The following is a 72,089-nucleotide window of genomic DNA, read 5'->3' on the forward strand; positions in this document are numbered from 1 at the left end:
AGTGTCAATGCTTTATGTGATGTGACGTCAAATTTTTTGACTCGGTAAAATTTACAGGCTTTGTGGTATTTCATCTCCCTGGAGCCTTCGTCGTCTGGGTTTGGTCCGTGATCGTGCTGCTGCTCGACTACTTCCTCTACAGCGGAGGGTGAGCTACGAATCCACCTTCACCTCCTAGCCTCTTTTAACTAGATTAATTTTCACATTAAGTTGCGTAACCTAGACGTCTCCCGTCCGAAAGGGTTGCATCGATAAATATGCATTCAATTGCATATTTATCATCGCATCTCTTTCAGATTGTCCAGCGCTTTCCACGGATAGCCCGAGGATGTGTAGATTGGGTACGTTGTTCATGCTCTACCCCGTTCCGAGACAGGATTTCGGCGGCGCCTCCCTGTTGTTCTCCGGATGCACATTCTCTCGGCATTTTGCCGAGACGTGTATTTGCAGAACAGCGGGGAGGTGCTGCCAAAATTTTGTCTCGGAATGGGGTAGAGCATGGACAACGTACTCAATCTACACATCCTCGGGTGGGATTAGGACCCATCTTTACCTATTAGAGATGTAGTTGGATTAAATGTCATTTCTCGTCAACCTTGTAAAAAATAAAATATTGATGTGAGTAATTTAAATGAATCCTTAATTTTGTTGTGTGGCTTCCAATAAAGCAGAGATGGCAGATAATCAGTGGATGTATAGTGGGTTTTTCCGTCGGAATCAAGTAACAACAGAGTGGGTCAAGAAAACTGATGTGTTTTTGAAAGAGATATTCCGTAGTCCAATGAGGATGGTGCCAAAATGCCCGTGTGCCAAATGTAAGAGACGTACCCGCAGAGATAAGAGTGAGATGACTAAGCACCTTCGCACGCATGGATTTATGCCCAACTTTAATATGCCGATAAACTTTGCCCAGCGGGACCGTGGTAGAGAGGAGGTGATACGACAACGCGTCGCTGGTTATGAGGACGATGGGGTTAGAGACATGCTAGATGATGTCTTTGCTGCACAGCCGACACCTCCGTCACATTCAGCGAATGAACCGGAGGAGCCGGAGGAAACCGCAAAGGCCTTCCTAGAAATCTTGGCCTCGTCAAAGAAACCTCTCTATGAGGGTGCCAAGCTGTCTGTGCTGGATGCCATCTCGCAACTGATGGCAGTCAAGGCTGAGTACGGCTGTAGCCGAGGTTGCTTCGAAGCATTTCTGGGAGTATGGGCTAACAGCCTGCCTGAGGGCCATGAACTGCCGAAAACCATGTACGCTACGAAGAAAATCATGAAGGCGCTCTCCATGGACTATGAGAAAATACATGTTTGTCCAAAGAATTGCCTTTTGTTTAGGCATGAGTATGCGGATGACAACTACTGTAGGAAGTGCGGTTCCTCTCGGTATATTGAGGTGGTCGATAAGCATGGTCAGAAGCAGCAGCTAAAAATCCCTGTGAAGGTTCTTCGGTATCTTGATTTTATAAAAAGACTGCAGCGCCTTTTCATCACCGAGGAGTCTGCCAAAATGATGAAGTGGCACAAGGAAGGGAAAAGGTACAATCCAAAAAAAATTGTACATCCATCAGAAGGTGAAGCATGGAAGTCATTCGATATAGAGTACCCGGAGGAAGCAGCCGAGGCTGGGAATGTCAGAATTGCTATAACAGGTGATGGGTTCAATCCATATGGTATGTCGTCTAATCCATACAGCTGCTGGCCCGTATTTGTTATTCCGCTCAATCTCCCTCCCGGCGCCATAATGCAACGCAAGACCATGTTCCTGTCGCTTATAATTCCGGGGCCTGAATATCCGGGGAAGAATTTGAGTGTGTTTATGCAGCCGTTGGTGGATGATTTGCACCATTCTTGGTACTTCCCGAGGTTGACATACGACCGGCATCTGCAGAAAAATTTCTTGATGAAAGTTTGGCTACAGTATTGCATGCATGACTTTCCCGGCTATGCCCTGTTCTGCGGATGGTGTACAAGTGGAAAGATGCCTTGCCCAGTGTGCATGCAGGCCTTGATTTTCATTTGGCTGAAGAAGGGTGGCAAGTATGTTGCCTTTGACCTGCATTGACAGTTCCTCCCTCCAGACCATCCTGATAGGGAAGACAAGAAGAACTTCACAAAAGGCAAAGTTGTCCATGAAGTAAACGAGATTCCAACGTTTTCTGGTGCGGATGTGCTTGCTCAGCTGAAAGCTCTTAAGCCTGCCGGTGAAGGCAAAGGCAAAGGCAAAGACAAAGGCCAAGCCACAGGCGAAGACGAGGGCGAGGGAAAAGGAAAAGGTAAAGGGAAAAAATGTTTTGAAGGATATGGTGAGACGCACAACTGGACTCACATTACCCCCTTCACGCAGCTTCCCTATTTTAAGGACCTCAAACTTCCATACAACATCGACGTGATGCACACCGAAAAGAATGTCGCAGAGTCCCTTTTTCGCACGATCCTCAACATTCCTGATAAGACAAAGGATAATGTTAATGCTAGAGTCGATCAACAGAATATTTGTGATAGACCACGTCTACACATGCAGCCTCCCACAGGCAGTCGAAAATCTTGGTTCAAGCCAGATGCTGACTTCGTACTTAAAAAGGATCATAAGATGGAGGCATTCAAGTGGCTGAAACACGTCGTGAAGTTCACTGATGGTTATGCGTCGAATATAAGTAAGGGGTCAATCTTTCAACGGGCAAAGTGACCGGGCTCAAGAGTCATGACTATCATGTATGGATTGAGCGGATTATGCCGGTGATGGTTCGGGGCTATGTTCCCGAGCGTGTCTGGCGTGTGCTTGCGGAGTTAAGCCATTTCTTCCGCACGCTTTGTGCTAAAGAAGTATGTCCTGAGAAGATAAAAGAAATGCATAAGAAGGCGCCGGAGTTGATATGCAAGCTAGAGAAGATCTTCCCGCCAGGCTTCTTTACTCCGATGACACATCTCATTTTGCACCTCGCGAACGAGGTATTGTTGGGGGGCCCTGTGCAGAATCGTTGGCAGTACGGCCCTGAGAGACAGAACAAGCATCTGAGACAGAAATGTGGAAACAAAGCTAAGATTGAAGCTTCCATAGCTGAGGCAGTTATCCTAGAGGAGGTGGCAGACCTCAGGACAGCCTACTATCCGGACCATGTTCCCACGTTGCACAATAAGGTGTCTCGATACAATACAGAAGAACCCAAGTATAAACCCAAGTTGCCTCTATTCATCGGGCAAGGTGGCAGGGCTGGATGCTCGACACCTTATCTCATGCCACGAGATGAGTGGGAGGATGTCATGTTCTATATCTTGCACAACATCAAGGAAGTTGAGGATGAGTGGATGAGGTAATACCTTTGCACCATTCTTTTAGTCAATTCGTTATGTTCACTTTGCCTAGTTCTTATACCGCTTTTCTTATTGTAGTCGATTCGTTGATGAAGAGTGGACGGGAATGCTGCCTCCTACTGAAGCGGAGGCACTTGCTCTTCTCCGAAAGGGTGCTGATGGAAGGAAAATTTCGTTGCGTGGTTCATGGAGAAAGTAATTTTTCACACTTCCCTATTACCTATTTCAATTAAACTCATGCACCCTATAATTTCAATTAAACTTGTAGGGAAATGATCCGAACGAATCAATGGATGAAGAATTGAGATGGGTTTCCATGGGTTTTGACCCTGCCGTCATGACATGCCAAAAGTATGATGTGAATGGGTATCGCTTCCATACAGAGGAGCACCAGAACAGTCGGCCTGATCCCAAAACCATAAATACCGGAGTCTTCACCGAAGGAGATAATAAAGTAGATTACTACGGAAGGGTAGGAAAAATATACGAGCTTACATTCAAACGTGGCCGCGAACACCTAAGTCTCACTGTGTTCAAATGCCGATGGTTCGACCCCAAAAAGGGTCTGAGACATACGCCTTCTGTTGGTTTAGTTGAAGTTAAACCATCAACCGTCTATGCCGGAGCTGATCTCTTTATCGCCGCTACCCAGGCCACACAAGTATATTATCTGCCTTACCCATGCCAGAAAGAGTACCTAAAGGGTTGGGAAGTTGTGTTCAAGGTGTTGCCACATGGTAAGCTACCGGACCCGAACGATGATGATTACTACAACATAAACCCCATGACATACGAGGGAGTGTTCTTTCAAGAGGAACATGATGACGTGGTCCGAAACAACGAGGATGATGACTTGGGTTATGTTGACCTGGACCCAAACGACGACGACGCACGGATTGATGGTGAGGCAGTTGTGAATCAAAGAGACATAATTATGCTTGAAAAGTTAAATGAAGATGCTGACGATGAGGAAGAGCCTCCACCTCCGTCAGACAACGAAGAAGATATGCGTGATAGTGATGATGAGACCGGTCGACAAATAGATTACAATAGTGATGATTCATATGGGTTCTAGAAAATGTAAGTTCTTTTAATGATCATTACAATAGTATGCTTAATGTGCTCTTCTGCTATTAATGTTTTTCCTGTATGCTTGTTTATTTGATATCCTTACTAATTGTTTATTCTCTTCTCAATGCAGGTTTGCTAATCATGGGCAAGTCCAGCGGCGCCAGTTTCCTCAGTAAATTCAAAGGACTTACTCGGAGTGGACGAGCCCACAAGGTTCCCTCCCGACTACGCGAGGATGACACCTCACAGGGAGGTGGAGGGTCGGGGGAGGAGACCCTAGAGGAGGAGGCGGTGGGGGAGAGCCCCTAGAGGAGGAGGAGGTGGAGGGAGAGGCAGTCGGGGCAAAAAACTCCGGGCCGTGTCCCAAATAGGAGGGTCTTCTTCGATGCCCTCCTATACTGAGGCACCTTCTGAGTCTGAGGAGGAGGAGTATGTTCCTGATGGCGAGGAGGAGGAGGGTGAGGAGGAGGAGGGCGAGGAGGAGGAGGCCGAGGAGGAGGAGGCCGAGGAGGAGGGTGAGGAGGAGGGCCAGGAGGGTGGTGGAGGGGAGGTTGATCCCGAGTTGTGGGGTGACCTTGCCACCGGGTGCTCCGCAGGGGTGGCTGCGTGGTAATGCCGGACTACCTACACCACCTTCTATCGAGGCGCACAAGTGGCTCATTGAACCTGCGGGGACAGAGTAAGTGCCTCTCAATCATATTTTCAACACATGACAACATTTTCTTATTGTACACATGGCAATCCTTTGATTCTTTTGCAGTAACTGGATCCTTCGCGGAAAGGGCCGTAAACCGAACGGCCTTATCACTGTCCTGTTGAAGGAGTTTTGGCCTGGCCTATTCTGCCCGCGGCCAGACAGGGACCCGCAGCTGCGGGTTTTGGCCACGAGCTGGGCCCACTACGAGGCTTGCAGCAACGCGGAGTACGGGACGGCCGCTAAGGCCGTGATCACCAAATTTTGGGTAAGTTCTCTTCTGAATCACTTGTCTTCAGTTTCGTTAATAGTTTATCATTGAATCACTCAACTCATGCCTTGTTTTCTTCTGGTTTATGCATGATTGCAGCAACTCTATAGAGTTCTTGACGAGCACAAGGCCAGAGCCGACGTGGTCTTGCTTGCGGCTGCGAAGAAGAAAGCTCGTCAGTTGCAGTACGAGGTGCGCTGGGTTGCCGTCTTGCAGTACTACCACTCCTACCTGCACCAAAAGATGACCAAAACTCAAGCGCAGAAGCAATGACTTACCTTGAACAGGGAGCAGTTCATGATGGTAACTATTACTAACTTTTCATTGTTTCAAGCAGTCAACTATATGTTTCGTGCTCACATGTCATGCTTCCAAAATTTGCATAGGTTGTTCCTCGTTGGTGCTATGGAAGGCATGACGGATGGGCGAGTTTGGTGGATAGGTGGCTCGGCGACGATGCAGAGTTTGCTGCCAAGAGCATCAAGGCCCGGGCTAACCGTGGAAAAGACGGGACACACGGCAAAGGAAACAGGAACCACTGGGGCTTCAAGGCCATGAAGGTATATCTATATGCATGATGCATTTTTGTTCTTCTTTACCGTCATGTTCTTATGTATGGCTAACTTCTGTTTGACGTTGCAGGAGGACAAGTTGAAGAGGCCGCTCTCAGACATTGAGTCGTGGAAGCTGGCCCGCGAGCGGAGTGATCCCAAGGAGGGCGAGAGCCAGTACTACGGCAAGACCGAGGAGCACCTGGAGTCTTACACTCAGCACTATCAGAAGTTGCATCCGGATGTTCCTGTTGCTGAGGTCGCCCAGTCTCAGATCGATGACACGGCGGTGGTGGCCATCCAGGGGAAGTCACATGGCCGGTATCCGTGTTTCGATGGCTTGATCACTCCTTCGATCTCGTACACACGGCTTCGGGCTACCTACTCGAGCCAGTTAGAGAGTACGGGGCGTTCACAGACTCCCTTAGCCCGCCAGCATGCTGTAAGTACTTCCCCTTTATCTTTTTCTCTCTAGCATTCTCAGTTTATTTTCAGCATTGCTCACTTAGAAACAACCTAAATTATGTAGGCATATAAGGCCTTTGTCGAGCATAGGAATCTCGAGGTGCGAGAGTACTTGCAACGAGTGAAGGCAAACGATGATTACAACCGTCAGATGATGGCAGTTAGTTTTGCCCTCTTAAAACCAAGCTAAATTTTTGCACTTTCATTCCTTCTGACCTTCTAGTTTGCTTGTTTAACTAACATCCAGGCTATGTTGGCGTCTTGGAGTAACCGCACGGATCCACCACAAATGGGACCCCCACCACCACCTGCGGGAGAACCCCCACACGTGCCCACGTTCGATGAATGGGTGGCACTAGGCAGTGATAGTCCGGTTAGTACATCTGCCTAACTACTGACAAACTAGTTCTCATTCATTCAACACTATCATATCATATTTACCGTTAGAATCTTCTCTCAAACATGTAGGGGACCGGTGGCTCGACTCCTGCTCCATCGACCCCAGTCACTCTGATCTTCCAGAGTGATGGTGGTCGCGGTGGCGGTTTTGGCGGTGGCGATTTTGGCGGAGGTGGTCTTGGCGGTGGTGGTTTTGGCGGAGGTGGTCTTGGTGGTTTTGGCGGAGGTGGTCTTGATGGTGGTGGTTTTGGCGGAGGTGGTCTTGCTTGATGTCGATGATGATCCGTGCATGTGGCCGTCGTGCCATACCTTTCATGTTCCTACTTTTATGATGTTCCATGTCTTGCACTACTTTTATGTTCATGAACTTTCACCGGTGATGATCTTTAGATGATGAACTTGACTATGTTTAAATGATGATGATGAACTTGAGTATGTTTAGATGATGAACTGTCATAATTCTGCATAATCCCATATTATTCTGCTTTGAAATGCTGTCAAATGAATTGAAAAAGAGAAAATAGGGAAAATAATAATAATAAAAAACTATGCCTACGGCAAAGCCGTCGGCATATATAAGCCCAGGACTTCCCAGGACGCGCCACGTGGCAGAGCTATGCCTACGGCAAAGCCGTCGGCATAGATTTCATGTATGCCTACGGCTTTGCCGTAGGCATAGCCCTGCCACCAGGAGGCACCAGGGAGTGCCACGTGGCATTCCGTGGATTGTTAGCTCTTTTGACGGCGCCATCCGTTGCCGTCAGGCGAAAAACACTACCGACGGCTAAACTATGCCGACGGCTGACACCCGGCCGTCGGCATAGGCCCCTATGCCGACGTCTATACTACGCCGACGGTCTGACAAGACTACGCTGACGTGATCTACGCCGACGGGACTATGCCGACGGCAGCCGTAGGCATAGATCTATGCCGACGGCAGCCGTAGGCATAGATCTATGCCGACGGCCCTGGGCTGTAGGCATAGGGCGCGAGTCCGGTAGTGGCTGGTGATAAAAGTGATCTGGAGGCTATCCAAAATTGTCTCGGCAACGTAATGAAATCATTGCAAAGCTGGAGCAGCCGTAAATTTGGCAACATTCTAAAGTAGCTACAAGAGGTACGCACTGGATTGGAACGGCTGCTAGGCAGTGGAGCTGACAGTACAGAGGTACGGAGGATGAATGATAAACTGAATGAACTACTGTACAAAGAAGAAATGTTGTGGCTCCAAAGATCATGAATTAAATGGCTCAGGGAAGGTGACCAAAATACAAAGTTATTCCATCTCAAAGCCATATGGCGAGCAAAGAAAAATAAAATTACACAATTGCAAGATGTGAATGGGAACTGGATATCTTCCCCTTCCGAACTTGAATATTTGGCTACTGCTTATTTACAGGACCTATTTACCCGCGATCCCAACCTTAATCCGGAGGAAATTGTTGCACTCTTCGAGTCCAAGGTGTCGGTGGAGATGAATGAAAGGCTCTGTAGGGAGTTCACAGACCGTGCGATTTCAGATGCGTTATTTCAAATTGGGCCCTTAAAGGCACCTGGCACGGGATTAGTTTTAAACCTCAATAATTGTTATTTAGTGCCAGCTTTGAGCATGAACATTGTATCTGGATCTCGTTTAATTCGAGATGGCTACTCATTTAAATCCGAGAATAATGGTTGTTCTATTTATTTGAGAGATATGTTTTATGGTCATGCCCCGCTGGTCAATGGTTTATTCTTGATGAATCTCGAACGTGATGTTACACATATTCATAGTGTGAATACCAAACGATGTAAAGTTGATAACGATAGTCCCACATACTTGTGGCACTGCCGCCTTGGTCACATTGGTGTCAAGCGCATGAAGAAGCTCCATGCAGATGGACTTTTGGAGTCTCTTGATTACGAATCATTTGACACGTGCGAACCATGCCTCATGGGTAAGATGACCAAGACTCCGTTCTCCGGAACAATGGAGCGAGCAACCAACTTATTGGAAATCATACATACCGATGTGTGCGGTCCAATGAGTGTTGAGGCTCGCAGAGGATATCGTTATGTTCTCACTCTCACTGATGATTTAAGTAGATATGGGTATGTCTACCTAATGAAACACAAGTCTGAAACCTTTGAAAAGTTCAAGGAATTTCAGAGTGAGGTTGAGAATCAACATGACAGGAAAATAAAATTCTCACGATCAGATCGTGGTGGAGAATACTTAAGTCACGAATTTGGTACACACTTAAGGAAATGTGGAATAGTTTCACAACTCACGCCGCCTGGAACACCTCAGAGAAATGGTGTGTCCGAACGTCGTAATCGCACTCTATTGGATATGGTGCGATCTATGATGTCTCTTACCGATTTACCGCTCTCATTTTGGGGCTATGCTTTAGAGACTGCCGCATTCACTTTAAATAGGGCTCCGTCGAAATCCGTTGAGACGACACCGTATGAATTATGGTTTGGGAAGAAACCTAAGCTGTCGTTTCTAAAAGTTTGGGGATGCGATGCTTATGCCAAGAAACTTCAACCTGAAAAGCTCGAACCCAAGTCGGAGAAATGCGTCTTCATAGGATACCCTAAGGAAACTATTGGGTATACCTTCTACCTCAGATCCGAAGGCAAGATCTTCGTTGCCAAGAACGGGTCCTTTCTGGAGAAGGAGTTTCTCTCGAAAGAATTGGGTGGGAGGAAAGTGGAACTTGATGAGGTGATAGTCACCCCTTCCGAACCGGAAAGTAGCGCAGCGCGGGAAAATGTTCCTGTGGTGCCTACACCGACTGGGGAGGAAGTTAATGATGATGATCATGAAGCTTCGGATCAAGTTACTACTGAACTTCGTAGGTCCACAAGGACAAGTTCCGCACCAGAGTGGTACGGCAACCCTGTCCTGGAAATCATGTTGTTAGACAACGGTGAACCTTCGAACTATGAAGAAGCGATGGCGGGCACGGATTCCGACAAATGGCTAGAAGCCATGAAATCCGAGATAGGATCCATGTATGAAAATGAAGTATGGGCTTTGACTGACTTGCCCGATGATCGGCGAGCCATAGAAAACAAATGGATCTTTAAGAAGAAGACGGACGCGGATGGTAATGTGACCATCTACAAAGCTCGACTTGTCGCTAAGGGTTATCGACAAGTTCAAGGGGTTGACTACGATGAGACTTTCTCAACCGTAGCGAAGCTGAAGTCCGTCCGAATCATGTTAGCAATTGCCGCATACTATGATTATGAGATATGGCAGATGGACGCCAAAACGGCATTCCTTAACGGCTTCCTTAAGGAAGAGTTGTATATGATGCAGCCGGAAGGTTTTGTCGATCCTAAGAATGCTAACAAAGTATGCAAGCTCCAGCGCTCAATCTATGGGCTGGTGCAAGCATCTCGGAGTTGGAACATTCGCTTTGATGAGATGATCAAAGCGTTTGGGTTTACACAGACTTATGGAGAAGCCTGTGTTTACAAGAAAGTGAGTGGGAGCTCTGTAGCATTTCTCATATTATATGTGGATGACATACTATTGATGGGAAATGATATAGAATTCTTGGAAAGTATAAAGGCCTATTTGAATAAGTGTTTTTCAATGAAGGACCTTGGAGAAGCTGCTTATATATTAGGCATCAAGATCTATAGAGATAGATCAAGACGCCTCATTGGTCTTTCACAGAGTACATACCTTGACAAGATATTGAAGAAGTTCAATATGGATCAGTCCAAGAAGGGGTTCTTGCCTGTATTGCAAGGTGTGCAGTTGAGCACGGCTCAATGCCCGACCACGGGAGAAGATAGAGAAAAGATGAGTGTCATCCCCTATGCCTCGGCCATAGGGTCTATTATGTATGCCATGCTGTGTACCAGACCTGATGTAAACCTTGCCGTAAGTTTGGTAGGAAGGTACCAAAGTAATCCTGGCATGGAACACTGGACAGCGGTCAAGAATATCCTGAGGTACCTGAAGAGGACTAAGGATATGTTTCTCGTTTATGGAGGTGACGAAGAGCTCGTCGTAAAGGGTTACGTCGACGCTAGCTTCGACACAGATCTGGATGACTCGAAGTCACAAACCGGATACGTGTATATTTTGAATGGAGGAGCAGTAAGCCGGTGCAGTTGCAAGCAAAGCGTCGTGGTGGGATCTACATCTGAAGCGGAGTACATGGCAGCCTCGGAGGCAGCACAGGAAGCAGTCTGGATGAAGGAGTTCATTACCGACCTAGGGGTGATTCCCAATGCGTCGGGCCCGATGACTCTCTTCTGTGACAACACTGGAGCTATTGCCCTTGCGAAGGAGCCCAGGTTTCACAGGAAGACCAGGCATATCAAGCGTCGCTTCAATTCCATTCGTGAAAGTGTTCAAAATGGAGACATAGATATTTGTAAAGTACATACGGACCTGAATGTAGCAGATCCGTTGACTAAACCTCTCCCTAGAGCAAAACATGATCAACACCAGGACGCAATGGGTGTTCGATTCATCACAATGTAACTAGATTATTGACTCTAGTGCAAGTGGGAGACTGTTGGAAATATGCCCTAGAGGCAATAATAAATGGTTATTATTATATTTCTTTGTTCATGATAATTGTCTATTGTTCATGCTATAATTGTATTATCCGGAAATCGTAATACATGTGTGAATACATAGACCACAACGTGTCCCTAGTAAGCCTCTCTCGTTGATCAACAGATAGTCACGGTTTCCTGACTATGGACATTGGATGTCATTGATAACGGGATCACATCATTAGGAGAATGATGTGATGGACAAGACCCAATCCTAAGCATAGCATAAAAGATCGTGTAGTTTCGTTTGCTAGAGCTTTTCCAATGTCAGGTATCTATTCCTTAGACCATGAGATCGTGCAACTCCCGGATACCGTAGGAGTGCTTTGGGTGTACCAAACGTCACAACATAACTGGGTGACTAGAAAGGTACACTGCGGCTATCTCCGAAAGTGTCTGTTGGGTTGGCACGGATCGAGACTGGGATTTGTCACTCCGTGTGACGGAGAGGTATCTCTGGGCCCACTCGGTAATGCATCATCATAATGAGCTCAATGTGACTAAGGCGTTAGTCACGGGATCATGCATTGCGGTACGAGTAAAGAGACTTGCCGGTAACGAGATTGAACAAGGTATTGGGATACCGACGATCGAATCTCGGGCAAGTAACATACCGATTGACAAAGGGAATTGTATACGGGATTGATTGAATCCTCGACATCGTGGTTCATCCGATGAGATCATCGTGGAACATGTGAGAGCCAACATGGGTATCCAGATCCCGCTGTTGGTTATTGACCGGAGAGGCGTCTCGGTCATGTCTGCATGTCTCCCGAACCCGTAGGGTCTACACACTTAAGGTTCGGTGACGCTAGGGTTGTAGAGATATGAGTATGCGGAAACCCGAAAGTTTTTCGGAGTCCCGGATGAGATCCCGGACGTCACGAGGAGCTCCAGAATGGTCCGGAGGTGAAGAATTATATATAGGAAGTCCAGTTTCGGCCACTGGGAAAGTTTCGGGGGTTATCGGTATTGTACCGGGACCACCGGAAGGGTCCCGGGGGTCCACCGGGTGGGGCCACCTATCCCGGAGGGCCCCATGGGCTGAAATGGGAAGGGAACCAGCCCATAATGGGCTGGGGCGCCCCCCATGGGCCTCCCCCCCCGCGCCTAGGGTTGGAAACCCTAGGGTGGGGGGGGCGCCCCACTTGACTTGGGGGGGTAAGTTACCCCCCTGGCCGCCGCCCCCCCATCCAGATGGGCTCCTGGCCGGCGCCCCGCCTCCCAGGGGGCCTATATAAAGGGGGGGAGGGAGGGCAGCGAGACAACAGCCTTGGGCGCCTCCCTCCTCCCCTGCTACACCTCTCCCTCTCATAGAAGCTCGGCGAAGCCCTGCCGAGACCCGCTACATCCATCACCACGCGTCGTGCTGCTGGATCTCCATCAACCTCTCCTTCCCCCTTGCTGGATCAAGAAGGAGGAGACGTCGCTGCACCGTACGTGTGTTGAACGCGGAGGTGCCGTCCGTTCGGCACTCGGTCATCGGTGATTTGAATCACGGCGAGTACGACTCCGTCAACAACGTTCATTGGAACGCTTCCGCTCGCGATCTACAAGGGTATGTAGATGCACTCCTTTCCCCTCGTTGCTAGTATACTCCGTAGATGGATCTTGGTGAGCGTAGGAAAATTTTAAAATTCTGCTACGATCCCCAACACTCGGTGAGTTATTCTGTCAAATTTAATGGAACCTTGCTGGAGTCGTTCCTCCCCACCCATGGTCTGTGCCAAGGAGACCCCCTGTCGCCCTTTTTATTCCTTTTTGTGGCAGATGGATTGTCAACATTGCTCCAAAGACAGATCAATAACAATCAGATTGTGCCACTGAAAGTTTGCCGTAATGCCCCTGGAATATCACATCTGCTTTTTGCAGATGATACACTCCTATTCTTCAAGGCATAGGTGGACCAAGCTGCCCGGATTCAGCAAGTTATAAATTCATATGTTCAAGGGACAGGCCAACTCGTTAACCTTGACAAGTGCTCTCTCATGTTTGGAAAATCATGCCCGGCGGATATTCAGGAAGGAATTAAAATGTTGCTGGAGATCACCCAGGTGGAGTTCGAGCCTAAGTACCTAGGTTTGCCGACACCGGAGGGGAGAATGGCTCGGGGTAAATTCCAAAGCATACAAGAGAAAATGGTCAAGAGAATTGTACAATGGGGAGAGGGCTCCCAAGGAGGGAAAGAAGTGCATATTAAGGTGGCCGCTCAAGCGCTTCCCATGTTTTTAATGGGCATCTTTAAGCTCCCCGATGGCTTATGCGCGGATTTAACAAAAATGATACCCAGCTTCTGGTGGGGGGCGGTACAGGGACGCCGGTGTACTCACTGGGTATCATGGGATATTATGCTCAAACCCAAATCACATGGTGGCATCGGGTTTCGGGATATGAAGCTTTTTAATCAAGCGTTGCTCGCCAAGCAGGCCTGGAGGCTTATAGAAAACCCTCACAGCCTGTGTGCGCAAGTGCTCAAGGTGAAGTACTACCTAACGGGTTCCTGGTCGATACCGTCTTTACTGGCAATGCATCCTCGACATGGCAAGCTATTGAGTATGGGCTAGAGCTGCTAAAAAAGGGGATCATATGGCGTACTGGTAATGGCTCGCAGGTCCGCATTTGGCGTGACCCTTGGCTCCCTCGCGATCAGTCTCGACGGCCAATCACCTCAAAGCATCGTTGCCGTCTAAGGTGGGTCTCTGAACTGCTCAACCTGGATGGTACATGGAACCTTAATCTGCTCAAGCAGTACTACTATCAACTGGATATTGATTGTATCCTTGAGATCAAGGCCTCGAGCAGGTTAGACTCTGATGTCCTTGCTTGGCACCCAGACAAGTGTGGTTGCTTTTCAGTACGCAGTGCCTACTACCTTAGTTTGCAGGAACATATGGCTAAACGGGACACTGGCGCCTCGAGCGGCCAGCCGGACGGACGACGGTCGGTTTGGAACCTGATATGGAAAAACGACGCGCCGGCCAAAGTTCGTGTCTTTTCTTGGCAAGCTGCTCAGGAGGCCCTTGCTACACAAGCAACCAAGGCGTACATGCACCTAGAAGTGGACTCCACCTTCTTGTTATGTGGTCAGGCAAAGGAAGACGTGCACCACGCCCTTGTCATCTGCCCTCATGTAGCGGCGCTCTGGGAGGCTATGCGAGAGCACTGGGCGTTATCGAGCACTGCTGACCTGCATGATGCTGAGCCAGAGTGGTTGTTCCGCCTACTTGATAAATTGTCGGAAGTGCAGAAGCTTGCTTCATTGATGATCATGTGGAGGACTTGGTATGCAAGAAATGAGGTCACACATTATAAACCCCCGATCCCGATTGAGGCCTCGCGCCGTTTCCTCTCGAGTTATATCACTTCCCTACTTGCAATACGACAGCATCCCGAAGCGGACGTTACGAAGGGTAAGCAAGTGATCGATTACTTGGGAAGCATGTCAAAGAACACACATGAAACAACAGTAACGCCGCAATGGAAGGCCCCTGATGTGAATTATGCTAAGTTGAATATAGATGGTGCTTTTTTGAAAGAGGATGGCACAGCCGGGGCTGGGATGATCCTGCGGGATCATGAAGGAGCGGTCATCTTCGCTGCGACACGAGTGCTCTTTAATTGTGGTGATCCTCTGGAAGCGGAGATGGCGGCCATGGACGAAGGGCTTTGACTTGCACTCCACTGGTCCAATTTGTCGTTGGTTGTGGAGAGGACTGCGCTAAGTTGTTGAACATGGTGCAGTCTAAAGATGTTGAGCGCTCGAGTTATGTGAACCAGGTCAATGAGATCAGAAGGATTCTGGCTCATGAAAGGAACATTAGTCTAGCTAAAATCAGCAGACATGTGAATGTAGCTAGTCACACCCTTGCTTGTATGGGGCGCTCGCAACAGCGCACAGCCTGTTGGCTTCGAAACTCCCCTATGGAAATAGCTAGCATTGTCATTTCTGAAGGTAAACATAATGGCTGATGAATGAGAAGTTCCTTTCCCGGAAAAAAAAGGGGGATGAAGAGGTTGTTGCATTAGTTCGAGAGGGACGACTATGGGCCTGCTTGTAGCAAATTTGGAAGGATTTAACGAGGAGTGAGATGCATGGGAGGTCATAATACTATTTTGGACATGTCATCTTTTTTTTTGCGAAAATCAGTTCTATTATCAAAATTCATTGGGAGTACAAAACACCTCAAACATAATAAAAACTATATTGAGATTCTGAAACCACCGAACTCCAAACTTTGTAAAAATGCATCATCTCGGCCCTAAATGGCAATAAGTGAGGCCCTATCTAATTCACCGACGGGCTCATATACCGTTTTGACCACCTCCACATCATGACGGTTACCATAAGGAATGATCAAATGCAGGATACATTTGCAACCCCCACACCGTGCAGTCGTCTAGGCATGCGGTGGTAGGGATGCAACTCCAGTGAGGAGCAGGTTGGGTAGTGGCAAGTAGATGACCAGTCGCTCGGTGGGGCTCTCTGTAAAGATAGCTCTAGTAATCTAGGCAATGGCCGGACGATCTTCCTCCACAATACAATATCAATGCGACCCACTCTCAGCCTTTTCCCGTGCACTATAGCTTGTATTACTGTATTCTTCTTATGCTCGTAGCCAACTTAGGATTTAGGGTTCCAATATTATGGTTGTTTGTTAGTGTTGCCCTTGTTTAGTGATCAAATGACTATTTTCACTAATAGGACCATTTGAGGAGCCGTTCTCACTGAAGATTCATCCTAGTAGGGTTTTATTCTGGTTTTTAAACAATGAACATGGCATATGCCAGAGAGTTCGCGTCTACATGTACACTTAGCCATTTCTAGTTCATCGTGGACTATGACGCTGATAATCTTAGCATGATTGTGGTGGTACGAAAGTTCAAGTATCATACACTATATACGGACCACAATGATCTATTCAATGAAATAGACATGTATACCATATGCAATGTAGGATGCCCGTCTCTTTCGGCAATTTTGAGCCTTGCCCAATGATTAGGGCATTCATTCCTAGAACACTTGGCCAATGTTCAACACGAGACGATATGCATGACATTTCTGTATAGGAAGCACATGCACCCCACACACAACAATAGTGGCGATGATAGAAGCCGACTGCCATGTTACTTAAGGTTGTAATGACAACCCTATTCCTTGTCTCGCTTCCCCATCAACAAGCAAGTGAACGAGCTCGCATACACGTCAGGGAATTGGGTGGTGGCGGAAGAGGAGAGTGAGATTGAAAGGAGAGGCAAAGACAACCACTTAATAGGCCTCATTGCAAAATTCTCCAACTACCAACAACAGGAAATCTCTGAGAGCCCGTGTCGACATGGCGGTGGTCAAAGTGCCATGCACTCCGGTTAGAGGTGAGCTGGATTGGATAGTACCGGATGAATTAATTACGGACTATCATTTACGGATATATATATGTAGCCTAAAATAGTTGAATCAACAAAATTAAAATACATTGACTGAAAAAAGAATCAGTACACCCTGTCTAAAAATGCAAAACTGGATTAGTAGAATAAATTAGACTACACACATCCAAGGTTGGCGATTTAATCATAGAGTTGTTCACCAGATGAGCCAACATTATTGCCTCCAGACAGCCACTCACCCATACACACACGCACGCTTAATCTCAAAGTCCACCCATTTTCTTTTGCACACGCTTTGCCGAATTCGTGTGCCCATGCGCACTTTGTTTATTTCTCGGAATCCATGCATCTTACCTAAGCAAATCATCAGAAACCATTATTATGATAACGCATGACCTAATTAACACCAAGTACAGGCACTAACAAAATCCTGGTGCCCCAGCCGAACCCTTTTCAGCACATAGAAAAATGCACGCCCGCCCAGAGACAAAAAGATAAAGGCCGTGTTACATAAGTGGTATGTGTGTATCAGGAGAGCAAAATCCTGAAATTAAGGGGAGCGACGCCATCCCCAACCACTAGGCTTTGCGCTTAGGGGACACTGAAAATGACCCCAGAAACAGAGGAGCAGAACAGACTAAGTAGCAAGTAGGAGTAGATCAGAGATCACACAGGAAGATAAAGCGGCTCCACGCTTCCGATGCAAACATGGAGAGGGGCCAGGGGAGGGGGGTGATGGATACGGACGGGCTCCCAAAGTGCGCGACAAATCGACCCGTCTGCGACGTTTCCCCGGGCAAACCACACCAAACATGGGGTGGTGCCGCCTGAACCACCCTACGTACCCAGGTGGAGGCGTGCGCAAAGCGGCGGTGCATATCTCGGTTTTTTGCTGATATCACAAAATGCATTGTGAATCTGTGATATAGGGACAAGAGAAATGTGTGGGAAAGCAGCCCGCCTTTCCGATGAATCAGCGTGTAGACAAAGAGGATGTTCCGGGTGCGTAGCTGCACTGTGTGGAATGTTTCTAGGACCATATGAATCTGATTTATGAAAGTGGCTACGACGGTATCATAATCCAGTTCTAGGGTTATTGAAAAACGGTTTATCCAAGTTCATGAAGCATATGCAAACTTGACCAAATCTACTATACATATTTTGCCTGTTTGAGTAGTCTATGTTCGTGCCGTGTTGTTGGCTAGATATATTTGGGAGAAGCTAGGAAGTCATGACAGGGCTATGATCAGAGCAGATAGGCTCAGCGAGGCAGGCAGATGCCCCAAATTCATCAATTTGCTTCCAGCTGCTTTGCTCAGGCTAGCACACCATAGGCGCCACAGATTACAGGAAGTAGCTAGTAACTCAGTGAGAGAACCTCATACAAGTTGAGTTAGCTCCATTCTGCTGCCATATTCAGTTAGCGCGGCATGTTAAAATGTTTTACCTGACAGAATTCACCCTTCTCGGCAGTAGTAAATTTCACACTGAAGTTTCACAGTTGTTCTTCAGCACTCACTGTCGATTTGCCGCTGGCAATTTGAGTTGCTATCTCTAGCATGGCAGCCCTAGAAACCCGGGTAGGCGCCTAAAAGGAGTGACAAATGCGAGACACCCAGAGAGCTCATCCCTGTGCAGCAAATGTTTCTACTGTTGTGATTTTGGAGAATGTGACCCCGACAGCTATGTGCTTTGAACGACTCACTAGCTATATAGATAGATAGATGCCTAAAATTAATGTCAGGCTCTACTAGCATTGCTTAAGCACTGCCTACTGCTTGCAAGTTGCAAGCAGGAAGTGGCTGAATGTGAGAATCAAAAGAACAGCAGCAGCAGCAGCATTGTTTAACCGCCTCGACCTTTGTGTGACAGAATGTTCTAAGCCGGCCATTAACTTTAATTACCTTTTGACGGTGCGCATTTTTCAAGCCGGATCTATCCGCGTAAAGTTCATGTGATTTTGTAAAAAAAAAAAGAGGAGCCGGCGATCTTTTATTGTTGGAAACAGAGGGCGCTGGATCAGATCTTGGCTGCCAGCAGCAGGCCTGGGAAAAGTCCTAGTGTCAGAGAACTAACGGAAGAATTAGCTGTGAAAGAACTGCATCACATCTCTAGTACAGGTTTTAATCTTAATTAACCCTGCGATCGATCGATCGACCGATCCACAGGCCTGCTTGAAACTTAACCATGTGCTCCGTGCCTTCATCTTGTCATGGCATCGTCCTCGATGGGATCTGAATCCAAATGCTGCTCATATTCCTCTGATGTTACCATCCACCACCATATTGCCCATGACATTACATGATCAACCATGTGTGGCACCTAACATGTCCCCTCCTGCTTTGCCTATGGTAAGACATCACCCATGTGACCCCATTCTAACCTCGAGTCGGGCGTAATCGACGGTCGATTAGTGCGGATTACTTCGCTGTTTATTCCTTACGTTGCTACTAGTACAAAGTTAATCTAGCTTAGTTGACTTGACCTCACATCAAGTTTGTTAGTACAACGGTTAGGTAGGACTAGTTGCTTATTGCAATTCAAGTTTTGCATCTCAAAAACGATTTATTTCTGACTAGATCTCTGAGCATTTGGTCTGAATCAGCACAATTACAACTGAATTTGTTATATTTTGGTAATTCAAGCCACAAAGTGAAAGTAGGAGCCACTGTGAAATAAGTGAATCCACCAGGCACACAAGGTGGAAAGCAAAACTTTATAAAAAAGTTAGAAATTCGATGTTCAAAATGTTAACCACTCAAACGCCGCAGGGATCTACCAGCCGTGGCGAGGGTGCCAAGTCCAGATTGATAGGCCGATTACACTAATTACAACAGGCTGGTTTAAAATTTATCAAGTTTTTATCTTAGTAATATCTTATTCCTCATTGTCCCTTGCACTCAAAGACATGTACATGTTCTCGCCCAAGGAAATTAGTTCTTAACCAGATTGCATCTGATCTTTTCGGTTACTTTCCAGCGGTTAGCCATCTATTCACATGGGTAAGTTGCTTAGTTTTTCTAGGTGCGTAGTGCTAACCTTCACCCCTTTACTGCCATGTGCACCCTAAGATTCCTCCTATGTTTTACTCCTTCTTTAACCCCACAGGCCTATCACTAATGCCCATCATGAGCTCACAAGAAGTACTTAGGATTTGCCAGTTCTTGTATCCTCTGATTAGTGTTATTTCTCAGTACTTAGGCATGTGAGACGAAGATGCCTTCTCATTTCCAGAGTACATCTGGAAATTCAGCAATCTGAAGTTTTGAGCTCGGCGCAATGATCACGCATATTATCTGAAAATTGGCCGAAATCTGCGCAATGAGCTCACAAGAAAGGGAACAGTTTTCTTTTGGGTTGTGAGTAGAACTGCACTACCAAAGAATTTGACAATGGGCTGCTTCAGAAGACAGAAAGAAATAGACATGAACATATTTACAGTTATTCCTGCCAACTACTGTAAACAGCAAATTGAGCAGATCTGCCAGCAGTCAAAGCTGCAGATAAAGATGACTGAAGTGGTGCAGGTAAACGTAAACACACACCACCTGATGATGGGAACATGAATGGGTACTTCTGAGGTTCAGAACTAAAATTGTTGAGTTGACCAGCAAAGGAATTATGTTTCACCTGCAAACAGTACATTTGTACTGTTGGGAAAATGGGAGGTACAGTAATCGGGCACGAAATGCAGTTCAAGTTAAAAAAAAGTTACAGCTGCAGTTAGTATTTTACCGTCACTGTAAAGTGTAAAGTAGCAGATCTACAGAAGAACACTTGCACACCATGCAAAGAGGCAGCCGCAAAGCAAGCGGTTCAGGGTTCAGACCATCCGAAACATTTAGAAGGTTAACCTAACACACAAAGAAAGGGTCATGCGTCCTGCACATGCTAAAAAGAGTAGTAACAGCCACTGTCAACCCCTGCCTAAATGCAGGGGCAGTACAAAGGAACCAGGTTTACCTGATTGAGCCTGACACTGCACAAATGCCCCACAAATCACGAACGGATAGAAGAAGAGTTGGATTACCGAGGGAATTAGGAGCCTGGTGTTTTCACAGAGCACGAGAAGGAGCAGATGTTTTTCACCTCGGGAGCCATTAACAAATGTGGTTAGGGGCACTGTCATGGCATCGCAGCAGTAATAATAAGTACACCAAGTTGGCTTAAACATATGTGTGCGGTGCAGATGATGGCAGCGCCACCGCCACCTTCCTCCCATGTTCCCACCACTCACTGCACACCACACCACACTGCACTGCACTGCAGAAGCCAAAATCTTTAGATTTTGATGATAAAAACAAACGGGATTAGCTACTTAATCTGTGCTCATTTGGATCCAGATCTCTAATCCCCTTCTTGTCTAGGAGTATAAACTAATCATGGGGCGGTCTCCCCCTCTACAATCCCAACGACAGCAATAGGAGGCGCCACGCCACATCCCCATCGCATCACCAAATCAAACCATCCATCCGTCCGTTCGTCCACCTCGCACGCGCCGCAGCTCGCCTCGTCGGTCACCGGGCGCCAATGCCGCCGCGCTCCTGCGCCCTCGCGCTGCTTGTATCGCTCGCCTGCGCCGCGCTGCTGGTCGCCCCGTGCCGGTGCGTCAATGAGCAGGGCCGGGCCCTGCTGGAGTGGCGGCGGTCGCTGCGCCCGGCGGGCGGCGCGCTCGACTCGTGGAGGGCGTCGGACGCTTCCCCGTGCCGGTGGCTCGGCGTGTCGTGCGACGCGCGCGGCGCCGTCGTGTCGCTGAGCGTCACCGGCGTCGACCTGCGTGGCCCGCTCCCGGCCAACCTGCTGCCGCTCGCGCCGTCGCTCACCACGCTGGTGCTGTCCGGCACGAACCTCACGGGCCCGATCCCGCCGGAGATCGGCGGGTACGGCGGGCTGGTCACGCTCGACCTCAGCAAGAACCAGCTCACGGGCGCGATCCCGCCCGAGCTCTGCCGCCTCGCCAAGCTCGAGACGCTCGCGCTCAACACCAATTCCCTGCGCGGCGCCATCCCCGACGACCTCGGCGACCTCGCCAGCCTCACGCACCTCACGCTCTACGACAACGAGCTGAGCGGCGCGATCCCGGCGAGCATCGGGAGGCTCAAGAAGCTGCAGGTCATCCGCGCCGGCGGGAACCAGGCGCTCAAGGGCCCGCTGCCCAAGGAGATCGGCGGCTGCGCCGACCTCACCATGATCGGCCTCGCCGAGACCGGCATGTCCGGGAGCCTCCCGGAGACGATCGGGCAGCTCAAGAAGATCCAGACCATTGCCATCTACACCACAATGCTCTCCGGCGGCATCCCGGAGTCCATCGGCAACTGCACCGAGCTCACCAGCCTCTACCTCTACCAGAATTCTCTTTCGGGCGCGATACCACCGCAGCTTGGCCGGCTCCGGAAGCTGCAGTCGCTGCTGCTCTGGCAGAACCAGCTCGTCGGCGCGATCCCGCCGGAGCTCGGCCAGTGCGAGGAGCTCACACTCATCGACCTCTCGCTGAATTCTCTCTCCGGCAGCATTCCGGCCACCTTGGGCCGGCTGCCGAACCTCCAGCAGCTGCAGCTGAGCACGAACCGGCTCACCGGCGCCATCCCGGCGGAGCTGTCCAACTGCACCTCGCTGACGGACATCGAGCTCGACAACAACGCGCTCTCCGGGGAGATCCGCCTCGACTTCCCGAAGCTCGGGAACCTCACGCTGTTCTATGCGTGGAAAAACGGCCTCACTGGCGGCGTGCCGGCGGGCCTCGCCCAGTGCGCGAGCCTCCAGTCGGTGGACCTCTCGTACAACAACCTCACCGGGCCGATCCCGAAGGAGCTATTCGGGCTGCAGAACTTGACGAAGCTGCTGCTGCTGAGCAACGAGCTCTCCGGGGTCGTGCCGCCCGACATCGGCAACTGCACCAACCTCTACCGGCTGCGGCTCAACGGCAACCGGCTGTCCGGCACGATACCCGCCGAGATCGGCAACCTGAAGAACCTCAATTTCCTCGACATGAGCGAGAACCACCTCGTCGGCCCGGTGCCGGCGGCCATTTCCGGGTGCGGCAGCCTCGAATTCCTCGACCTGCACTCCAATGCTCTGTCCGGCGCATTGCCTGCCGCGCTGCCGCGCAGCCTCCAGCTCGTTGACGTATCCGACAACCAGCTCTCCGGGCAGCTGAGGTCCAGCGTTGCCTCGATGCCGGAGTTGACCAAGCTTTACTTGGCGAAGAATCGGCTGACCGGCGGCATCCCGCCGGAGCTCGGTTCTTGCGAGAAGCTCCAGCTGCTGGACCTCGGTGACAACGCGTTCTCTGGTGGCATCCCCGCGGAGCTCGGGGCGCTCCAGTCGTTGGAGATTTCGCTTAACCTCAGTTGCAACCGTCTCTCCGGTGAGATACCGCCGCAGTTCGCCGGCCTTGACAAGCTCGGCAGCCTCGACCTGTCGCACAACGGGCTGTCCGGGAGCCTCGACCCGCTCGCGGCGTTGCAGAACCTCGTGACGCTCAACATCTCGTACAACGCCTTCTCCGGCGAGCTCCCGAACACCCCCTTCTTCCAGAAGTTGCCGCTCAGCGACCTCGCCGGCAACCGCCACCTCGTCGTCGGCGATGGCTCCGACGAATCTTCCCGGCGGGGCGCCCTCACGACGCTCAAGATAACCATGTCCGTGCTGGCCGTTGTCAGCGCGGCGTTCCTGGTGGCCGCCACCTACATGCTCGCCCGCGCGCGCCGCGGCGGCCGCGGCAGCGCCCCGGTGGACGGCCACGGCACGTGGGAGGTGACGCTGTACCAGAAGCTGGACATATCCATGGACGACGTGCTCCGCGGGCTGACGTCCGCGAACGTGATCGGCACCGGCAGCTCCGGCGTGGTGTACAGGGTGGACACCCCCAACGGCTACACCATCGCGGTGAAGAAGATGTGGTCGCCGGACGAGCAGACCGCCGGCCTGGCCTTCCGCAGCGAGATCGCCGCGCTGGGCTCCATCCGGCACCGCAACATCGTCCGGCTGCTGGGCTGGGCGGCCAACGGCGGGAGCAGCACGCGGCTCCTGTTCTACAGCTACCTGCCCAACGGCAACCTGAGCGGCCTGCTCCACGGCGGCGTCGTCGGGGGCGCCAAGGGCGCGCCCACGGCCGAGTGGGGCGCGCGGTACGACGTGGCGCTCGGGGTCGCCCACGCTGTGGCGTACCTCCACCACGACTGCGTGCCGGCCATCCTGCACGGGGACATCAAGTCGATGAACGTGCTGCTCGGCCCGGCCTACGAGCCGTACCTCGCCGACTTCGGCCTCGCCCGCATCCTCTCCTCCGGGCAGGGCAAGCTTGACGACTCCTCGTCCAAGCCGCAGCGCATCGCCGGCTCCTACGGCTACATGGCGCCAGGTCCAAAACCTCGTCGCACTTGCAAGATCGTACTGCCATTACTGGAGTACAGTTTGAACCTGATTGTTTGATTGTTTCTGACATTTTTGTCTGGTTTTTGGGGGTGTGCAGAGTACGCGTCGATGCAGCGGATCAGCGAGAAGAGCGACGTGTACAGCTTCGGGGTGGTGCTGCTGGAGGTGCTGACGGGGCGGCACCCGCTGGACCCGACGCTGCCGGGCGGCGCGCACCTGGTGCAGTGGGTGCAGGCGAAGCGCGGGAGCGACGACGAGATCCTGGACGCGCGGCTGAGGGAGAGCGCCGGCGAGGCCGACGCGCACGAGATGCGGCAGGCGCTGGCCGTGGCCGCGCTCTGCGTGTCCCGCCGCGCGGACGACCGGCCCGCGATGAAGGACGTCGTGGCGCTGCTCGAGGAGATCCGGCGCCCCGCCGCGGCCGACGACGCCAAGCCGCCGCCGCCCGCGACCACGCTGCCCTCCGCCGCGGCCGCGCCGATGCTGTCGCCGGCCCGGGGCGGCGCGCACTCCAGCGGCGACTCGTTCGCCGTCTCGGACTACTCCGCCTGAGACCGATCTTCAGTTTTGGTGCCGATCGAGCAGTAGCGTTCAGTAACTAGCGAGCTCGATCGGCAAATTTAGCGAACAGCATCAGCAAATGCTACTAGTAATTAGTTACTCAATAATTCGTTGATTAGTGGAGGATGTGTGTAGATCAAGCCTGGTAAGTAATTAATCAATCGAGGATGTACTTAGGTGTAATCAATCATCTCTGGCCTTGTACATACCCTACGGCATGAATCTTGGTTCTTTGGTCGTGTGGAGCGCGGGCGGAACATGCCGCGGCACTGTTCCCGTGGACTGTGGAGCGTGGGCCCTTTCCGAATTGGGACCTGCTGGTCCTGGGCTCTGTTTGGACTTGCTCGCTTTGCTTGCTGCATCGAGATGGACATGACTTGCTGATGATTGGTGGGTGATGCGGACGGACGATCGTTTAATGATGAGTGGGCGCCGTCGAGGGTTTTGGAATGTGGCGCGCGCGCGCGATCGGGGAACAGTGGGGTGGGTTCTCCCCCGCTCCGGTTCGCACGTCCGCTTCGTGTCGACGGGATATATGGATTGAGATTTTTTTAGTGCGCCTTATAGACAGAGTGTCGATTACAAGAAAACTATCACTCGCTGCGAACACCAAGTGTATCACACACACCACATCCGGGAAAGACCAAAGACTGGCACCACCGCAAAGCAAACTATAACACAAAAGGGCCTGTCCTAATCTAATACACGACACCGCGTCACTGCCGACGCCGGTCACCTTCAAAGACCACTACTTCTGCAGAGCTTCTCTTATCGACGCATCATCCACTCTGAGCGCCTAAGAGGAAGTGACAAGTGGATGTCAGGACTCGATCCAATCCGAAGAAGACACCGTCTTGGACATGCGACGGGCGTACATGGCACCGCCGAGGATCAAGAAAGGACAACAGCGAGCACCGGAGGAGAACAACGAGGAAGCAGCCATGTCTGTTGATTGGTGAGAGGGACAAGGGCGATGGTGACATAGTGAAGAGGTACGACGAGCAGAGGTATAAGGGCGCAATCGGAAGACATAGGGACGGCCACTTCATCTCCACATAGAAATGAGATAGAGAGGTAGTATTGTGGTCCGTGGGACAGTATGCTATGATAATGCGAACCATTTCATATTGCATGCTTGCATATGGGGACTTTTTTTGTGCTGGTGATGGTGGGGGAGACAAGAACGAGCATGGGAGGCTTCCATGTTTCTCGCGTACCTTAGGAGCACAGACCAGAGCAGGGCGCGGGAGTAGTCAACCCGCGTCCCACATTGGCCATGGCTCAAGTGTGCAGGCAAAACCAAGATTTAATAAACTCAATATATTTTTGATGGTCAACATAATTACCAAACTTGAGTTTGGAAAATAAATGAAATAAGGGACATTGTTTCCCATTAAGGAACATACTTTTATTTATTGAACCCCAAGAAGTAGTACGACATATGTTGTCAGCCAATACAACCACTTGGTCCACCATAGTGGAATGAATAACCCTCCTTAAATTCAAGAAGGAAATCATCTACGTTATAACAATCTGGCCTATCAACTAAACAGACCATTTGAGTGTTAAAGGGGTTGAAAGCTTGGCCCTTGGAGTTGTAGTTCTTAACCCGCCTGAAGTAGGCTGATCTTTTATCATCATCATTGGGAAAGTGGCCGCTACCCATAGGAGGACCATGTGCATTCTTTGTTGGAAATATGCCCTAGAGGCAATAATAAAATGGTTATTATTATATTTCCTTATTCATGATAATTGTCTATTGTTCATGCTATAATTGTGTTATCCGGAAATCATAATACATGTGTGAACACATAGACCATAACATGTCCCTAGTGAGCCTCTAGTTGACTAGCTCGTTGATCAATAGATGGTTACGGTTTCCTTACCATGGACATTGGATGTCATTGATAACGGGATCACATCATTAGGAGAATGATGTGATGGACAAGACCCAATCCTAAGCATAGCACTAGATCGTGTAGTTCGTTTGCTAAAGCTTTTCTAATGTCAAGTATCCTTTCCTTAGACCATGAGATTGTGCAACTCCCGGATACCGTAAGGGTACTTTGGGTGTGCAGAACGTCACAACGTAACTGGGTGGCTATAAAGGTACACTACGAGTATCCCCGAAATTATTTGTTGGGTTGGCACGAATCGAGACTGGGATTTGTCACTCCGTATGACGAAGAGGTATCTCTGGGCCCACTCGGTAGGACATCATCATAATGAGCTCAATGTGATCAAGGAGTTGTTCACAAGATGATGTGTTACGGGAACGAGTAAAGAGACTTGCCGTAACGAGATTGAATAAGGTATCGGTATACCGACGATCGAATCTCGGGCAAGTATCGTACCAATTGACAAAGGGAATTGTATACGGGATTGATTGAATCCTCGACATCGTGGTTCATCCGATGAGATTATCGTGGAGCATGTGGGAGCCAACATGGGTATCCAGATCCCACTGTTGGTTATTGATCGGAGAGTTGTCTCGGTCATGTCTACGTATCTCCCGAACCCGTAGGGTCTACACACTTAAGGTTCGGTGACGCTAGAGTTGTAGAGATATTAGTATGCGGTTAACCAAAAGTTGTTCGGAGTCCCGGATGAGATCCCGAACGTCACGAGGAGTTCCGGAATGGTCCGGAGGTAAAGATTTATATATAGGAAGTCCAGTTTCAGCCACGGGAAGAGTTTCGGGGGTCACCGGTATTGTACCGGGACCACCGGAAGGGTCCCGGGGGTCCACCGGATGGGGCCACCTATCCCGGAGGGCCCCGTGGGCTGAAGTGGCGTGGGAACCAGCCCCTGGTGGGCTGGTGCGCCCCACCCAAGGGCCCAAGGCGCCTAGGGTTGGAAACCCTAGGGGGCCGTTGCCCCCCGAGGGGGCATGCGCCCCCCTGGTTGGAAACCCTAAGGGGGCCGTTGCCCCGAGGGGCCGCCGGCCCCCCTCTAGATGGGATCTCCAAGGGGGGCATGCACCCCCCTAGCCCCTATATATAGTGGAGGGGAGGGAGGGCAGCCGGACCCTAAGCCCTGGCGCCTCCCTCTCCCTCCCGTGACACCTCTTCCTCCTCGAGTAGCGCTTGGCGAAGCCCTGCTGGAATCCCGCTGCATCCACCACCACGCCGTCGTGCTGCTGGATCTCCATCAACTTCTCCTCCCCCCTTGCTGGATCAAGAAGGAGGAGACGTCTCCGCTCCGTACATGTGTTGAACACGGAGGTGCCGTCCGTTCGGCGCTAGGACCATCGGTGATTTGGAACACGACGAGTACGACTCCATCAACCCCGTTCTCTTGAACGCTTCCACTCATGATCTACAAGGGTATGTAGATGCACTCCTCTCTCTCTCGTTGCTAGATGACTCCATAGATTGATCTTGGTGATGCATAGAAAATTTTAAATTTCTGCAACGATCCCCAACAGTGGCATCATGAGCTAGGTCTATGCGTAGTTTCTATGCACGAGTAGAACACAAGTTGTTGTGGGCGTCGATTTTGTCAATTTACTTGCCGTTACTGAAAGATCGTGGATGTCACCTAGAGGGGGGGGGGGTGAATAGGCGCTTTAAAATAATTACAGTTTAGGCTTGAACAAATGCGGAATAAACCTAGCGGTTAATTTGACAAGCACAAAACCTACAACAACTAGGCTCACCTATGTGCACCAACAACTTATGCTAAGCAAGATAATCAACTAAGTGATAGCAAGATATATGACAAGAGACAATATGGCTATCACAAAGTAAAGTGCATAAGTAAAGGGTTCGGGTAAGAGATAACCGAGACACGCGGAGACGACGATGTATCCCGAAGTTCACACCCTTGCGGATGCTAATCTCCGTTTGGAGCGGTGTGGAGGCACAATGCTCCCCAAGAAGCCACTAGGGCCACCGTAATCTCCTCACGCCCTCGCATAATGCAAGATGCTGTGATTCCACTAAGGGACCCTTGAGGGCGGTCACCGAACCCGTACAAATGGCAACCCTTGGGGGCGGTCACCGAACCCGTACACTTTGGCAACCCTTGGGGGCGGTCACCGGTACCCGTCAAATTGCTCGGGGCGATCTCCACAACCTAATTGGAGACCCCGACGCTTGCCCGGAGCTTTACACCACAATGATTGAGCTCCGAACACCACCAACCGTCTAGGGCGCCCAAGCACCCAAGAGGAACAAGCTCAAGGGCACCAAGCACCCAAGAGTAATAAGATTCTCAACTTGTAACTTCCACGTATCACCGTGGAGAACTCAAACCGATGCACCAAATGCAATGGCAAGGGCACACGGAGTGCCCAAGTCCTTCTCTCTCAAATCCCACCGAAGCAACTAATGCTAGGGAGGAAAAAGAGAGGAAGAACAAGAAGGAGAACACCAAGAACTCCAAGATCTAGATCCAATGGGTTCCCCTCACATAGAGGAGAAAGTGATTGGTGGAAATGTGGATCTAGATCTCCTCTCTCTTTTCCCTCAAAAACTAGCAAGAATCCATGGAGGGATTGAGAGTTAGCAAGCTCGAAGAAGGTCAACAATGGGGGAAGAACACGAGCTCTAGAGATAAGGTTCATTGGGGAAGAAGACCTCCTTATATAGTGGGGGGAACAATCCAACCGTTACCCCCACTTCAGCCCCGCAGAGAGCGGTACTACCGGTTGGCCAGCGGTACTACCGCTTGCCCCTATAAGCGGTACTACCGCTCCCCCTCGCGGTACTACCGCTGGGCCCAGAGCGGTACTACCGCGGCGTCAGGGCGGTACTACCGCATACGAGCGGAACAACGGCCCCCCACTGCCGTGGCCAGTACCGTAAAACCCGACATGAAAAAGACTCCTCGAATCGAGGCGGTACTAGCACGAGGCTGCAGCGGTACTATGGCTGGGGGCTACCAGTGGTACTACCGCTCAGGAGCGGTACTACCGCTCCGGCCCGCGGTACTACCGCTAGGAAACCAAAACTGCCATAACTTCTGCATATGAGCTCCAAATTGAGCAAACTCAAGCTTGTTGGATTGAGGAAGACGAGTAGCATCAAAACAGCGAGCAGGGGAGGTATGCCAACAAATAGAGGAGTGAAACCTCCAACCGAGAAGAACCGGCATAACCTCCAAAATCGAAAACATCATAGAAGATGCGAGTGAACTCCGTTTTCGATGAACTCGAGCTTGTCATCAAGATGACCATAAGCTCCAAAACTCACAAAGAGAAGAACCAAACAAGAACCAATAAAGATGATGCAAGGATGCAATGGTTTGAGCTCTCTATGAACGATACGATCAAGCTACTCATCGAGAGCCCCCCTTGATAGTACGGCAATCGGTCCTATAACCCGGTCTCCCACCTACCATCATGAGACCGGTAAAATAGAAAACCTATCAAGAGCAAACCTTTGCCTTGCACATGGTCCACTTGAGCTAGATGATGACGATCTTGACTCCCTCAAGTTGGACCACCTTCCTTGGTTGCGTTGGCTCGATGAAGACTAGTTGATTGCTCCCCCATGCTCCACTATGGGTGAGCCACTCTTCCGCACATCTTCACAAGTCCATTGTCACCACAATGGACGGCAAGCTTCAAGCATTTGATCTCTTCATGATGCTTCACTTGAACTTGCACACCGCAACCTAACCCCACAAAGAACTCTCACGAAGATCATGGGTTAGTACACAAAGCGTAATTGACAATGCTCACCACACCATGGGGTCGCTTGATCCCTCTCGGTACATCTTCTACGCTTTGTGAGTTGATCAAGTTGATTCACTCTTGACTTAGTCTTGATCAACCATGAATCTTTTCAACTCTCTTCATTTGGATGATGTCTTGAAGATATACATGAATGATCACACAATCTTCTTCTCCAAGACATGCTTGCAATAAGCTCAACTCTCACATGACCAATCTTTGGATAATTCCTTAATAACACCTTGGTCACCACATAAACTCCTTGAAACCAACACATGAACTTCAAGAAATGCCTATCGACAAATCCTTCAAATATAACTCAAGGCAACCATTAGTCCATAGAGATTGTCATCAATTACCAAAACCAAACATGGGGGGCACCGCATGTTCTTTCAGTTACTAGTATTATCTTGATTCGGCGGCATCGTGGGATGAAGCGGCCCGGACCGACCTTACACGTACGCTTATGTGAGACAGGTTCCACCGACTGACATGCACTAGTTGCATAAGGTGGCTAGCGGGCGTCTGTCTCTCCCACTTTAGTCGGATCGGATTCGATGAAAAGGGTCCTTATGAAGGGTAAATAGAAATTGGCATATCACGTTGTGGTTTTGGCGTAGGTAAGAAACGTTCTTGCTAGAAACCTATAGCAGCCACGTAAAAATTTGCAACAACAATTAGAGGACGTCTAACTTGTTTTTGCGGCATGTGTCATGTGATGTGATATGGCCAGAAGAATGTGATGAATGATATATGTGATGTATGAGATTGATCATGTTCTTGTAATAGGAATCACGACTTGCATGTCGATGAGTATGACAACTGGCAGGAGCCATAGGAGTTGTCTTAATTTATTTATGACATGCGTGTCAACTGAGACGTCATGTAATTACTTTACTTTATTGCTAACCGTTAGCCATAGTAGTATAAGTAATAGTTGGCGAGACAACTTCATGAAGACACGATGATGGAGATCATGGTGTCATGCCAGTGACAATGATGAACATGGCGCCCCGAAGATGGAGATCAAAAGGAGCAAAATGATATTGGCCATATCATGTCACTATTTGATTGCATGTAATGTTTATCATGTTTTACATCTTATTTGCTTAGAACGACGGTAGCATAAATAAGATGATCCCCCGCTAAAATTTCAAGAAAGTGTTCCCCCTAACTGTGCACCGTTGCGAAGGTTCGTTGTTCCGAAGCACCACGTGATGATCGGGTGTGATAGGTTCTAACGTTCGCATACAACGGGTGTAAGCCAGATTTACACACGCAATACACTTAGGTTGACTTGACGAGCCTAGCATGTACAGACATGGCCTCGGAACACAAGAGACCGAAAGGTCGAACATGAGTCGTATAGCAGATACGATCAACATGAAGATGTTCACCGATGATGACTAGTGTGTCTCACGTGATGATCGGACACGACCTAGTTGTGTATCACTTAGATGACTAGAGGGATGTCTGTCTGAGTGGGAGTTCATTAATAATTTGATTAGATGAACTTAATTATCATGAACTTAGTCTAAAATCTTTACAATATGTCTTGTAGATCAAATGGCCCACGCTAATGTCAACCTCAACTTCAACGCATTCCTAGAGAAAACCAAGCTGAAAGACGATGGTAGCAACTATACGGACTGGGTCCGGAACTTGAGGATTATCCTCATAGCTGCCAAGAAAGCATATGTCCTTGAAGCACCGCTAGGTGAAGCACCCGTCCCAGCAAACCAAGACATTATGAACGCCTGGCAAACACGTGTTGATGATTACTCCCTGGTTCAGTGCGGCATGCTTTACAGCTTAGAACCGGGGCTCCAAAAGCGTTTCGAGCAGCACGGAGCATATGAGATGTTCCAAGAGCTGAAAATGGTTTTCCAAGCTCATGCCCGGGTCGAGAGATATGAAGTCTCCGACAAGTTCTACAGTTGTAAGATGGAGGAGAATAGTTCCGTCAGCGAACACATACTCAAAATGTCTGGGTTGCACAACCGCTTGTCTCAGCTGGGAGTTAATCTCCCGGATGACGCGGTCATTGACAGAATCCTTCAGTCGCTTCCACCAGCTACAAGAGCTTTGTGATGAACTTCAATATGCAGGGGATGGAAAAGACCATTCCTGAGGTATATTCAATGCTGAAATCAGCGGAGGTGGAGATCAAGAAGGAACATCAAGTGTTGATGGTGAATAAAACCACTAAGTTCAAGAAAGGCAAGGGTAAGAAGAACTTCAAGAAAGACGGCAAGGGAGTTGCCGCGCCCGGTAAGCAAGTTGCCGGGAAGAAGACAAAGAATGGCCCAAGCCTGAGACTGAGTGCTTTTATTGCAAGGGAAACGGTCACTGGAAGCGGAACTGCCCCATGTACTTAGCGGATAAGAAGGCCGGCAATACCAAAGGTATATGTGATATACATGTTATTGATGTGTACCTAACCAGCGCTCGTAGTAGCTCCTGGGTATTTGATACCGGTGCGGTTGCTCATATTTGTAACTCAAAGCAGGAGCTGCGGAATAAGCGGAGACTGGCGAAGGACGAGGTGACGATGCGCGTCGGGAATGGTTCCAAGGTCGATGTGATCGCCGTCGGCACGCTACCTCTACATTTACCTACGAGATTAGTTTTAAACCTCAATAATTGTTATTTAGTGCCAGCTTTGAGCATGAACATTGTATCTGGATCTCGTTTGATGCGAGATGGCTACTCATTTAAATCCGAGAATAATGGTTGTTCTATTTATATGAGAGATATGTTTTATGGTCATGCCCCGCTGGTCAATGGTTTATTCTTAATGAATCTTGAACGTGATGTTACACATATTCATAGTGTGAGTGCCAAGAAATGTAATTGATAATGATAGTCCCACATACTTGTGGCACTGCCGCCTTGGTCACGTTGGTGTCAAACGCATGAAGAAACTCCATGCAGATGGACTTTTGGAGTCTCTTGATTATGAATCATTTGACACGTGCGAACCATGCCTCATGGGCAAAATGACCAAGACTCCGTTCTCCGGAACAATGGAGTGAGCAACCAACTTATTGGAAATCATACATACTGATGTGTGCGGTCCAGTGAGCGTTGAGGCCCTCGGTGGCTATCGTTATGTTCTCACCCTCACTGATGACTTAAGTAGATATGGGTATGTCTACTTAATGAAACACAAGTCTGAGACCTTTGAAAAGTTCAAGGAATTTCAGAGTGAGGTTGAGAATCAATGTGACAGGAAAATAAAGTTCTTACGATCAGATCGTGGAGGGGAATATTTGAGTCACGAATTTGGCACACACTTAAGGAAATGTGGAATTGTTTCACAACTCACGTCGCCTGGAACACCTCAGCGTAATGGTGTGTCCGAACATCGTAATCGCACTCTATTGGATATGGTGCGATCTATGATGTCTCTTACCGATCTACCGCTATCATTCTGGGGTTATGCTTTAGAGACTGCCGCATTCACTTTAAGTAGGGCTCCGTCGAAATCCGTTGAGACGACACCGTATGAATTATGGTTTGGAAAGAAACCGAAGTTGTCGTTTCTTAAAGTTTGGGGATGCGATGCTTATGTCAAGAAACTTCAACCTGAAAAGCTCGAACCCAAGTCGAAAAAATGCGTCTTCATAGGATACCCTAAGGAAACCATTGGGTATACCTTCTACCTCAGATCCGAAGGCAAGATCTTCGTTGCCAAGAACGGGTCCTTTCTGGAGAAAGAGTTTCTCTCGAAAGAAGTAAGTGGGAGGAAAGTGGAACTTGATGAGATGACCCCTCTCGAACCAGAAAGTAGCGCAGCACAAGAAAATGTTTTTGTGGTGCCTGCACCGACTAGAGAGGAAGTTAATGATGATGATCATGATCAAGTTACCACTGAACTTCGTAGGTCCACAAGGACACGTTCCGCACCAGAGTGGTACGACAACCCTATCATGGAAATCATGTTGTTGGACAACGGTGAACCTTCGAACTATGAAGAAGCAATGGCGGGCCCAGATTCCAACAAATGGCTTGAAGCCATGCAATCCGAGATAGGATCCATGTATGAAAACAAAGTATGGACTTTGACAGACTTGCCCGATGATCGGCGAGCGATAGAAAATAAATGGATCTTTAAGAAGAAGACGGACGCGGATGTAAATGTTACCATCTATAAAGCTTGACTTGTCGCTATGGTTATCGACAAGTTCAAGGAGTTGACTACGATGAGACCTTCTCACCAGTAGCGAAGCTGAAGTCCGTCCAAATCATGTTAGCAATTGCTGCAATCTACGATTATGAAATATGGCAAATGGACGTCAAAACGGCATTCCTTAACGGCTTCCTTAAGAATTGTATATGATGCAGCCGGAAGGTTTTGTCGATCCTAAGAATGCTGACAAGGTATGCAAGCTCCAGCGCTCAATCTATGGGCTGGTGCAGGCATCTCAGAGTTGGAACATTCGCTTTGATGAGATGATCAAAGCGTTTGGGTTTACGCAGACTTATGGAGAAGCCTGTGTTTACAAGAAAGTCAGTGGGAGCTCTGTAGCGTATCTCATATTATATGTGGATGACATACTATTGATGGGAAATGATATAGAATTCTTGGAAAGCATAAAGGCCTACTTGAATAAGTGTTTTTCAATGAAGGACCTTGGAGAAGCTGCTTATATATTAGGCATCAAGATCTATAGAGATAGATCGAGACGCCTCATTGGTCTTTCACAAAGCACGTACCTTGACAAGATATTGAAGAAGTTCAATATGGATCAGTCCAAGAAGGGGTTCTTGCCTGTATTGCAAGGTGTGAGATTGAGCACGGCTCAATGCCCGACCACGGCAGAAGATAGAGAAAAGATGAGTGTCATCCCCTATGCCTCGGCCATAGGGTCTATTATGTATGCCATGCTGTGTACCAGACCTGATGTAAACCTTGCCATAAGTTTGGTAGGAAGGTACCAAAGTAATCCCGGCATGGAACACTGGACAGCGGTCAAGAACATCCTGAAGTACCTGAAAAGGACTAAGGATATGTTTCTCGTTTATGGAGGTGATGAAGAGCTCGTCGTGAAGGGTTACGTTGATGCTAGCTTCGACACAGATCTGGATGACTCTAAGTCACAAACCGGATACGTGTATATTTTGAATGGTGGGGCAGTCAGCTGGTGCAGTTGCAAGCAAAGCGTCGTGGCGGGATCTACATGTGAAGCGGAGTACATGGCAGCCTCGGAGGCAGCACATGAAGCAATCTGGATGGAGTTCATTGCCGACCTAGGAGTTATTCCCAATGCATCGGGGCCGATGACTCTCTTCTGTGACAACACTGGAGCTATTGCCCTTGCCAAGGCGCCCAGGTTTCACAAGAAGACCAGGCACATCAAGCGTCGCTTCAACTCCATTCGTGAAAATGTTCAAAATGGAGACATAGATATTTGTAAAGTGCATACGGATTTGAATGTCGCAGATCCATTGACTAAACCTCTTCCACGGGCGAAACATGATCAACACCAGAACTCTATGGGTGTACGATTCATCAAAATGTAACTAGATTATTGACTCTAGTGCAAGTGAGAGACTGTTGGAAATATGCCCTAGAGGCAATAATAAAATGGTTATTATTATATTTCCTTGTTCATGATAATTGTCTATTGTTCATGCTATAATTGTGTTATCCGGAAATTGTAATACATGTGTGAACACATAGACCATAACATGTCCCTAGTGAGCCTCTAGTTGACTAGCTCGTTGATCAATAGATGGTTACGGTTTCCTAACCATGGACGTTGGATGTCATTGATAACGGGATCACATCATTAGGAGAATGATGTGATGGACAAGACCCAATCCTAAGCATAGCACTAGATCGTGTCGTTCGTTTGCTAAAGCTTTTCTAATGTCAAGTATCCTTTCCTTAGACCATGAGATTGTGCAACTCCCGGATACCGTAAGGGTACTTTGGGTGTGCCAAACGTCACAACGTAACTGGGTGGCTATAAAGGTACACTACGGGTATCCCCGAAAGTATCTGTTGGGTTGGCACGAATCGAGACTGGGATTTGTCACTCCGTATGATGAAGAGGTATCTCCGGGCCCACTCGGTAGGACATCATCATAATGAGCTCAATGTGATCAAGGAGTTGTTCACAGGATGATTGGTTACGGGAACGAGTAGAGAGACTTTCCGTAACGAGATTGAACAAGGTATCGGTATACCGACGATCGAATCTCGGGCAAGTATCGTACCGATTGGCAAAGGGAATTGTATATGGGATTGATTGAATCCTCGACATTGTGGTTCATCCGATGAGATTATCGTTGAGCATGTGGGAGCCAACATGGGTATCCAGATCCCGCTGTTGGTTATTGACCGGAGAGTTGTCTCGGTCATGTCTACGTGTCTCCCGAACCCGTAGGGTCTACACACTTAAGGTTCGGTGACGCTAGAGTTGTAGAGATATTAGTATGCGGTTAACTGAAAGTTGTTCGGAGTCCTGGATGAGATCCCGGACGTCACGAGGAGATCTGGAATGGTCCGGAGGTAAAGATTTATATATAGGAAGTCCAGTTTCGGCCACCAGGAGAGTTTCGGGGGTCACCGGTATTGTACCGGGACCACCGAAAGGGTCCCGGGGGTCCACCGGGTGGGACCACCTATCCCGGAGGGCCCCATGGGCTGAAGTGGCGTGGAAACCAGCCCCTGGTGGGCTGGTGCGCCCCACCCAAGGGCCCAAGGCGCCTAGGGTTGGAAACCCTAGGGGGCCGTTGCCCCCCGATGGGGCATGTGCCCCCCTGGTTGGAAACCCTAAGGGGGCCGTTGCCCCGAGGGGCCGCCGCCCCGGGGGTCGCCCCCCTCTAGATGGGATCTCCAAGGGGGGCATGCGCCCCCCTAGCCCCTATATATAGTGGAGGGGAGGGAGGGCAGCCGGACCCTAAGCCCTGGCGCCTCCCTCTCCCTCCCGTGACACCTCTTCCTCCTCGAGTAGCGCTTGGCGAAGCCCTGCTGGAATCCCGCTGCATCCACCACCACGCCGCCGTGCTGCTGGATCTCCATCAACTTCTCCTTCCCCCTTGCTGGATCAAGAAGGAGGAGACGTCTCCGCTCCGTACGTGTGTTGAACGCGGAGGTGCCGTCCGTTCGGCGCTAGGATCATCGGTGATTTGGATCACGACGAGTACGGCTCCATCAACCCCGTTCTCTTGAACGCTTCCGCTCGCGATCTATAAGGGTATGTAGATGCACTCCTCTCTCTCTCTCGTTGCTAGATGACTCCATAGATTGATCTTGGTGATGCGTAGAAAATTTTAAATTTCTGCAATGATCCCCAACATTCTTGAAGTAATTCACAAATCCAGTCAATGCTTGCATTTGGCGGGTTCTGGGGCAAAGCTCCTCCGGAAAATGCCCCAAAAATGATGGTTTTTCTAAATCATGACGATATACCACCCAATCTCCTGAATTTTGATCCTGTAGTCAACGAGGGATTATGACATCCATGAATAGTAGATTTCATGCATGAGAAGAGCATAAACTAATTTTAATTAGCTAGAATTCATGATTTCTCGTAATGTAATATTTCTTTCTACATAATAATATACCGCAACATATTACTTAATAACCAATGGCAACTGATTGTATAATTCATTTTCACATTCATAAAATCCATGCTTTTCAGTTGTAATTATCACATTTATAAGCTTGTGTAGACATATTATTCTCTAGACTAGGAGAAAGGGTGCACCTTGTTGAGGCTAAGCCTAATGTAGTGGTCTTGTTCGCCATGAATTGATGGAGGGGCAATGGCTTGCCCAGGCACCAATTCAGCTCCACTTGCAGGTACAAAACCCTTGCATTGCGAGTTGTAGCACCCCCTTGATTTCAAGTCTTTCTGGGCAATAACGAATGGAAACATGTATTATTGTGGACGTACGTAGACTTATATTTAGTATGATACAACCTCTAACTAGTGCAAAATAACGGAAAACTATAGTATGAGCGAGGTACTATAGAACTTAATAAAATGGCATCGATTACACTTACAGTCCAATATGTAAAGAATCGAATATCTCTGTTATTGTACAAAGAGGGTGAGACCTGCAAGCAAAACCACATTTTGAAATGGCAATTTCATGGAAAAGCATTTGAGTTTACCAGAATGGGTGGTATGTTTGTACATGAAATCCAGTTTGAATTAAGTTGTATTTTTCTCCATCTTGACAATAAATCTGTAAGGATGCTCCAGATTCTTGAGAGTTCTCTTGATTTGGTGAAGCCCATATACTCATTTCAGCTCGGAGGCCATAGAATTTTCCTGGATCAGTGTGCCACATTGCATACTAGTGATAAAGATTAAAGCTCAAATTAGTGAATACCAAAAAAACAATAGAGCACAATATAATAAATAAGTGAGGACGTGTCTCCTTGGCCAAACAAGTTTTACAGGGTTCTCCTACCCGATGTTTACAATGGGATTTTTTCTATCCTCCTTTGGAGCTAGTATAATTTTTTAATGGACTTGTGAGTTTCTCATACTAGATCTAGCTTGATCCACGTGGAGCGATGTCATTCCTATGCAACTGGACCTTTTTAGTGTGCGTACAATAGTTCATGTGCTTTGCCGATAGTGTTTCTCGGGCGTTTGGGTTGATGACATTTTCTCTCCGCCTTGTGGAAGGGGTAAAACAACATTTAACCCTCTCTCTCTCTCCTCTACCTCAGATGTGAAGTGTATTGTTAGCACTGTATTGGTATGCTAGGATAAGTCTTCTATAGAGCATGGCTTAGGTGCCTTTCCAAATCTGTCGATATCGATATGTTGGTAGCATTGTTTGTCTATTTATCGAGCTTAATTTCTGCTAATTAATTAGGAAAATATTTTATTTTCAATAAAATCAGAGCTCGTTCCTCTTGCGATAACTTGTTTTGAATGGAGAGTTGCAAGGGACTACTAAAACATGGCACCACCTTGTTACTTTAACCACTTATATAATTTAGCTAGGCCAATTACGATTTAGGTGAGTCAGTAACGAATGTGGATTTCCATGATTTTTTTCTTTGTGATTTAAGTATGGGATGTTAAACTTAAAAAGTAACTCGAGTTTACCTTTCTCGCCAATTAAAAAGAAAACATGGATCAAATCTAACACGTGAAAATGCAGAGGTGAGATAGACAGAGATAGAGATAGAGAGATAGAGAGATAGATAGATAGATAGAGAGAGAGATAGATAGATAGATAGAGAGTACATGAGAAACAATGTTGGTTCCTACATCCGCGATATTGACTCTCCATGGAGACTGAAACGTTTCAGGTCTTAAGGTGTTCTGCAAATGGAAATTCTAGTTCATAGTTAGCAATATAATTGTCATACAAACTCGCCGATAGATACTTAATTATTTGTTTCCACATGTGGTTCCCTAGATTTCAATTAGGCACACAAGTAACAGAAAATAGTAACATATGACTACAAGCAATAGTAGTTCTTCATTAATTGGTCAAGTAGATACCAGAATGACACAAATGCATAAACCGGCTGAGAAAGAGTTGCTTGTGTAAAGCAAAAACTATTTTTTTTACCTTCTCATGATTGCCATCAATATCTATCGATTCAACCAAGGTGAGGTAGAAAGGTATGAACAAAAATCACAGTACGACCGATTGGATAACATAGCCCATTGGTACAAGGAATTGTGTTTCTTCCAATGAAACATGTAACTATGTGATTCCTTACTTGTATGTCATGCATATAGAGAACACAACTTATATAGAGTTGATCGACATGTTATTTTTGGAAGCTTTATATTGCATCTTACTTGTGTATCACTCAACATTTATTGAATAGTCATCCGATGCACCATTCTTTCTTGAGTAGATATACAAAGCAGTCGCTTAATCAATGTTCATTAACTAAGGACTTGATTTGCATCCAATTAATGATTGTTTGATGACCTATCTTCCTTATATGGATATAGATTAATTTAACCATCAGTATAATTAATAATGGACTTGGTTTAGACACAAAGAATGGATGGATGTATGATAATATATATTTTCTTATATGGTAAGGAATTAGTTGTGATGTCAATGTACCTTGTAGAACATTACTCCTATAAAATATGCCGGAGTACTAGCCTCCCTAGGCGCTTCATGGGCGACAAAGCCCTTTGTGCCATCCATTTGTGGCTTGCGTGCAGCGGAAACCTCTCGGGCAACTTTGCGCCGTCCGATCTGCCTGAAGGGTGGACCGCATGGCGCACCTAGGGCCACCATAATTTGTCGGCATCGATGTCGGAGCTAAATCCGGCAGATCTCGGGTAGGGGCTCCCGAGCTGGTGATCTCGGCTTGATGGTAACATGAAGTAGGGAGACACAATATTTCCCCAGGTTCGGGCCCTCTCAAAAAGGTAAAACCCTATGTCATGCTTGTATTGTATTGATTGTGGATGGGGTACAAAGTACAAGATGATCTACCTTGAAATCGTATGAATGAGTCTAACCCGCCTCTATGGACTAAAACACTTGGCTTATATAGGGGCCGGGGGGTACCTAGGGTTACACAGGATCGGTTGCATCTAGAGATAAACATGCCGAATATTTGAATATGCCTTGAAGTATACGCCAAGTCTTCGGAGGATTCCATCTTGAGCACGCCAAGGGCAATAGCTTATGTGGCCCATTCTTCAGTCGTCGGCGGTCCTCGGTGTCGGGGATATACCCCGCCGAGGATGACCCGACGCTTAGACCAAAGGTTGAGACCCGATGAAGACCCCGAAGGACAGGGCTGGCTTACCCTTGGAGCCACCAGAGCCGAATGACAGAAGCCCAGAAGGAAATCCGACCCATGTAGCGAGGACGGCTTACGGGAGTTCCAATGCCAGAAGGAGTCCAACCTAACTTGGAAGACATATAAGGTTTACAGGACTTAGAGCAGGACTTTGACTATGGGAAGAACCCAAAATCCATTGTATTTCCAGGAACCCGACTATTATATAAAGAGGGATCCTTGGATGTCCAAAGGGACAGACAAGTTAGAATCTCTCGAAATCTAGGTAGCAAAACAAAACCCTTGTAATCGAGATCATCATCATCAATAACAATCAAGCAGGAGTAGGTTTTTACCTCCACCGTGTGCCAGCCACTTTCCCCGTCAAGTCCAATCAGTGGGCAGAGGGGGCATCTTGGCGCGAGCGAGGAGCCATGCCCTAGTCCTATGCGTAGATTGCTTGGCGAAGGGCTTGACTCAAACCCACTCGCGCTGCCCACTAGCTAATCAGTAAATCAGGTAATCAATGGCCTTGACACATGGCGTTGAGATCCCGTCAGGGGCAGGAATCAAATCTTTTGAGTCCTGCCACTACGGGTTTGAACATGTGGTGCCCGCGTGTAGTCACTCATCTTTAATTCGCCCCGGGGTTCATACTGGCGTAGGAGAAAGTATGCCTCGCGCCATTAAATCCCACTTTGTGAGTTGATGCGTCCAGCGGGAGTTTGAGGCACAAGCTCGTTGGTGGCATGCGGATCTTTGTTCAAAAGACCTATGTGCCCATCAAACGAGCCTAAGTCAAGAAGGAAGCTAGATCGAAGCACTCGGCAATGACCCCCGTCGTCCAAGACCCAGGAATGGCCTCGCCCGGCAGCAACCACCGCACCCCCAACTAGCCCACACTTAGCAAGACTTCAACAGCAAGCTATCGCCTCACCCACGCATGTGATACGTCTCCATCGTATCTACTTTTCCTCTTATTTTGGACTCTAATTTGCATGATTTGAATAAAACTAACCCGGACTGACGCTGTTTTCAGCAGAACTACCATGGTGTTGTTTTTTGTGCAGAAATAAAAGTTCTCGGAATGGAACGAAACTTTTTGGAGAATTTTTATGGAATGAAAGAAAAATATTGGAGCCAAGAACCACCGGAGGGGGGGCCCCCTGGGTGAGCACAACCCACCAGGGCACCCCGCTCTAGGCGCGCCCAGGTGGGTTGTGCCCACCTGGTGGCCCCGCAGACCCTGATTCCAACTCTATAAAATCCTATTTTTGGAGAAAAAACCAGGGAGAAAGAATTATCGCGTTTCACGAGATGGAGCCGCCACCACCTCCTGTTCTTCATCTGAAGGCCAGATCTGGAGTCCGTTTGGAGCTCCGGAGAGGGGGATCTTCGATCTTCGTCATCACCAACCCTTCTCCATCGCCAATTCCATGATGCTCCCCATCGGGAGTGAGTAATTCCTTCGTAGGCTCGCTGGTCGGTGAGGGAGTTGGATGAGATTCATCATGTAATCGAGTTAGTTTTTTTAGGGCTTGATCCCTAGTATCCATTATGTTTTGAGATTGATGTTGCTATGACTTTGCCATGCTTAATGCTTGTCACTTTGGGCCCGGGTGCCATGATTTCATATCTGAACCGTTTATGTTTTCACCATTATATCTATGTTCTAGATCCGATCTTGCAAGTTATATGCATCCGCTACGTGTTATGATCCGCAAACCCCGAAGTGACAGTATTCAGGATACTTTCCGGTGATGACCGTAGTTTGAGGAGTTCATGTATTCACTATGTGTTAATGCTTTGTTCCGGTTCTCTATTAAAAGGAGGCCTTAATATCCCTTAGTTTCCATATGGACCCCGCTGCCACGGGAGGGTAGGACAAAAGATGTCATACAAGTTCTTTCCATAAGCACGTATGACTATTATAGAATACATGCCTACATTATATTTATGAACTGGAGCTAGTTTTGTATCGCCCTAGGTTATGACTGTTATATGATGAATATCATCCAACGAATTCATCAATCCAATGCCTACGAATTTTTCACATATTGCTTTACCTAAGTTACTATTGTTATTGCTGCTGTCACAACTGCTACAAAACTATTGCTATCACTGTTATCGTTACTATTACTGTTACTACTACTATCAAAATTATCATACTACTGTGCTACTGATCATATTGCTGCAGATAATTAATCTCCAGGTGTGGTTGAATTGACAACTCAGCTGCTAATACTTGCAAATATTCTTTGGCTCCCCTTGCATCGAATCTATAAATTTGGGTTGAATACTCTGTTGGGGAACGCAGTAATTTCAAAAAATTTCCTACGATCACGCAAGATCTATCTAGGAGAAGCATAGCAACGAGTGGGGAGAGTGTGTCCACGTACCCTCGTAGACCGAAAGCGGAAGCGTTTTATCAACGCGGTTGATGTAGTCGTACGTCTTCACGATTCGACCAATCTCAGCACCGAACGTATGGCACCTCCGTGTTCAACACACGTTCAGCTCGATGACGTCCCTCGTACTCTTGATCCAGTTGAGGCCGAAGGAGAGTTCCATCAGCACGACGGCGTGGCGACGGTGATGATGAAGTTACCGGCGCAGGGCTTTGCCTAAGCACTACAACGATATGACCGAGATGTGTAACCATGGAGGGGGGCACCGCACACGGCTAAGAGAAACTTTGATGTCTCTTTGGGGTGCCCCTCCCACATATATAAAGGGGGGAGGGAGGAGGAGGCCGGCCAGGAGGAGGCGCGCCCAAGGGGGGAGTCCTACTCCAAGTAGGATTCGGCCCCCCTTCCTACTTCCACAAGGAGAAGGGGGGAAGGAGAGGGAGAAGAGAAGGAAAGGGGACCCGGCCCCCTAGCCCTAGTCCAATTCGGTTTGGGCTAGGGGGGGGGGGCGCCACACCTTGGCCTGCCTCCTGTCTTCCACCACTAGGTCCATGAGGTCCAATAACATCCGGGGGGGGGGGGGTTCCGGTAACCCCCGGTACTCCGAAACTTATCAGAAACGACCCGAACCATTCCGGTGTCCGCATGTAACCTTCCAATATATCAATCTTTATGTCTCGAGCATTTCGAGACTCCTTGTCATGTCCGTGATCTCATCCGGGACTCCTAGCAACCTTCGGTACATCAAATCACATAAATCATAATACAAATCGTCATCGAACGTTAAGTGTGCGGACCCTACGGGTTCGAGAACTATGTAGACATGACCGAGACACATCTCCGGTCAATAACCAATAGCGGAACCTGGATGCTCATATTGGCTCCTACATACTCTACGAAGATCTTTATCGGTCAAACCGCATAACAACATACGTTGTTCCCTTTGTCATCGGTATGTTACTTGCTCGAGATTCTATCGTCGGTATCATCATACCTAGTTCAACCTTGTTACTGGCAAGTCTCTTTACTCGTTCCGTAATGCATCATCCCGCAACTAACTCATTAGTCATATTGCTTGGAAGGCTTATAGTGATGTGCATTACCGAGAGGGCCCAGAGATACCTTTTCGAAACACGGAGTGACAAATCCTAATCTCGATCTATGCCAACTCAACAAACACCATCGGAGACACCTGTAGATCATCTTTATAATCACCCAGTTACGTTGTGATGTTTGATAGCACACTAAGTGTTCCTCCGGTATTCGGGAGTTGCATAATCTCATAGTCATAGGAACATGTATAAGTCATGAAGAAAGCAATAGCAATAAACTAAATGATCATAGTGCTAAGCTAATGGATGGGTCTTGTCCATCACATCATTCCCTAATGATGTGATCCCGTTCATCAAATGACAACTCATGTCTATGGCTAGGAAACTTAACCATCTTTGATTAACGAGCTAGTCAAGTAGAGGCATACTAGGGACACTCTGTTTGTCTATGTATTCACACATGTACTAAGTTTCCGGTTAATACAATTCTAGCATGAATAGTAAACATTTATCATGATATAAGGAAATATAAATAACAACTTTATTATTGCCTCTAGGGCATATTTCCTTCAGTCTCCCACTTGCACTAGAGTCAATAATCTAGATTACACAGTAATGATTCTAACACCCATGGAGTCTTGGTGCTGATCATGTTTTGCTCGTGAGAGAGGCTTAGTCAACGGGTCTGCAACATTCAGATCCGTATGTATCTTGCAAATCTCTATGTCCCCTTCCAACACTTGATGACGGATGGAATTGAAGCGTCTCTTGATGTGCTTGGTTCTCTTATGAAATCTGGATTCCTTCGCCAAGGCTATTGCTCCAGTATTGTCACAAAAGATTTTCATTGGACCCGATGCACTAGGTATGACACCTAGATCGGATATGGACTCCTTCATCCAGACTCCTTCATTTGCTGCTTCCGAAGCAGCTACGTACTCCGCTTCACACGTAGATCCCGCCACGATGCTTTGCTTAGAACTGCACCAACTGATAGCTCCACCATTCAATATAAACACGTATCCGGTTTGTGACTTAGAGTCATCCGGATGAGTGTCAAAGCTTGCATCGACGTAACCATTTACGACAAGCTCTTTGTCACCTCCATAAACGAGAAACAAATCCTTAGTCCTCTTCAGGTATTTCAGGATGTTCTTGACCGCTGTCCAGTAATCCATTCCTGGATTACTTTGGTACCTCCCTGCTATACTAATAGCAAGGCACACATCAGGTCTGGTACACAAGATTGCATACATGATAGAACCTATAGCTGAAGCATAGGAATGAATTTCATTTTCTCTCTATCTTCTGTGGTCGGGCATTGAGTCTGACTCAAGTTCACACCTTGTAACACAGGCAAGAACCCTTTCTTTGCTTGATCCATTTTGAACTTCTTCAAAACTTTATCAAGGTACACTACAAAAAAAGACACATCCGTGACATTTCGGGCCGAACAAATTTTTTTCCTGTCATACTTATGACACTTCTATGACGATAATTCAAGTATAGATCTTGATGCCCAATATGTAAGCAGCTTCACCGAGGTCTTACATAGAAAAACTCTTATTCAAGTATCCCTTTATGCTATCCAGAAATTCTATATCATTTCCAATCAACAATATGTCATCCACATATAAGATTAGAAATGCTACAGAGCTCCCACTCACTTTCTTGTAAATACATGCTTCTCCAAAATTCTGTATAAAACCATATGCTTTGATCACACTATCAAAACGTTTATTCCAACTCCAAGAGGCTTGCACCAGTCCATAAATGGATCGCTGGAGCTTGCACACTTTGTTAGCATCCTTTGGATTGATAAAACCTTCTGGTTGCATCATATACAACTCTTCTTCCAGAAATCCATTCAGGAATGCAGTTTCGACATCTATTTGCCAAATTTCATAATCATAAAATGCGGCAAGTGCTAACATGATTCGGACAGACTTAAGCATCGCTACGGATGTGAAAGTCTCATCGTAGTCAACTCCTTGAACTTGTCGAAAACCTTTCGCAACAAGTCGAGCTTTGTAAACAGTAACATTACCGTTAGCGTCAGTCTTCTTCTTGAAGATCCATTTATTCTCTATGGCTTGCCGATCATCGAGCAAGTCTACCAAAGTCCAGACTTTGTTCTCATACATGGATCCCATCTCAGATTTCATGGCCTCAAGCCATTTCGCGGAATCTGGGCTCATCATCGCTTCCTCATAGTTTGTAGGTTCGTCATAGCCAAGTAACATGACCTCCAGAATAAGATTACCGTACCACTCTGGTGCGAATCTTACTATGGTTGACCTACGAGGTTCGGTAGTAACTTGATCTGAAGTTTCATGATCATTATCATTAGCTTCCTCACTAATTGGTGTAGGAATCACTGGAACTGATTTCTGTGATGAACTACTTTCCAATTCGGGAGCAGGTACAATTACCTCATCAAGTTCTACTTTCCTCCCACTCACTTCTCGAGAGAAACTCCTTCTCTAGAAAGGATCCATTCTTAGCAATGAATATTTTGCCTTCGGATCTGTGATAGAAGGTGTACCTCTTGGGGAACGCAGTAATTTCAAAAAAAATTCTACGCACACGCTAGATCCATCTAGGTGATGCATAACAACGAGAGGGGAGAGTGTTGTCCACGTACCCTCGTAGACCGAAAGCAGAAGTGTTAAGTAACGCGGTTGATGTAGTCGAACGTCTTCCCCATCCAACCGATCAAGTACCGAACACACGACACCTCCGCGATCTGCACACGTTCAGCTCGGTGACGTCCCTCAAACTCTTGATCCAGTTGAGGCCGAGGGAGAGTTTCGTCAGCACGACGGTGTGGTGACAGTGATGATGAAGTTACCGGCGCAGGGCTTCGCCTAAGCACTTCGACGATATGACCGAGGTGTGTAACTGTGGAGGGGGGCACCGCACACGGCTAAGACAAATCTTGAGTGCCTTTGGGGTGCTCCCCTCCCCCGTATATAAAGGAGGGAGGGAGGAGGCGGCCGGCCTAGCGGGCGCGCCAAGCATAGGGAGTCCTACTAGGACTCCCAAGTCCTAGTAGAATTCCCTTTCCTATTCGGAGTAGGAGAGAAGGAAAGAGAGGGAGAGGGAGAAGGAAAGGGGGCCGCGCCCCCACCCCTTGTCCAATTCGGTTTGGGCAGGGGGGGGGGGGCGCCACCTCTTGGCCCGTCTCCCTCTCTCCACTAAAGCCCAATAAGGCCCATTACTTCTCCCGGCGAATCCCCGTAACTCCCCGGTACTCCGAAAATAACCGAATCACTCGGAACCTTTCCGATGTCCGAATATATCCTTCCAATATATGAATCTTTACCTCTCGACCATTTCGAGACTCCTCGTCACGTCTGTGATCTCATTCGGGACTCCAAACAACCTTCGGTCATGAAATCACATAAACTCATAATACAAATCGTCATCGAACGTTAAGCGTGCGGACCCTACGGGTTCAAGAACTATGTAGACATGACCAAGACTCATCTCCGGTCAATAACCAATAGCGGAACCTGGATGCTCATATTGGCTCCTACAAATTCTACGAAGATCTTTATCGGTCAAACCGCATAACAACATACGTTGTTCCCTTTGTCGTCGGTATGTTACTTGCCCGAGATTCGATCGTCGGTATCACCATACCTAGTTCAATCTCATTACCGGAAAGTCTCTTTACTCGTTCCCTAATGCATCATCCTGCAACTAACTCATTAGTCACATTGTTTGCAAGGCTTATAGTGATGTGCATTACCGAGATGGCCCAGAGATACCTCTCCGATACACGGAGTGACAAATCCTAATCTCGATCTATGCCAACCCAACAAACACCTTCGGAGACACCTGTAGAGCATCTTTGTAATCACCCAGTTAGGTTGTGACATTTGATAGCACACAAGGTGTTCCTCCGGTATTCGGGAGTTGCATAATCTCATAGTCAGAGGAGCATGTATAAGTCATGAAGAAAGCAATAGCAATAAAACTCGACAATCATAATGCTAAGCTAACGGATGGGTCTTGTCCATCACATCATTCTCTAATGATGTGACCCCGTCCATCAAATGACAATACATGTCTATGGTCAGGAAACATAACCATCTTTGATTAACGAGCTAGTCAAGTAGTGGCATACTAGGGACACTCTGTTTTGTCTATGTATTCACACATGCACTAAGTTTCCGGTTAATACAATTCTAGCATGAATAATAAACATTTATCATGATATAAGGAAATGTAAATAAAAACTTTATTATTGCCTCTAGGGCATATTCCCTTCAGTACCTAATAGTCTCCTTTGGGTATCCTATGAAGACACATTTCTCCGATTTGGGTTCGAGCTTATCACGTTGAAGCTTTTTCACATAAGCATCGCAGCCCCAAACGTTAAGAAACAACAACTTGGGTTTCTTGCCAAACCACAGTTCATAAGGTATCGTCTCAACGGGTTTAGATGGTGCCCTATTTAACGTGAATGCAGCCGTCTCTAAAGCATAACCCCAAAACGATAGCGGTAAATCAGTAAGAGACGTCATAGATCGCACCATATCTAATAAAGTGCGGTTACGACGTTCTGACACACCATTACGCTGTGGTGTTCCAGGTGGCGTGAGTTGTGAAACTATTCCACATTGTTTCAAATGAAGACCAAACTCATAACTCAAATATTCACCTCCACGATCAGATCATAGAAACTTTATTTTCTTGTTATGATGATTTTCCACTTCACTCTGAAATTCTTTGAACTTTTCAAATGTTTTAGACTTATGTTTCATCAAGTAGATGTACCCATATCTGCTCAAATCATCTGTGAAGGTCAGAAAATAACGATACCCGCTGCGAGCCTCAACACTCATCGGACCGTATACATCAGTATGTATTATTTCCAACAAGTCTGTTGCTCGCTCCATAGTTCCGGAGAACGGAGTTTTAGTCATTTTGCCCATGAGGCATGGTTCGCAAGCATCAAGTGATTCATAATCAAGTGATTCCAAAAGCCCATCAGCATGGAGTTTCTTCATGCGCTTTACACCAATATGACCCAAATGGCAGTGCCACAAATAAGTTGCACTATCATTATTAAACTTATATCTTTTGGCTTCAATACTATGAATATGTGTATCACTACTATCGAGATTCAACAAAAATAGACCACTCATCGAGGGTGCATGATCATAAAAGATATTACTCATATAAATAGAACAACCATTATTCTCTGATTTAAATGAATAGCCGTCTCGCATCAAACAAGATCCAGATATAATGTTCATGCTTAACGCTGGCACCAAATAACAATTATTCAGGTCTAAAACTAATCCCGAAGGTAGATGTAGAGGTAGCGTGCTGACGGCGATCACATTGACTTTGGAACCATTTCCCACGCGCATCGTCACCTCGTCCTTAGCCAATCTTCGCTTAATCCGTAGTCCCTATTTCGAGTTGGAAATATGAGCAACAGAACCAGTATCAAATACCGAGGCACTACTGCGAGCATTAGTAAGGTATACATCAATAACATGTATATCAAATATACCTTTCACTTTGCCATCCTTCTTATCCTCCAAATACTTGGGACAGTTCTGCTTCCAGTGACCAGTCCCTTTGCAGTAGAAGCACTCAGTCTCAGGCTTAGGTCCAGACTTGGGCTTCTTCACTTGAGCAGGAACTTGCTTGCCGTTCTTCTTGAAGTTCCCTTTCTTCCCTTTACCCTTTTTCTTGAAACTAGTGGTCTTGTTGACCATCAACACTTGATGCTCCTTCTTGATTTCTACCTCTGCAGCCTTTAGCATCGGGAAGAGCTCGGGAATAGTCTTGTTCATCCCTTGCATATTATAGTTCATCACGAAGCTTTTGTAGCTTGGTGGCAGTGATCGAAGAACTCTGTCAATGACACTATCATCAGCAAGATTAACTCCCAGTTGAGTCAAGTGGTTGTGGTACCCAGACATTATGAGTATATGTTCACTGACATAACTATTCTCCTCCATCTTGCAGCTATAGAACTTATTGGAGACTTCATATCTCTCAATCCGGGCATTTGCTTGAAATATTAACTTCAACTCCTGGAACATCTCATAGGCTCCATGACGTTCAAAACGTCATTGAAGTCCCAGTTCTAAGCCGTAAAGCATGGCACACTGAACTATCGAGTAGTCATCAGATTTGCTCTGCCAGGCGTTCACAACGTCCGGTGTTGCTCCTGCAGCGGGTCTTGCACCTAGCGGTGCTTCCAGGACGTAATTCTTCTATGCAGCAATGAGGATAATCCTCAAGGTACGAACCCAGTCCGTGTAGTTGCTACCATCATCTTTCAGCTTAGCTTTCTCTAGGAACACATTAAAATTCAAAGGAACAGTAGCACGGGCCATTGATCTACAACAACATAGACATGCAAAATACTATTAGGTACTAAGTTCATGATAAATTAAAGTTCAATTAATCATATTACTTAAACTCCCACTTAGATAGACATCCCTCTAATCATCTAAGTGATCACGTGATCCAAATCAACTAAACCATGTCCGATCATCACGTGAGATGGAGTAGTTTTCAATGGTGAACATCACTATGTTGATCATATCTACTATATGATTCACGCTCGACCTTTCGGTCTCAGTGTTCCGAGGCCATATCTGCATATGCTAGGCTCGTCAAGTTTAACTCGAGTATTCTGCGTGTGCAAAACTGGCTTGCACCCGTTGTATGTGAACGTAGAGCTTACCACACTCGATCATCACGTGGTGTCTCGACACGACGAACTGTACCAACGGTGCATACTCAGGGAGAACACTTGTACCTTGAAATTTAGTGAGAGATCATCTTATAATGCGACTGCCGTACTAAGCAAAATAAGATGCATAATGGATAAACATCACATCATTATAAGTGATATGATATGGCCATCATCATCTTGTGCCTTTGATCTCCATCTCCAAAGCACCGTTATGATCACCATCGTCACCGGCTTGACACCTTGATCTTCATCGTAGCATTGTTGTCGTCTCGCCAACTATTGCTTCCACGACTATCGCTACCGCTTAGTGATAAAGTAAAGCAATTACATGGCAATTGCATTTCATACAATAAAGTGACAACCATAAGGCTCCTGCCAGTTGCCGATAACTTTTACAAAACATGATCATCTCATACATCAATTTATATATCATCACGCCTTGACCATATCACATCAGAGCAAGCCCTGCAAAAACAAGTTAGACGTCCTCTACTTTGTTGTTGCAGGTTTTACGTGGATGCTACGGGCTTAGCAAGAACCGTTCTTACTTACGCATCAAAACCACAACGATTTTTCATCAAGTGTGATGTTTTAACCTTCAACAAGGATCGGGCGTAGCAACACTCGATTCAACTAAAGCTGGAGAAAAAGACACCCACTAGCCACCTGTGTGCGAAGCACGTCAGTAGAACCAGTCTCATGAACGCGGTCATGTAATGTCGGTCTGGGCCGCTTCATCCAACAATACTGCCGAATCAAAGTATGACTATTATCGCCCACAAATCTTTGTGTTCTACTCGTGCATATAACATCTACGCATAGACCTGGCTCGGATGCCACTGTTGGGGAATGCAGTAATTTCAAAAAATTTCCTACGATCACGCAAGATCTATCTAGGAGAAGCATAGCAACGAGTGGGGAGAGTGTGTCCACGTACCCTCGTAGACCGAAAGTGGAAGCGTTTTATCAACACGGTAACCCCCGGTACTCCGAAACTTATCCGAAACGACCCGAACCATTCCGGTGTCCGAATGTAACCTTCCAATATATCAATCTTTATGTCTCAACAATTTCGAGACTCCTCGTCATGTCCGTGATCTCATCCGGGACTCCGAACAACCTTTGGTACATCAAATCACATAACTCATAATACAAATCGTCATCGAACGTTAACATGCGGACTCTACGGGTTCGAGAACTATGTAGACATGACCTAGACACATCTCCGGTCAATAACCAATAGCGGAACCTGGATGCTCATATTGGCTCCAACATATTCTACGAAGATCTTTATCGGTCAAACCGCATAACAACATACGTTGTTCCCTTTGTCATCGGTATGCTACTTGCCCGAGATTCGATCATCGGTATCATCATACCTAGTTAAATCTCGTTACTAGCAAGTCTCTTTACTCGTTCCGTAATGCATCATCCCGCAACTAACTCATTAGTCATATTGCTTGCAAGGCTTATAGTGATGTGCATTACCGAGAGGGCCCAGAGATACCTCTCCGAAACACGGAGTGACAAATCCTAATCTCGATCTATGCCAACTCAACAAACACCATCGGAGACACCTGTAGAGCATCTTTATAATCACCCAGTTACATTGTGACGTTTGATAGCACACTAAGTGTTCCTCCGGTATTCGGGAGTTGCATAATCTCAGAGTCATAGGAACATGTATAAGTCATGAAGAAAGCAATAGCAATAAACTAAACGATCATAGTGCTAAGCTAACGGATGGGTCTTGTCCATCACATCATTCTCTAATGATGTGATCCCGTTCATCAAATGAAAACTTATGTCTATGGCTAGGAAACTTAACCATCTTTGATTAACGAGCTAGTCAAGTATAGGCATACTAGGGACACTCTGTTTGTCTATGTATTCACACATGTACTAAGTTTCCGGTTAATACAATTCTAGCATGAATAATAAAAATTTATCATGATATAAGGAAATATAAGTAACAACTTTATTATTGCCTCTAGGGCATATTTCCTTCATACTCTACCCTCGAAAACTATTGCGATCCCCTACACTTGCGGGTTATCATCATGGTGCGGTTGATCTGTGCTCGCAGGGCCTATGAGTCATGCGGCAGGTCAGCAGGCGGGCCAGGGGTTGGACAAGACGCATGGGGTGAATCATTCACCCATGCCACTGCATGGCGCACACCTGTACCAAGACATGTCACGCCCCACGCAGGGGTCACCATGGTCGGTAGTGGCAAGACAGGCATTCATTCTCGGAAGACAGAAGGCATCGACACTTCACCCAAGCATTTAATACGCTCACCTACCTGGTTGGACCCAGGCTAGTTCCTTAGCATCAAAGCCGTTTTGTTATCCGTTGAGATATAAAAGGAGGACCAGGCTGTAGAGAGAGACATCTTTTGGAGCGGTAGAAAAGAGAGCTGACCTTTTCCAGAGAAAAAGGTTGGACACTTGGTAGAACACTAGTAGGAGCACACAACGCTTCCCGTTCCGGGAAGGACTTGTAGCTCGCAATCTACCAACATATCCCGAGGCATCACAAGATCAGCGTCAGACTATCAGGGATCGCCAAGGCCAAGGTGCGCGCACCTGCATCGACAGAAGCCGAGAAACTCGTCGACAGTCTGACGCGCTTGTGAACCTTAAAGATGTAGAATGCTCCGATGAGGACGTGGACGACTTGCCTTGTGGGGGCAGGTTGTGCCGCGTTCACCCTGGAGTTACACTGCATCAAGTGGGCGAGGCAGTTACGTCCAGGTCTTTCTGTTCAGTATGATGGGAGACCAACCCTGTTGAGTTCCTTAGCATCTACACCGTCGCTATTGTGGGTGCTGGCGGCAGGAAGCGAGCACTTGTAAACTGGTTTCCCATGGCGCTCAAGCCCATCATTCGCTCATGGCTCATGAATCTTCCAGAGAATTCCATTTCATCATGGGATGATCTATGCAAGCAATTCATGGGCGCCTTCCAAGGAGGGTTCAAGCGACCAAGGATGCCCAACAATCTGCACCTCCTTGTGTAGAAGTCGGGGGAACCATTGCACAAGTACATACAACACTTCAGCCAAGTGCAGCACAACATCCCCGATATTGACCTAACTAGGGCCATCACTACGTTCCATGCGAATGTTCGTCAGCCGAAGATCAGGGAGAAGCTCAACACTCGCAAGGTGCGCATCGTTGCCGAGCTCTTTGATCTTGCCGACAAGTGCGCTCGGGCGAAGGAAGGAAGGAGGACACTGGATATGGCATGAACCCAGCCATCACGGTACCGACAGTTGCATAAATTATAGATAATAAGCATTAAACATACAAAATTATTGATACGTCTCCAATGTATCATAGCTCCAAAGTGCATAGCCCTACCCACAATCCCCCATAGGCCTTATATAGCCCCCATATGGAAATCTCCATGTTTGTATGTTTGTCATGCGAGGGTAGGAGCTTGCACCGAATTGGTGTTCAACATGTTGATGCTTCCACGTATCCCACATGGATTCCTAATACTTCATACTAATAATACCCATTAGTCGGTGGTGTTCTACCTAGGTTCCCTAGTGCGTATTTGGGCCCAGAGAGGTCCATTCCTATGGTCTTTGCTGCACTGAGCCTTTTATAATTTGACTTATTATGGTCACCAGGCACCTGCCGCAAGTGTCATGTTGGGAATGGCTTGAGTGGGAGGTGAAAACCAACAATATAAACTAGACATGGTCATGATAATAACTATCAATATGAAGCTAGAGTTTGGCAAAAATAAATAGAATAAAGGTTAATATTTGACCATGAAGTAACACATTTTTATTTATTCAATACAAATGGAAATACAACTTTTGTTGTCAACCAATACAACCACTTGGTCCACCATAATTGAATGTATAACCCTTCTTAAATTCAAGAAATAAATCATTTGCATCATAACAATCTGGCCTATCAACTAACTTGGCCACCTTAGTCGAAAAGGGGTCAAAAGCTTGACCCTTGGAGTTGTACTTCTTAATGTGGTTGAAGTAGGTAGATTTCTTCTCATCATAATCAGGGAAGTGTCCACTACCCATTGGAGGACCATGTGCATTCTTTAAGTAATTCACAAATTTGGTCAATGCTTGTATACGTTTTGTTCCAAGGCAAAGCTCCTTTGGAAAATGTCCCAAGAATGATGGTTTTTCTAAATCATGACGGTGCACCACCCAATCTCCAGAATTTGGATCCTGTAGTTAATGAGGGTTTGATAACATTTGTGAACAATAAATTTCATGCACAAGAAGATTATAAACACTTTTTAATTTTGAACAATCTTGGGTGGTGTACAATTCCTATATGGTTCAATGTTTCATACTTACATAATGAAATGCCATAGCGTATTAAATAGTAACCATGTGAATTTAGGCATAACTAATTTCATATTCATAAAATACCTCTTTATTATTTTTAACCCTCCATTTTAAATAGTTGCAATCCACTAACTAATATTCCTATTCATGTAGCCAAGCCACATTAGCAAGTCATTCATGTTAGCTATAAGTTCAATTGTTTGTACTACTTTAATTTCTATCCATGCAACCATGCCACATCAACAAGTCATGCATGTTAGTTATAAGTTATATTTTTCACAATGCTAGTTTTTCACTTTTTCTATCCATGGATCCTTGCCACATCAACACGTCATTCATGTCCTCGTAACTTACAATTTTTGCATTAATTTTTGGTTTATCATGAATTTATATGTGTTGGACGCTCAGAGAATACCTATGTAGTCCATTTTTCACATTTCTGCTAGAAAAAGGAACTCTATTAACTACAAGCCATTTTCTCTCTCTTTTTATAGCTATTCTTACAATATCTATTTATGCATTGCATTCAACAAAGGTTCATACGAAAAGATGCGGGTATTGTCTACTTATCATAGATATAGTAGAAAATATATAAGCTTATATAGACATAGTAATCTTTAGACTAGGATGAATGTTGTACCTTGTTGATGCTAAGCCTGATGTAGTGATCTTGTATGCCATAAACTGATGGAGGAGCAATGGCTTGTCCAGGCACCAGCTCCACTCCACTTGCAGGTACATATCCCGCGCATTGTGAGTTGTAGCACCCCTTGGATTTCAAGTCCTTCTAAGAAATAAAAATGAAACATATATTACTGTTTATGTAAAGAGACTTATACTTAGTCCAGTAATGCCTCTAACTACTACAAAATACCAGAAAATAATATGTGGATAACAATAATATACAACTTATTAAAATGACATTTGTTACACTTACAGTCCAATATGTAAAGAAGCGAATATCTCTGTTATTGTACAAAGAGGGGGAAATCTGCAAGCAAAACCAAATTATGAAATAGTAATTTACTCAAAAGCATTTGTGTTTACTAGGATCAGTGATATGTTTGTATGTGGAATTCAACTTGAATTAATTTGTAGTGTCCTCCATCTTGACAATAAATATGTAAGAATGCTCCAGATTCTTGAGAGGTTTCTTGATTTGGTGAAGCCCATATACTCATTTCAGCTCGAAGGCCATAGAATTGTCCTGGCTCGGTGTGCCACATTGCATACTAGTGATACAAAAGTATACTTCAAATTAGTGAAGAACCAGAACAACTATAGATCAGAACATAATAAACAAGTGATGGTGTGCCTTATTGGCCGTGGTACGAGGTTTTCCTACCACACATTTATAGTGTGGATTTTTTTTCATGCTCATTTGGAGCTAATTTATATTTATTTTTTCAGCCTCGTTTCTAGTTTGCTTCTCAATGTTTGATGTCATTCCTACGCAGTTAGACCTTTTGTGGTGATGCATGATTTAGCTTGCAAATATATGATTGAGGTGGATAATAAGTGAATGTGGATTTCTACTATTTTTCTTATGATTTGAATAAGTCATGGTTAGGCCAAAAAATACCTTGAATTTTCCTTTTATATATATCACATGTCGTTTTAGCATACATTGTGATATATTTTTATGGTGAATGTTCACCCAGAAATGAACAAACATTCCAAATCTAACACATGAAAACGTAGAGATAAATCTAAGAGAGGGAGGGGAGGGAGAGAGAGAGTACATGAGAAATAATGCTGCTGCCTTCATCCGTGAAATTAGCTCTGGAAAGCGTAATGGTTTAGGTCTTAAAAGAGTGGTGTGCTGCAAATGGAAATGTAAGTTCATGTCTAGTTAGCATATATAATTGGTGTACAAAGTCTCTGAAAGATATAAGTAATTTTTTCACCTATGGTGTCCTAAATTTTAGTTGGGAACATAAGCTATAGTTCTAAATAAGTAAAAAAATTAGTAATAATGAATATTAAGCGGTCAAGTAGATGCAAGAATGGGATGAACACATAAACTAACTGGCAAAGATTGGCATGTGTTCAAAGCTAAAAGTAAAATATTTTTACCTTCTCATTCATCTGTAGATTGCCATCAGCATCTATTGATTCAACCAAGGTAGGGTAGCAAGGATTGAACAAAAAGCATAGTAAGACCAATATCACGATATAATCACCTCCCATTAGTATTGTGAATTGTGTTCCTTCTAATGAAACACACGTAACTATGTGATTCCTTATGTACTTGTATGTTGTTTGGAGAACACACCTTATATAGAGTTAAACCCCATTCTATATTTGGAATGCTTCAATTGCATCATACTGATGATTCACTCAACATTTAATCAGTAGTCATCTAGTGCACCATTCTTTCTTGAATATGGATAAAAATCAAATTTTCAATTAATATTCATTAACTATGGACTTGGTTTACATCCAATTAATGATTGATCCATACCTATGTTTTTATATGGATATAGATCCATTTATACATCAATATTCATTAATATTGGACTTGATTTACATCCAAATTAAGAATGGATGTTTGACTATCTATATTTTCTATATGGAAAAGCAGTTGTTGTGTCAATGTTACTTTAAGTCTGGACTCGATTTACATATAATGAATGTTTGCTTGATCATATCACTACCAAAAAAATACACTTCCATGATGATACGTGTTTGTCACAGTAGGTCACATTTTCTGTCCTGGATGTACATCCATGATGATTTTATGACAGAATCAAGATAGTCATACCTGTGCTGTCTTAGAAGTGTTCCATGAAAATACCAAAATTATCATCACGGAAGTGTCCATTTCCATGACGATAAATGGTGCGTCATGGAAGTGCTTTCGTCAAGGGTAACCGACACATGGCATCCACTGTAACGGGTCACCGTTAAGCTATCGGGTTCCGGTTTGGATCCGATAACCCGTTAACAGCCCGGACCAATGGGGATTTTCCACGTGTAAAATTCTCATACGCCGACGGATCCACGTGTCGGCTCAGCGTTGGGACAGATGTCATCCAGCGAATGGACGGGACGCGCCTATGATATGTCAACACGTGGCTTGGCCCAACAGTGGCCCATTCAGGTCAAAAGGCCGACCCGTTTGACTTGGTCAAAAGATAATGGCCTGACCCACTAAAAGCCTGTTAACGGTTTGTTTGCATATAGCCAATTTACAGCCCGCTAACTCCCGGCCCATTATGGCCTATCCGAATTAGGCCTAGTAGCATCATTTGGGCCATCCAATATGATTCCAACCCGTTGTTACTTTCGGCCCATGTATGGCCCATGACGTCTTTCGGCCCATATGAGGCCCTTTATAACTCTTGGCCCATTAATGGCCTGTGGTGAACCTGGCCCATAATGAACAGTATATCGCTTTATACCCATTAACGGGCCATTATTCCATTGGGCTATTTCCAGCCCATGTTATCTTTCGGCCTTCTAAAGACCCATTTATTCTTTGGCTGATTTGCAGCATTCGGTTACTTACGGTCCGTTACTGGCCTGTTCCGCTTGTGCGGCAAATTCAGCCCGTGGTTAAAGTAGGCCCGTTTGTGGCCCGTTAATCCATTGGGCCATGTTGGGGATATAACCCCATAGTGTGAACCGCCCAGGAGGGGTCGGGTTACATTGTTGGCGACTCAATGATGAAGCCTAAACAGGCCCAAGAAGCCAAGACATGAAGCCTGGAGGCAGCTTACGAGGCGGGCTGATAAAGGCCTAAGACCCAGAGATGGCGTGAGACCCGGAGGTGTAAGCCGCCCGGCGGCGAGTTGCTTAGCAAGGCAAGGCGACTTACAACCAGGGTCGGTCACGTTGTATGATCCGACTTGGATTCTTGTAAGCCCAGGGCCTCGACCTGTCTATATAAAGGCGAGTCCCTCCGGCGGGTTAAACCTAAGTTACAATCAATCGAGAGCTAGGTTAAGCGATTTTGCTCCCTTGTAATTGATACTCAAGCAATAGTCAACAAAAGCAGGAGTAGGCTTTTACCTCAATCGTGAGGGGCCGAACCTGGGTAAACTCGTCTCTCTCATCCCGTTCAACCCATTTAAGCTAATCACCATAGCCATAGCCTCACACCTAAGTCCTTTCACAGGGGCATCTGCCATGACAAAACCACGACAGTTGGTGCCCACCATGGGGCTAGAGCACGGTGGTACGCCGTTGGTAGGATGACCAAGAGTCGCCGCGGCAAGCTCTATATCGATGATGCCAGATGGGGCCCCGAGGCCGACTCAATCGAGTACGGGTACCGGGTCCCCTTCGGCGGAATTCATGTTTTCATTGGAAAGTTGGTGGATCTGAGCCCAAGCCGGACATCTACACCGACAACGTCAAGCCAGCTCGGCGCGCGTAACCTGCCCGGGTTCAACCCGGCCGGAAGCGCGTTTTCGTTGGTTTCACACATGGCGCGGATCTTGCGTAGGATTATGGAGAGACTCTCATTTACTCAGGTGATGAGTCCTCGACCGGAGAGACGGAATCGATCTATCAGCTTCCAGACAACAGGCTTGGGGGCTATTCTGATGGCGACAGTATTCCGGACCCCTATGAGCCTCCGTGCCGGGCTGCTATCTTCATGGCTAGCACATGTCCGGTTCTTCATCAACAACTGTGGCTATGACGTCTGGATCGACTGTTGTTGCGAAAGCTGGGGCTGGCGGCTCAGTTAGGCCATCGGCTCAAGTTTTGTCAGATCTCCTGGGTACTTTGACAACTTCTGCGAGCAACAGAGGTTGCTGCAGCAAATCAAGCAGAGCGCAATGCAGAAATTGTAAAGATTCAGGCGGAGATCACTAAGGCCCGTGATGATATCAACGCAGAGAATACCAGGATGGCAGAGGAACAGGCTCAGATCGCGGCTGATGTCGGCGTTCTAGGAACGGGGGTCCCCAGACTTGCCTGCCTGTGGCCCATGGCGTGGCTCCACCAGCGGCCCTGGACGGCCCATCTTCACCAGCAAACACCCAAGACCCTCGCGAAGGGCCAAGGCTCGCGAGGCAGACGACACAAGACCTCCTCCGGGGCAGCCTCACCAGGCTGGCTTGCGAGGGGCGGAGAGATCAAGGCAAGGGGAACCTCACGAAGTTCCCATGACATAAGCCATGACAACCCAGACCAGGTGGGCGCGAGCGTGCACAGTGTCCTCATTTCCTCTTTGGTGCTAAAGAAGCAAGCGCAGGCGAGGAGTCCTGAGGCATCAGGCAAATGTTTTCATATCGGTGCAACGAGACCAAGACCAGAAGGACGGCAAGGCGGAGGTCACCGTGGAGCCCAAGACAGCGTCACTACCAAAGCCTTTGGCAGGCGAAGATCACCTTTAGTCAGGATAGCTTGTGCTAGCTGCCCCCTTCAAACTGGCCATTGTGGCATCCCTTCCCGCTCAATATTTGGGAAGAGGACCAGGGCCTCTATAAATAGGACTAGCCACCACCATAGGAGGCAAGGGATCTTGGACTAGACCATCCTCACCCACACAAGCCCACCAAGCACAAGAAGACCTCTCCTCAGGAGGCTGTTCTTCCCTTGTACTGTTCATCCTCAGCCCAAGAGGCAATCCACCACACCACACTGGAGTAGGGTATTACACCACAACGGTGGCCCGAACCAGTATAAATCTTGTATCCCTTTGTTCTTTGGGTTCATCGAGCTAGGCCGTGCGATCTTGATGCGAGCGAGCTAGAGGGGGGAGAGATCTTCATGCGCACCCCAATGTTCGAACCTCAAGGGTTTTGCCGGAACCCGAAATCCGACATTTGGCGTGCCAGGTAGAGGTGCGCCGGAGCCACTCCTCCACCAATCGATCCGCCAACGCTCCGCGGTTCCGATGTCCGGCGACCCGAGGACCAACGCCGACCGCTGGGCAGCTTGGCCAGCCCGGGTGGCGTTGTCCGCCCAAGAAGACCTCAACCCCGCGCCCAGGCGGCACGCGCACCGCCAAACGCCGTGGGGCGCGGGCGGCACGGTCAAACACCATCCACCCTTATTCCACGACAAGCGCGGGCAGCCGCAAGGGCCTAGAGCTATGCTGCAGCCACGACGCCGCACACCCGACGGGAACAAGCAAACATGAGGGCCGCGCTCACGGTGGCTCGGGAGCTGCTGCGATGCCGACTGATGGAGAGCGGCCGGGATACATTGCTGGAGCGCGTCGCAGAGCTACTAGACGCTGCAGCCTCGGGGGCACCGCCATTCTGCTCCCTACTTACGCCTCAGGCCACGGCCGGATCGCACGGCGGGTCTCGCCGCGCCCGCGTGCCCCCGGGCGCGCCAGGAGGTTTCATCAACACAAGCGCGACCAGCAGCACCGGACGCCCAATCGCGCTCGCGCCAGCTCCTCCTAGCGCGGGCACAAGCGTTTCCACCTGTGGCCCCAGCGGGGTGCCACCCTACCATCCTCAGAGCGGCGCGCTGGGCCAGGCAACATGGAGCGTGGGGCACTTCGGCGAGGTCTTCGGGGTGGCGGTCTCGGAGGCCTACGTGCCCCGCATGATGGACCAGGAGTACACGCCAGAAGACGACCCTGGCACGTTCCTTGAGCCGGGCTGGGAGGAGGAGGCACTAGAAGGTTAGGCCTTCCAGGAGCCACCGGGGAGCCACGTCGACCACGCCGGCGACAACATCTACAGGGTACAGCTTGAAGGAAATATGCCCTAGAGGCAATAATAAAGTATTATTTATTTCCTTATATCATGATAAATGTTTATTATTCATGCTAGAATTGTATTAACCGGAAACATAATACATGTGTGAATACATAGACAAACAGTGTGTCACTAGTATGTCTCTACTTGACTAGCTCGTTAATCAAAGATGGTTATGTTTCCTAGCCATAGACATGGGTTGTCATTTGATTAACGGGATCACCTCATTAGGAGAATGACGTGATTGACTTGACCCATTCCGTTAGCCTAGCACCCGATCGTTTAGTATGTTGCTATTGCTTTCTTCATGACTTATACATGTTCCTTTGACTATAAGATTATGCAACTCCCGTTTACTGGAGGAACACTTTGTGTGCTACCAAACGTCACAACATAAATGGGTGATATAAAGGTGCTCTATAGGTGTCTCCAAAGGTACTCGTTGGGTTGGCGTATTTCGAGATTAGGATTTGTCACTCCGATTGTCGGAGAGGTATCTCTGGGCCCACTCAGTAATGCACATCACTATAAGCCTTGCAAGCATTGTGACTAATGAGTTAGTTGCGGGATGATGTATTACGGAACGAGTAAAGAGACTTGCCGGTAACGAGATTGAACTAGGTATCGAGATACCGACGATCGAATCTCGGGCAAGTAACATACCGATGACAAAGGGAACAACGTATGTTGTTATGCGGTCTGACCGATAAAGATCTTCGTAGAATATGTGGGAACCAATATGAGCATCCAGGTTCCGCTATTGGTTATTGACCGGAGAGGTGTCTCCGTCATGTCTACATAGTTCTCGAACCCGTAGGGTCCGCACGCTTAAAGTTACGATGACAGTTATATTATGAGTTTATATGTTTTGATGTACCGAAGGTTGTTCGGAGTCCCGGATGTGATCACGGACATGACGAGGAGTCTCGAAATGGTCGAGACATAAAGATTGATATATTGGACGACTATATTCGGACACTGGAAGTGTGCCGGAGAAGTTTCGGATAAAACCGGAGTGCCGGAGGGTTACCGGAACCCCCCGGGGAAGTATTGGGCCTTAGTGGGCCTTGAGCGGAGAGAGAGGGCAGCAGCCAGGAGGTGGCGCGCCCCCTCCCATGAGGAGGCCGAATTGGACTAGGGGAGGGGGGCGCAGCCCCTCTTTCCCTCTCCCTCTCCCTCTCTTTCCTTCCCCCCTCTCTTCCTAGTTGGACTAGGAAAGGGGAGTCCTACTCCTACTAGGAGGAGGACTCCCCCCTCTCCTTGGCGCGCCCAAAGGCAGCCGGCCTCCCCCTTGCTCCTTTATATACGGGGGCAGGGGGGTACCTCTAGACACACTTGATATACGATATTTTAGCCGTGTGCGGTGCCCCCCTCCACCATATTACACCTCGATAATACCGTTGTGGAGCTTAGGCGAAGCCCTGCGTCGGTGGAACATCATCATCGTCACCATGCCGTCGTGCTGACGAAAATCTCCCTCAACACTCGGCTGGATCGGAGTTCGAGGGACGTCATCGAGCTGAACGTGTGCAAAACTCGGAGGTGCCGTGCGTTCGGTACTTGATCGGTCGGATTGTGAAGACGTACGACTACATCAACCGCGTTGTGATAACGCTTCCGCTGTCGGTCTACGAGGGTACCTGGACAACACTCTCCCCTCTCGTTGCTATGCATCACCATGATCTTGCGTGTGCGTAGGAATTTTTTTGAAATTACTACGTTCACCAACAGTGGCATCCGAGCCTGGTTTTATGCGTTGATGCTATGCACGAGTAGAACACAAGTGAGTTGTGGGCGATATAAGTCATACTGCTTAACAGCATGTCATACTTTGGTTCAGCGGTATTGTGAGATGAAGCGGCCCGGACCGACATTACGCGTACGCTTACGCGAGACTGGTCTCACCGTTGGGAGCACTCGTTGCTTAAAGGTGACTGGCGGGTGTCTGTCTCTCTCACTTTAGTTGAACCGAGTGTGGCTACGCCCGGTCCTTGCGAAGGTTAAAACAGCACCAACTTGACAAACTATCATTGCGGTTTTGATGCGTAGGTAAGAACGGTTCTTGCTAAGCCCGTAGCAGCCACGTAAAACTTGCAACAACAAAGTAGAGGACGTCTAACTTGTTTTTGCAGGGCATGTTGTGATGTGATATGGTCAAGACATGACGCTATATTTTATTGTATGAGATGATCATGTTTTGTAACCGAGTTATCGGCAACTGGCAGGAGCCATATAGTTGTTGCTTTATTGTATGCAATGCAATCGCCATGTAATTGTTTTACTTTATCACTAAGCGGTAGCGATAGTCGTAAAAGCAATAAGTTGGCGAGACGACAACGATACTACGATGGAGATCAAGGTGTCGCGCCGGTGACGATGGTGATCATGACGGTGCTTCGGAGATGGAGATCACGAGCACGGTGCTTCGGAGATGGAGATCACAAGCACAAGATGATGATGCCCATATCATATCACTTATATTGATTGCATGTGATGTTAATCTTTTATGCATCTTATCTTGCTTTGATTGACGGTAGCATTATAAGATGATCTCTCACTAAAATTTCAAGATAAAAGTGTTCTCCCTGAGTATGCACCGTTGCGAAAGTTCTTCGTGCTGAGACACCACGTGATGATCGGGTGTGATAGGCTCTACGTTCAAATACAACGGGTGCAAAATAGTTGCACACGCGGAATACTCAGGTTAAACTTGACGAGCCTAGCATATGCAGATATGGCCTCGGAACACGGAGACCGAAAGGTCGAGCGTGAATCATATAGTAGATATGATCAACATAGTGATGTTCACCATTGAAACTACTCCATCTCACGTGATGATCGGACATGGTTTAGTTGATTTGGATCACGTAATCACTTAGATGATTAGAGGGATGTCTATCTAAGTGGGAGTTCTTAAGTAATATGATTAATTGAACTTAAATTTATCATGAACTTAGTACCTGATAGTATCTTGCTTGTCTATGTTAATTGTAGATAAATGGCCCGTGCTGTTGTTCCGTTGAATTTTAATGCGTTCCTTGAGAAAGCTAAGTTGAAAGATGATGGTAGCAATTACACGGACTGGGTCCGTAACTTGAGGATTATCCTCATTGCTGCACAGAAGAATTACGTCCTAGAAGCACCGCTAGGTGCCAGGCCTCCTGCAAGAGCAACGCCAGAAGTTATGAACGTCTGGCAGAGCAAAGCTGATGACTACTCAATAGTTCAGTGTGCCATGCTTTACGGCTTAGAACCGGGTCTTCAACGACGTTTTGAACGTCATGGAGCATATGAGATGTTCCAGGAGTTGAAGTTAATATTTCAAGCAAATGCCCGGATTGAGAGATATGAAGTCTCCAATAAGTTCTATAGCTGCAAGATGGAAGAGAATAGTTCTGTCAGTGAGCATATACTCAAAATGTCTGGGTATAATAATCACTTGATTCAACTGGGAGTTAATCTTCCGGATGATAGCGTCATTGACAGAATTCTTCAATCACTGCCACCAAGCTACAAGAGCTTCGTGATGAACTATAACATGCAAGGGATGGATAAGACAATTCCCGAGCTCTTCGCAATGCTAAAGGCAGCGGAGGTAGAAATCAAAAAGGAGCATCAAGTGTTGATGGTCAGTAAAACCACTAGTTTCAAGAAAAAGGGCAAAGGGAAGAAGAAAGGGAACTTCAAGAAGAACAGCAAGCAAGTTGCTGTTCAGGAGAAGAAATCCAAGTCTGGACCTAAGCCTGAAACTGAGTGCTTCTACTGTAAGCAGACTGGTCACTGGAAGCGGAACTGCCCCAAGTATTTGGCGGAAAAGAAGGATGGCAAGGTTAACAAAGGTATATGTGATATACATGTTATTGATGTGTACCTTACTAATACTCGCAGTAGCACCTGGGTATTTGATACTGGTTCTGTTGCTAATATTTGCAACTCGAAACAGGGGCTACGGATTAAGCGAAGATTGGCTAAGGACGAGGTGACGATGCGCGTGGGAAATGGTTCCAAAGTCGATGTGATCGCCGTCGGCACGCTACCTCTACATCTACCTTCGGGATTAGTTTTAGACCTAAATAATTGTTATTTGGTGCCAGCGTTGAGCATGAACATTATATCTGGATCTTGTTTAATGCGAGACGGTTATTCATTTAAATCAGAGAATAATGGTTGTTCTATTTATATGAATAATATCTTTTATGGTCATGCACCCTTGAAGAGTGGTCTATTTTTAATGAATCTCGATAGTAGTGATACACATATTCATAATGTCGAAGCCAAAAGATGCAGAGTTGATAATGACAGTGCAACTTATTTGTGGCACTGCCGTTTGGGTCATATCGGTGTAAAGCGCATGAAGAAACTCCATACTGATGGACTTTTGGAATCACTTGATTATGAATCACTTGGTACTTGCGAACCGTGCCTCATGGGCAAGATGACCAAAACACCGTTCTCCGGAACTATGGAGAGAGCAACAGATTTGTTGGAAATCATACATACAGATGTATGTGGTCCGATGAATATTGAGGCTCGTGGCGGATATCGTTATTTTCTCACCTTCACAGATGATTTGAGCAGATATGGGTATATCTACTTAATGAAACATAAGTCTGAAACATTTGAAAAGTTCAAAGAATTTCAGAGTGAAGTGGAAAATCATCGTAACAAGAAAATAAAATTCCTACGATCTGATCGTGGAGGAGAATATTTGAGTTACGAGTTTGGCCTACATTTGAAACAATGCGGAATAGTTTCGCAACTCACGCCACCCGGAACACCACAGCGTAATGGTGTGTCCGAACGTCGTAATCATACTTTATTAGATATGGTGCGATCTATGATGTCTCTTACTGATTTACCGCTATCATTTTGGGGTTATGCTTTAGAGACGGCTGCATTCACTCTAAATAGGACACCATCGAAATCCGTTGAGACGACGCCTTATGAACTATGGTTTGGCAAGAAAACAAAGTTGTCGTATCTTAAAGTTTGGGGTTGCGATGCTTATGTGAAGAAACTTCAACCTGATAAGCTCGAACCTAAATCGGAGAAATGTGTCTTCATAGGATACCCAAAGGAGACTGTTGGGTACACCTTCTATCACAGATCCGAAGGCAAGATATTCGTTGCTAAGAATGGATCCTTTCTAGAGAAGGAGTTTCTCTCGAAAGAAGTGAGTGGGAGGAAAGTAGAACTTGATGAGGTAACTGTACCTACTCCCTTATTGGCAAGTAGATCATCACAGAAATCAGTTTCTGCGACACCTACACCAATTAGTGAGGAAGTTAATGATAATGATCATGAAACTTCAGGTCAAGTTATTACTGAACCTCGTAGGTCAACTAGATCAAGATCCGCACCAGAGTGGTACGGTAATCCTGTTCTGGAGGTTATGTTACTAGACCATGACGAACCTACGAACTATGAAGAAGCGATGGTAAGCCCAGATTCCGCAAAATGGCTTGAAGCCATGAAATCCGAGATGGGATCCATGTATGAGAACAAAGTATGGACTTTGGTTGACTTGCCTGATGGTCAGCAAGCCATTGAAAATAAATGGATCTTCAAGAAGAAGACTGATGCTGATGGTAATGTTACTGTCTATAAAGCTCGACTTGTTGCGAATGGTTTTCGACAAGTTCAAAGGATTGACTATGATGAGACCTTCTCACCCGTAGCGATGCTTAAGTCTGTCCGAATCATGTTAGCAATTGCCGCATTTTATGATTATGAAATTTGGCAAATGGATGTCAAAACTGCATTCCTGAATGGATTTCTGGAAGAAGAGTTGTATATGATGCAACCGGAAGGTTTTGTCGATCCAAAGGGAGCTAACAAAGTGTGCAAGCTCCAGCGATCCATTTATGGACTGGTGCAAGCCTCTCGGAGTTGGAATAAACGCTTTGATAGTGTGATCAAAGAATTTGGTTTATACAGACTTTTGGAGAAGCCTGTATTTACAAGAAAGTGAGTGGGAGCTCAGTAGCATTTCTGATATTATATGTGGATGACATATTGCTGATTGGAAATGATATAGAATTTCTGGATAGCATAAAGGGATACTTGAATAAGAGTTTTTCAATGAAAGACCTCGGTGAAGCTGCATATATATTAGGCATTAAGATCTATAGAGATAGATCAAGACGCTTAATTGGACTTTCACAAAGCACATACCTTGACAAAGTTTTGAAAAAGTTCAAAATGGATCAAGCAAAGAAAGGGTTCTTGCCTGTACTACAAGGTGTGAGATTGAGTAAGACTCAATGCCCGACCACTGCAGAAGATAGAGAGAAGATGAAAGATGTTCCCTATGCTTCAGCCATAGGCTCTATCATGTATGCAATGCTGTGTACCAGACCTGATGTGTGCCTTGCTATAAGTTTAGCAGGGAGGTACCAAAGTAATCCAGGAGTGGATCACTGGACAGCGGTCAAGAACATCCTGAAATACCTGAAGAGGACTAAGGATATGTTTCTCATTTATGGGGGTGACAAAGAGCTCATCGTAAATGGTTACGTTGATGCAAGCTTTGACACTGATCCGGACGATTCTAAATCGCAAACCGGGTACGTATTTACATTGAACGGTGGAGCTGTCAGTTGGTGCAGTTCTAAGCAAAGTGTCGTGGCGGGATCTACGTGTGAAGCGGAGTACATAGCTGCTTCGGAAGCAGCAAATGAAGGAGTCTGGATGAAGGAGTTCAAAACCGATCTAGGTGTCATACCTAGTGCATCGGGACCAATGAAAATCTTTTGTGACAATACTGGTGCAATTGCCTTAGCAAAGGAATCCAGATTTCACAAGAGAACCAAACACATCAAAAGACGCTTCAATTCCATCCGGGATTTAGTCCAGGTGGGAGACATAGAAATTTGCAAGATACATATGGATCTGAATGTTGCTGACCCGTTGACTAAGCCTCTTCCACGAGCAAAACATGATCAGCACCAAGACTCCAGGGGTGTAAGAATCATTACTGTGTAATCTAGATTATTGACTCTAGTGCAAGTGGCAGACTGAAGGAAATATGCCCTAGAGGCAATAATAAAGTATTATTTATTTCCTTATATCATGCTAAATGTTTATTATTCATGCTAGAATTATATTAACCGGAAACACAATACATGTGTTAATACATAGACAAACAGTGTGTCACTAGTGTGCCTCTACTTGACTAGCTCGTTAATCAAAGATGGTTATGTTTCCTAGCCATAGACATGGGTTGTCATTTGATTAACGGGATCACCTCATTAGGAGAATGACGTGATTGACTTGACCCATTCCGTTAGCTTAGCACCCGATCGTTTAGTATGTTGCTATTGCTTTCTTCATGACTTATACATGTTCCTACGACTATAAGATTATGCAACTCCCGTTTACCGGAGGAACACTTTGTGTGCTACCAAACGTCACAACGTAAATGGGTGATTATAAAGGTGCTCTACAGGTGTCTCCAAAGGTACTTGTTGGGTTGGCGTATTTCGAGATTAGGATTTGTCACTCCGATTGTCGGAGAGGTACTCTGGGCCCACTCAGTAATGCACATCACTATAAGCCTTGCAAGAATTGTGACTAATGAGTTAGTTGCGGGATGATGTATCATGGAACGAGTAAAGAGACTTGCCGGTAACTAGATTGAACTAGGTATCGAGATACCGACGATCGAATCTCGGGCAAGTAACATACCGATGGCAAAGGGAACAACGTATGTTGTTATGCGGTCTGACCGATAAAGATCTTCGTAGAATATGTGGGAACCAATATGAGCATCCAGGTTCCGCTATTGGTTATTGACCGGAGAGGTTTCTCGGTCATGTCTACATAGTTCTCGAACCCGTAGGGTCCGCACGCTTAAAGTTACGATGACAGTTATATTAAGAGTTTATATGTTTTGATGTACCGAAGGTTGTTCGGAGTCCCGGATGTGATCACGGACATGACGAGGAGTCTCGAAATGGTTGAGACATAAAGATTGATATATTGGACGACTATATTCGGACACCGGAAGTGTTCCGGAGAAGTTTCGGATAAAAGCGGAGTGCCGGAGGGGTTACCGGAACCCCCCGGGGAAGTATTGGGCCTTAGTGGGCCTTGAGGGGAGAGAGAGGGCAGCAGCCAGGAGGTGGCGTGCCCCCTCCCATAAGGAGGCCGAATTGGACTAGGGGAGGGGGCGCAGCCCCTCTTTCCCTCTCCCTCTCTTTCCTTCCCCCCCTCTCTTCCTAGTTGGACTAGGAAAGGGGAGTCCTACTCCTACTAGGAGGAGGACTCCCCCCCTCTCCTTGGCGTGCCCAAAGGCAGCCGGCCTCCCCCTTGCTCCTTTATATACGGGGGCAGGGGGCACCTCTAGACACACTTGATATACGATATTTCAGCCGTGCGGTGCCCCCCTCCACCATATTACACCTCGATAATACTGTTGCGGAGCTTAGGCGAAGCCCTGCGTCGGTGGAACATCATCATCGTCACCACGCCGTCGTGCTGACGAAACTCTCCCTCAACACTCGGCTGGATCGGAGTTCGAGGGACGTCATCGAGCAGAACGGGTGCAAAACTCGGAGGTGCCGTGCGTTCGGTACTTGATCGGTCGGATCGTGAAGACGTACGACTACATCAACCGCGTTCTGATAACGCTTCCGCTGTCGGTCTACGAGGGTACGTGGACAACACTCTCCCCTCTCGTTGCTATGCATCACCATGATCTTGCGTGAGCGTAGGATTTTTTTTTGAAATTACTACGTTCCCCAACACCGCTAATCTCTCAGGAGCAAGCTTACGCTAACCATGGGTCATAGGTGGATCAGGTTACAGCGGCAGACGGCGGCCCCAGCTCGACACCCCCCTTCCATCGGGAGGAGCGCACTGGGGGACGCCGGGAAGGAGTCGGGAGCAAGGCCCCTCCCCACATCACGCGGAGCAAGGCACCCGGAGGTAGGCCCTCTGCCGGGGAGGCGCTGGTGAGCCTTCTCCTTGGCAGAGGATCCGTGGTCACCGAGGGCGCCGCTGGCGTCCCCTTTGCCCCTTTGGAGTCGTCCTGGTTTCCGGACGCCCCCAACGGTGGTCGAGGGCGGCGCAAGGCGGGGCCTTCGTCTGGCGATATGAAGTAAGGCTCGTGCCTGTGAAGGTGTCCGCTCGTGACACTCTCACATAATAATGAGTGGGGCTGTACACGCCCCGGAGTCTGAGTGCCGCCCTCGGGCCCCGGGGGCTCCCTCCCGCGTCATAGTGGCAACACTTAGCTCTGCGCTAGTGAGAAGACAAGAAGACTAGACTAGGCACCGGACGCAGCCATTTGCTTTTAATCTCTTTTCTGTAGCCCTGTTTTCTGGCTTTGGATTTAAGTTTGAAGTTGATTTTTCATTGGTGCGCGCGGGGGGTGTCTTTTATCATTTGTGCGATTTCTTGCAATCTGGTTCCTTGCCTTGATTCGGAGTCCGCACGTGCTGCCTCCCCCCTCGCGAGCGGGGGCTGGGCGTGGCACTCGCGCGCTGCGCGCACGTCCCTTCACGGCTGGCGCTTGCTCCTCGCGAGGCCCTCTCGGACGGATCGGCAGGCCCCTCGGAAGCTCACGACCTCATGAGCCGGTTTGGAACTGGCCCTTACTAAGGTAAACTGCAGTAGTAAGCTCATGACGAGACTCGTAGGCCCGTAAAAACACATATCCAGCTTGGCTTAAAGAATAGAGGCAGTAATCTGTTTACATGAGGGGCTCCCCCTCCGAAAATGCTCTTACAACTTTTAGGGCCATACCCGAGCTTTCACATGCAGGGTCAACGACAAGGAAGCACGGGCTCAATCAGACATATCGCTCACCGCGTCCTCCAGGTCA

At 47.3% G+C, this 72,089-nt stretch overlaps 1 protein-coding gene and 2 pseudogenes across 1 annotated transcript; 1 reads left to right on the forward strand and 2 right to left on the reverse strand.

The window, feature by feature from the left end:
- Positions 1 to 20,896: 20,896 nt before the first annotated feature.
- On the forward strand, positions 20,897 to 24,894 carry LOC123121847 (leucine-rich repeat receptor-like serine/threonine-protein kinase RGI4). The gene is made up of 2 exons (XM_044541923.1): positions 20,897 to 24,080; positions 24,192 to 24,894. Exons 1-2 carry the CDS (start codon positions 21,248 to 21,250, stop codon positions 24,644 to 24,646), a joined length of 3,288 nt encoding a protein of 1,095 aa, XP_044397858.1. The 5' UTR covers positions 20,897 to 21,247; the 3' UTR covers positions 24,647 to 24,894.
- Positions 24,895 to 26,102: 1,208 nt separating this feature from the next.
- Positions 26,103 to 40,412, reverse strand: LOC123120638 (uncharacterized; annotated as a pseudogene).
- A 14,688-nt stretch (positions 40,413 to 55,100) lies between these two features.
- Positions 55,101 to 57,785, reverse strand: LOC123124968 (uncharacterized; annotated as a pseudogene).
- Between the last annotated feature and the right edge of the window lie 14,304 nt (positions 57,786 to 72,089).

This window comes from Triticum aestivum, chromosome 5D, assembly GCF_018294505.1.
Source record: "Triticum aestivum cultivar Chinese Spring chromosome 5D, IWGSC CS RefSeq v2.1, whole genome shotgun sequence".
Taxonomy (NCBI): Eukaryota; Viridiplantae; Streptophyta; class Magnoliopsida; order Poales; family Poaceae; genus Triticum; species Triticum aestivum.

Excerpts from the sequence above, each read along its gene's own strand:
- LOC123121847 (XM_044541923.1), top strand. The coding sequence starts at position 21,248 with ATGCCGCCGCGCTCCTGCGCCCTCGCGCTGCTTGTATCGCTCGCCTGC. Across the intron at positions 24,081-24,191 it reads CTACGGCTACATGGCGCCAG|AGTACGCGTCGATGCAGCGG; the intron begins GTCCAAAACCTC and ends GGGGGTGTGCAG.